Source organism: Sceloporus occidentalis, unplaced genomic scaffold (genome assembly GCF_023333645.1).
Source record: "Sceloporus occidentalis isolate IW3139 unplaced genomic scaffold, rSceOcc1.0.p SCAF_21, whole genome shotgun sequence".
In the NCBI taxonomy this organism is placed as follows: Eukaryota; Metazoa; Chordata; class Lepidosauria; order Squamata; family Phrynosomatidae; genus Sceloporus; species Sceloporus occidentalis.
The window spans coordinates 11182442-11254530 of record NW_028317001.1 but is presented as its reverse complement, the minus strand read 5'-3'; the positions used below and the strand labels follow the sequence as shown (position 1 = coordinate 11254530).

The window sequence follows — 72089 nt, the reverse complement described above, 5'->3', positions numbered from 1 at the left end:
CCCCAGCTTTGTTTGGGGGGAGGATGGGGCTGCTTTCCTTCTTATAGCCCCCCGAAGACTCTCTAGCCATTCGTCCGAATGAAAGAGGCTCTCCCCCACTTTCCTCCCTCAGAGTGTGAGGGCAGCAATGGCTTCAGATGCGGAGACTGCGCATGCGCACATGCCCCCAAAGGCCCCCCTGAGCATCCACAGGAATCTGTAGGGCCTTGCTGCTGATTATTCTGCTGGCCGCCTTTGCAGGAAGGGAAGGAGTGTGAGCGGATTCAGTGACCTCCCCTTCCTTCCTTCCTTCCTTCCTTCCTTTGATGAGAATTGGATGAGGCTGGAATGGAGCCCAAGGTAAGGAGCTGGACTCAGGAGGGAAAGGCAGGGAAGGAGGCTCTGCATTGTGAATATAGCTCTGTCTGTCTGTGTGGATATATATAAGAGTGTGTGTGCGTGTTGTGTGTTTGCTTCTTACAGCTGCAAATGGAGCTGAGGACTGAGGAAAGAAGAAAGTGTCCGTTTTGTGCAAATTCAGAACTTCTATGCATCGAAGAGTCCAGTGTGTTGAAACAACAAAGAACTTTACTGAAAACACATAGTCATAAATTCAGTATTTAAGCCAGAACTGCCCACTCCAAAGCAAACAATACATTAAAACACCAAAACCAAAACTCCACCCTTTACTATACTTACCCCACCTCCAGTTCCCACAGTCTATGCTCCACAGTTAACCAGCCCCCCCCTTTAAAATTCCCAGAAACTAGCCCTCTTTCTAGCACTACCAGACCCCAACTTTTGACAGCCAATATCCCACACATTCCAAAAGCTATCCTTCCCATAACTATTCTAGCCAGCTGTAATAAATCCCAGCCCCCCATCTACCTAACCTATACCACGACCCCCTATCCCCAGCCAAATTTATAACCCAAAGGAATTATCTATACTAATAGCAATTAAAACCTAAACTTAATAAAATATAACTTTAAAACAGACATATGGACAGACAAACACAAAAAATCACAAGGGTCATTTCTTATCATCACTGAACTGAAAATATATATTTTTGTATTCCTTCTTGACTTCTTGTTATATCATTGTTGGGATTTGTGTGACTTCTCTCCTGTGTGGCTTCTTTGATGTTTCACTTGGGCTGACTTGTCAGAAAAACATTTCCCACAATGCTGGCAATTGCATGGCTTCTCTCCTATGTGGTCTCTCCAATGTGTCACTAGGTTTGACCTCCGAGAATAACATTTCCCACAATGCTGGCATTTGTATGGCTTCTCTCCCGTGTGGATTCTCTGATGTCTCACTAGGTCTGACTTCTGAGGGAAACGTTTCCCACAATGCTGGCATTTGTATGGCTTCTCTCCTGTGTGGACTCTCTGATGTGTCACTAGGTCTGACTTCCGAGAAAAACATTTCCCACAATGCTTGCACTTGTATGGCTTCTCTCCTGTGTGGACTCTCTGATGTTTCACTAGGTCTGACTTCTGAGAGAAACGTTTCCCACAATGCTTGCACTTGTATGGCTTCTCTCCTGTGTGGACTCTCTGATGCCTCACTTGGACTGACTTCCGAGAAAAACATTTCCCACAATGCTGGCATTTGTATGGCTTCTCTCCCGTGTGGATTCTCTGATGTGTCACTAGGTCTGACTTTCGAGAAAAACATTTCCCACAATGCTGGCATTTGTATGGCTTCTCTCCTGTGTGGACTCTCTGATGTTTCACTAGGTTTGACTTCGAAGAAAAACATTTCCCACAACGCTGGCATTTGTATGGCTTCTCTCCTGTGTGGACTCTCTGATGTTTCACTAGGTTTGACTTCGAAGAAAAACATTTCCCACAATGCTGGCATTTGTATGGCTTCTCTCCTGTGTGGACTCTCTGATGTTTCACTAGGTGTGACTTCAAAGAAAAACATTTCCCACAATGCTGGCATTTGTATGGCTTCTCTCCTGTGTGGACTCTCTGATGTTTCACTAGGTCTGACTTTGAAGAAAAACATTTTCCACAATGCTGGCATTTGTATGGCTTTGCTCCTGTGTGGACTCTCTGATGTGTCACTAGGTCTGACTTCCGAGAAAAACATTTCCCACAATGCTTGCACTTGTATGGCTTCTCTCCTGTGTGGACTCTCTGATGTCTCACTAGGTGTGACCTCCGAGGAAAACATTTCCCACAACGCTGGCATTTGTATGGCTTCTCTCCGGTGTGGAATCTTTGATGCTTTACAAGGACTGACTTGTAAGCAAAATATTTCCCACAATGCTGGCATTTATGTGACTTCTTTCTTGTGTGGATTCTCTGATGTCTCACTAGGTCTGACTTCTGAGAGAAACGTTTCCCACAATGCTGGCATTTGTATGGCTTCTCTCCTGTGTGGACTCTCTGATGTGTCACTAGGTCTGACTTCCGAGAAAAACATTTCCCACAATGCTGGCATTTGTATGGCTTCTCTCCTGTGTGGACTCTCTGATGTGTCACTAGGTCTGACTTCTGAGAGAAACGTTTCCCACAATGCTTGCACTTGTATGGCTTCTCTCCTGTGTGGACTCTCTGATGCCTCACTTGGACTGACTTCCGAGAAAAACATTTCCCACAATGCTGGCATTTGTATGGCTTCTCTCCTGTGTGGACTCTCTGATGTGTCACTAGGTCTGACTTCCGAGAAAAACATTTCCCACAATGCTGGCATTTGTATGGCTTCTCTCCTGTGTGGACTCTTTGATGCATGACAAGGACTGACTTGTAGGCAAAACATTTCCCACAATGCTGGCATTTATATGACTTTTTTCCTGTGTGGGCTCTCTCATGACTCAAATGTTCTTCTGTAAAGAAGGACAATGACACATAAGACTGAAAATCCGACTTAAGAGAGGAGTGTGTTACCCCAAGATTTAGCCCCTTTTGAACCCTCCCTATTTGAGATTAAATTAATAAAGTTGCTGTGAGTAACCCAAGCATGAACTTGTTGCTTATGCCCCTAAATCCATGGAATGATTATATCCTTACTCATAGCAGCTAGCAAAGAAGAGACTGGATGGGGACTGCCTTGAGGGAATCAGTGGAAGCAGATAGTCAAAGGACTGTTGAAAAAATATTCCATGAAACATGTGCAAATATACTTTGATTGACAGGCGGCATCATATCCTGTGAGACTGCCAGACAGTGCCGAGTCAGAGCCCAAGGTATGATGCAAGCTAACTGCAGAGGTCACTTCGTGATGTTTGACTCCAGGAGATGACTCACAACCAAGACAGTATACAGCTCACATGCGGACTGGTGTGGATTGGATTGGAGGTGTGTGTACAAGAGATGGTGAATTTGATGGAAGTTGGAGAGGAGAGCTTGCAAATATTTGTATTAATTTGCAATTCAAAATAGAGAACCTCCAAGGATTTAGATGAAATCAACTGTGTTTGTGACTTATTTTTAAGTGTGAAACGTGGTCGGTGCATTGCCAATATCTATATTTGGGTATTTGCTTCCATACTCTGCTATGTTATTGTTGAGCGGCATCTGGGAGCATCACTTGCAGATTGTGCGGAATTCAGAGCCAAGAAGGATCCAAGAGCTATGTGCTAATCCTTTTTCTCTGAGATATTTGCACCAAGCACCCATTGCATTCAATTTGGTTTCTGACCATTCTTCCCCCCAGGAAACATTCTAAAGTGAGTAAAACCTTTTTGAACACTCAGTTTCTGCCCCCAAGCAACAATTCCAGTATAAATATCTGCCCCGACTGGCTGTTCTTTGATGTCAGTCCAATTGCAGACAGTCTGTCAGTTTACATGGCTAAGCACCTCAATGCACTCGCCAACCCCACTTGTCACAGGATGTCCTGACTTCTCTTCCCATTTCGAACCCTCAGCAATTGGAATCAAGATCCGCCTAGGTAAGGCATTACCATTATGAAAGTCTTGCATCTCTTTACCATTCCAACCTGTTCTTGTTCTTGTGCATGTGTGTGAATACTTACGTGTGTGTCTGTATTTTGATTTCCCCTAAATAAAACACAAAAACCTATTTGAAATGCTTTTGGAGTTCTGTGTGCTTCTCAGCATGTGTCCCCCTTTCCTCCCTTCATAGATATTACACATAATTGCTAAATGGAACCCCTAAATATGTCTGAAAACAAAGATTTCAGCTGGTTCTCAGAAATTCACTCTGTCAGATTCGTAGCTGCCTCCCAATCCTCAAGGCCCCTCTCCTGGCCCTTCCCAGGGGTCCCTTCTGTCCGCACAGAGCTAGGGGATCCTGGCTTTGCTCCTGCCTTCCCCTCATGGCTCCCAGATGCCTGATCCCCTTCCCTTGCTTCCTCCGCACTCCAACCTTCCCTCTTGCCCATCTGCACTGTTTCAGCATTTCACCTACAACATCTCTTCCCTGCCTTTCTGTTTTTCACATTCTCTCCATCTCTCTATCACAGAGACATACCCAAAGTGCCTGATGCATAAAAGGGACACTTTCAGGCCCATTTGTTGAGAAAGTGAGGATAATAACTATACAAATAATTCATTAGGAAAGGCAAAGCACCGGGGGGGGGGGGGGGTTGGGGATCTGGACTCCAATTTGGTGAGGGTCAGCAGCTAAAAAGGCCAATGTGATCCTAGGCTACATCAGTACGAGTATAGTGTTATGGCAGGGCGTTGGACTGGATGGCCCTTCTACTTCTGTTCAACTCTTTGATTCTATGTTATAGATTCAGGGAAGTAATAGTGCAACTCTATTCTGCTTTGGTCAGGCCCTCACTTGGAATACTGTGTCCACTTCTGGTCACCATAATTCAAAAAGGATGTTGAGAAGCTGGAGTGTATCCAAAAGGAGAGCAATGAAAATGGTGAAGGATCTGGAAAGCATCAAGCCCCATGAGGAGTGGTTTAGGGAGCTGGGAATGTTTAGCCTGGAGAAGAGAAGGTTCAGGGGTAGGTATGATAGCCCTGTTCAAATATTTGAAGAGATACTGAAGATGGAGCAAGCTTGTATTCTGCTGCTCTAGAGCAAAGGACACGCAACAATGGACGCAAGCCACAGGAAAAGAGGTTCTACCTAAACATTAGGAGGAACATCTTGCCAGTAAGAGCTATTCAACATTGGAATATACTCCCTCTGAGCATGGTGGCATCTTATTATTACAGTGGTACCCCGGGTTACGAAATTAATCCGTTCCGCGGAGCCCTTCGTAACCCGAAAGATTTCGCAACCCAAAAAAGCCATAGGCGCTAGCGCTAAAAGCCGCGATTTCGTGCGAAATAGCGCCGAAAAGCACCAAAAAATTTTTCCGTAAGCCGAAAAAAAAAACGTAACCCGGAACAGTTTTTTCCTATGGGATTTTTTCGTATCCCGGGAATTTCGTAAGGCGGTGCTTTCGTATCCCGGGGTACCACTGTATTATTATTATTAATCTCTAAAATACTCCTTCTTGAAATTCTTTAAAGGTCTTTGAAGGCCTTTAAACAGTGTGTATTCCTGCATGGCAAGGGGCTAAACCAGATGGTCCTTGTGATTCCAATTCTATGATTCTATGGCCTGTTACAGACAGCCAAAATAAAGCTGCTTCGAGTCACAGTGGAGGTATGGTGTTTCAATGATGCATGCGTCCTAAGAGTCCAGAAGTCACACCAAAGCCACGCTGCAGCCCTAAGGACTGGAGTGTGGCTTTGGTGCGGCTTCTGGACTCTTAGGACGCATGCATCATTGAAACACCATACCTCCACTGTGACTCGAAGCAGCTTTATTTTGGCTGTCTGTAACAGGCCTATATTTCTAAAGTGGAATCATAGTGTCATGATCATGTAGAATAAAAGGGCCCTCAGTCTTCATATGAATTCAGCTTCCTTACCCACAGAGGCCACATTCTCATAAGTCTCCATCATCACATCACTGTACATAAGTCTCTGCTTCTTCGTCAATAGTTTCCATTCATCCTCAGTGAAATATACTGCCACATCCGCAAAGGTCACCTGCAATATAAAATAGCCCTCATCAAGGTAATGATTAATACAAGGGCGGGGGGGGGGGGACATGATGCATCTCAAAAATTATTTGATCACCTCAGAATTTAGTCCAGCAAATAAACTTTAAATTCTGTTAGCAAGAAAAAAGCTACTGCCTTTGAGGTCCAGTTTGTCTCAAATTCTTTTAATGTAATATACAATATAATTTAGGCCATGGCTGGGATATTAATGATAGATTAGAATACTGACTATCCCGACACGTATAGTATATTTAGCCTCCAAAGATTATAGTGCATTTAGCCATTTGTTGCCAAATTTCAGAGGCAAATGCCATTTCTAAAAAGCAGTTTTGGGGAGCACTGTGGGCTTGAGGGCCATGAGGCCACCCCCAGTTTATATCCAGAGACATTCTCCCATATCCCCCAACATTTCACAGATGGGAATAACAAGACACATGTGGACAAGCAACGCCAGAAAGTGGTGAAGATGGTCAAAGTTGTTTATGAGGAAGATCACACAAGCTAGGAAGGGCACAGCAGTTTGCCTTTGCCTCAGACTCCTATCAAGGACAAGACCCTGTCTCCTTCTCTCTTCTCCTCTCCCCACTTTTGACTTGATGGGGTGCAAACTCCTTGGCCCTCATTATGGTGAAATGGAAATGAGCTGAAGAAGGGGGAAAGTGGGAGGAGGAGAGAGAAACCAGGACATTTGAAAAGCTCCCGAAATAATGGGGTGACAGAATATTTACCAGGACTGTCTCTGCCAAACTCGTACAGTATTTTATTTGCTTCCTTTCATAAATTGGCCCAGTAGTGACACAGATGAACCTAATAAAATAATGACTCACCCAAGAGATCTTGCACCTAGGCAGCCTCTTTCTCTCCCTCCGCCTGGACTCTGTGTTGGCCATCAGGTGGGCAGGGGTCCTGGTGGTCCTGCACTTGGGTCACTTCCAGAAAGACAGGCCCCAAAGCCTTGTACAAGGAGGCCAAGATGTAGGTCCTGTGAAAAGGGAACAGGGTTAGGATTGGCTTGGCAAGAAGCCCTGCAGCACTCCAAGACACAGAGAACAGCATCCTGCTGGTGACATACACAGGTGACATATGCCTCCTTTGGGCTGATGTAGAGATGGGTATCCCCTCCCTCCCTCTGCACCAAACAAAGCCCCCTGGACCTAGGATAGATTCACTGCAGCTCCCCTACACAACAGATATACCATGCCTTATTAGAGTCGTGGGGGATTAGGGCATGGGAAATTGGAGAGGACCCTGGCTATGTCCCAGTAGCTATAAGTGAAATGATTGCATCATTTGCTGAAACCTCCTGACTTCCCCAGTGGCCCACAGAGGAAGATGTTTTCATTTTGCTTCTGGCTACAAAAACACAGCTGGATTCCTCTCCAATACATCGCACCCAACACTCTCAGCAGGCATTGAATGGCCACGCGAGATGGTTTCCATAACTCTATGGTAGTACCTGGTTCAGTGAATGGGCAGTTGTAACCTAATTCCACATGGAGCAACACTGGAGGATAGAGGATTCTGCTGGATCAGGCTTTCTGGCCTGATGGCCTCTTATTCTCCCATTGGCCAAACCAATTGCTGTCCATTCCCCAGGGAGTTCCCCGGTCAAGCAGAGCAGGAAACGAGCTCTCTCTTCTTTGGTTGCCCCCCATGGGATCCAGCCCTCCTTCCAGGATCGGGGGGCACCAGGGGATTGAGCTGATGGGAAAACCCAATTCCCATGGCAGCCTTCTGCATGAAGAAGTCACAATTCTGAGAGTGTCTCTGCCCACACTGTTGCCTAGCCATCTGGGCTTGGGAATGTCCTTTTCTAGCCACATGCAGGACTAAATCTTAGCCTGTATCCTATCCTATACTTAGTCCTGATCAGAGTAGAATCACTCAGTCTCTTGGATTTACCTAGAGATTGACTCACCAGACAATTATCGGTTCAGTAGGTCTATTCTAGGGTTAACCAACAGGATTCAGGCCTCCTCAGAATTTATATTCAGATAAGTTGCAATAGAATGTAGAAAATATATATACATAATTATGCATTGTATAAAATTCATTGTATGTACTTTAGTTTCAATAAAAAATATTTTTTAAAAAGACTTTAAAGGCAGGAATGTTAATTTTTCCATTCTGCGTCATCATCACTGATGAGAATTTGATTTCTCTTTAATGCAGAGGAGGAGAAGAAGGAGGACCTTCTTTATGGAAAGCTTCTATAGCAGATCATTAAAAAGAGAGTTTGTGAACATCTAGAAAACATGCCATCGTCACAAAAAGTCAACATGGGTTTCAGAGAAACAAGTCATGCCAAACAAATTTAATCTCCATAGATGATCTTGGTAGATCAAAGGAATGCTGTGGATACAGTATAACTTGATTTCACTAAGGCCTTTGACAAGTTTCCCCTTGTCATTCTGGCAAACAAGTGATTTTGGGCTGCATCAATAGAAGTATAATGTCTAGATCAAGGGAAGTAATAGTGCCACTCTATTCTGCTCTGGTCATGGAACACTTGGAACATTTTCTCCAGTTCTGGGCACCACAATTCAAAAAGGATGTTGAGAAACTGGAGTGTGTCCAAAGGAGGGAAACTAAAGTGGTGCAGGATTTGGAAACCATGCCCTATGAGGAATGACTTAGGGAGCTGGGGATGTTTAGCCTGGAGAAGAGAAAGTTAACAGGTGATATGATAGCTCTGTTTAAATATTTGAAGGGATGTCATATTGAGGAGGGAGCAAGGTTGTTTTCTGCTGCTCCAGAGAACAAGGCACAGAACAGTGGATGCAATCTACAGGAAAAGAGATTCCAGCTCAACATTAGGAGGAACTTCCTGACAGTAAGGGCTGTTCAACAGTGGAACAAACTCCCTCCTTGGAGTGCAGTGGAGTCTCCTTCCTTTGAGGTCTTTAAGCAGAGGCTGGATGGAACCATGTGTCAGGGATGCTTTGATTGAGAGTTCCTGCATGGCAAAATGGGGTTGGACTCGATGGCCCTTGATGTCTCTTCCAACTCTATGATTCTTTGATTCTATGATTTATATTTCAGGTGGAGAAACTCTGGCCCCTGGGCTGGATAAGACCTGTATTTCTTCAATGATCTGATCAATGGCCTCCCCTTATCATACCCCCTTCCCCATTTAGACACTGGTGAAAATAATCATTTCATTTTTGCAAATGAGAAAAATCTCTGAGTTTAACTGCTGTGTTAATAATAATAATAATAATAATAATAATAATAAATTATGTGTATACCACCTTTCCAAAAAGATCAAAGCAGTTTACAAATGTGCAATTACAAGATTTGTGTATTTGTGTGTGTCACTCATAGTAGGAGCATGAAGTATCTACCTCCTCCCTCTGTTTGCTAAAGCCACACAGAAACTGAGGCATGTACATTTGTGTGCATTGTTTCTGAACGGATCTATTGTCAAAATCACAATTTCTTCACTTTTCCTTGTATATTTTTTAAAAAGATGCACACTGCTGAATATGTTGCACTTATACAACAAAAATCTATAAATGTATAGGTTTATGAGTGAAGATTGCATCCTGGATTATGCTCATTTTGGGGAAGTGAAGACCTATGTAAATTCATTATATAAAAGCTTCACAAAGCTGTAGTAAACAACATGTACACACATAGTCCCCACACAAAGGACTCACTGGCACACTGTGTGTCTGGGGTCTGGAAATCTCACTTCCACCTTCTGGGAAGACAATGCTGCCAGAGACTGAATTTGGGGCTTTATGCCTGCAAAGCAAGGGCTCACTCTCTCAGCTGCAACCTTTCCATACAATCCTGGACTGAAACATTTAAACAAAGGTCCTCTTCCAGCTCCAGGAATAAAGGCCTACCTTCAGTACAAAGACCCTGATTCCTGCAGCCCCAGAAAAGGCTCTCCTTCTGTCCTTTATGGCCGGAGCTTCCCAGGGTCAGAGGCCGTCTCCTCAGCCGTAGAGAAGGGTTGCTCTGAGTGCGAAGGAGGAGGAGGTCCACAGGGCTGAGGGAGGGAAGGCAATGGGGAAAAGGTCAGTGCCAATGGCCATGGAGGGCAGAAGGTGACAATGCCTAGGAAACTAGTCCTCTGAGTCCCAGCCATAGCAACTCCTGGTAGTAAATAGTCCAGGGGCTGAGGGGGTCTCCTTTCCCAAAGTGGGGGGTAAGGATTGGTTCCCATGGGACTGTGGGCCCCATGACCTCTGAGCAAATGTATGGGGTCCGCTGCCTCCAAGAGCACTGGAGGAGTCTCTGGCTGGATGGCCATCTCTTCGGAGGACTTTGAGGGCAGAATGGGGCTGACTGTTTGGCCCTTGGGGCTCCCTTCCAGCCCTAGGAGCCTATGAAGCCTACCTTACAAGGCTGTTGTGGGAGTTAATCACAAGACAATTACTACACAAGAATGACCACCTTTTAGCAGCTTACAATAAAAAATACCCATACAATACAATAAAAACATGTTTCATGATCTCCCAAAGCCTTCCTAACACTCGCATCCAAAATAAAATGCCATTAAATTACTGGACAGTTATTGAAACAGGGATAGTAGTCAAAGCCCAATGTTTGTGAATAATAATAATAATGCATGTATTAAAACTATCCTCCCCATTTCTGATCCCTTTTAAAACCCATTTTCCCCAGAAGGAGCAGAGCTGTGTAATAAGAAAACCCTCTCAGAAAAGAGACACACTTCCTCCCTTTTGGCCCAAGGAGCCTGGCCTCCTTCTGACTCTGGAGCCTCAGGAGAGAAAGAGAAGCCTCTGTTCAACTGAGGAATCAGAGAAGGTTATGGAACATTATTCCCCACAGTCACAAGCAGCACAAAATGGCCTCCAGAACAGGAGGCAGGGACTGGGATTCCTGCCAATCAGGGCCAGGGATGGTGGGAAGGACTGGGATTCCAGCCAATCAGAGCCAGGGATAGTGGGAGGGACTGGGATTCCAGCCAATCAGGGCCAGGGATGGTGGGAGGGACTGGGATTCCAGCCAATCAGGGCCAGGGATAGTGGGATGGGCTGGGATTCCAGCCAATCAGGGCCAGGGATGGAGGCAGGGACTGGGATTCCAGCCAATCAGGGCCAGGGATAGTGGGATGGACTGGGATTCCAGCCAATCAGGGCCAGGGATGGTGAGAGGGACTGGGATTCCAGCCAATCAGAGCCAGGGATGGTGGGAGGGACTAGGATTCCAGCCAATCAGGGCCAGGGATGGTGGGGGGGACTGGGATTCCAGCCAATCAGGGCCAGGGATGGTGAGAGGGACTGGGATTCCAGCCAATCAGGGCCAAGGATGGTGGGAGGGACTGGGATTCCAGCCAATCAGGGCCAGGGATGGTGGGGGGGACTGGGATTCCAGCCAATCAGGGCCAGGGATGGTGGGGGGGACTGGGATTCCAGCCAATCAGGGCCAGGGATGGTGGGAGGGACTGGGATTCCAGCCAATCAGGGCCAGGGATGGTGGGAGGGACTGGGATTCCAGCCAATCAGGGCTAGGGATGGTGGGAGGGACTGGGATTCCAGCCAATGGCAGCCCTCAGAGTGTCCTCAGGAGGCGATCAAGTGTAAAATACATATCATAAAAACTTCACAGAGTATAAACATTCCAATTCCAGTAATCTCAGGGCAGTTATGCTCTTATGACTGGAAGTAAACATATACACAATTGTAATTACATATACATGCGGATGTTGACCAGAACGTGGGAGGTGTATACATCCAGACTATTATGGCTATGTCTTTGAATTAGATTTATAGGAGCTTTTATTTGGTCCTGTCCTCCATACTGAGGTGCCCTGTCCTCCTTTTATGACATCTGGTCACCCTGCCCTTCATGTGCTCATTCACCACTTACTTTCAGCAGTTGAGATAAAGTGCATGTTATCACTTCCAAGGACCTGGTATTTCCCCCTTGTTCCGGACTGACCCTCCCTGGTTTCATTTATGGCTATGCAGATTCACTTTTGTCTTCTTGTTGTTTGTCTTCAAGATACTGCTACTTATGGCAACCCAAAGGCAGGGTGACCAGATGTCCTCACAGGACAAGATGCTGCAAAATGCAAGACATTCAAGAAAAAATGTAAGGGCATTACCAAATAGAAGCTCAAAACGTTCATATATGTGTCAATTCGTGCTTCTTAGTCATGCTATAAATGGAGGATGTTTTGAAATTCCTCCTGGACAGAAGAAGGTTGGAATGTAGGACCTGTCCTGTGAAAGGAGGAGGCCTGGTCACCCTGGCCTTCAAGTTGTTTTAACTTTGGGCTACCCTAAGGTGAACCTTGGCAAGTTTCTGCCATTGCCATCCTCTGAGGCAGAGAGAGCCACTTGCCCAAGGTCGCCCAGAGGATTTGAACTCTCAAACCACTACACCACACTGTCCCAGTGTGTAATACAACTCTTTAGAGCATGGAAGAGGGTGGGTTGTGCATGAAAGTGCTATCCTGTTTAAGAATTCACTTGAAGTAATATATATATATATATATATATATATATACACACACACACACACACACACAGGTGCATCCATGTGCATTCATATGTACCCCCGTATTTCTTCATCTGTTGTTGTCCATTGTTCCGGTTCTGTGTTCCAGGTGATGCCGGAGAAGAGGCCCTGCCTCCAGGGGAACCAGAGGCTGCAGGCGATGAGGAGAGGGACTCCTTGCCCAATGCATGGCTCACCTGGAGGGCCAGCACCAGGAAGGCCAGTCCCCCCACCTTCACAAAGGCCCCATTCCCACTCCCTCATTTGCCCTGGATAGAACTGGGCAGATCCGGTTGCCCCCATATGGAATCTCCCCGGAAACAAGTTCCTACTACCCTTGACCTCAATCGGGGGAATCTACCCCCTGAACTTCACCCAATCATGACCGGGGCTGAGTTCATATTTGCCGGCAGCAGGGAAGAGCCGGTTGTTTCCAAAAAGAAAGGGTCAATAGTCCGCTTTCAGAAAAACCGCGCTAAGGGGGATTTGCCCTAGATCTCTTGCGCAAGCCCCTGATCGAGTTGTGTTAAAATCAGCGTGAGTATGAACTTCTGACTTTTAAACCGGTTTGGGAACCGGGGTAAAACGTAGTCTGAATGGCCCCTACATTTAAGGGTGAAGGGAGCAAGAAACAACAAGCAAAGTCTAAACACTTCCTTTGACCATTGCGGCGTTGGAGCGTGTTGCCACCCTCAAACTGTCAATCGCTCACCTGCAGCAAGGCCAGGAGCAGCACAGAATGTGGCTATACAACTCGGTGTGTGGCGCTCCCCACAACAATGATGTGGGTCTTCCTTTTCTTATTTTCAAAATGTTTTATTACACTGAGATATTCCCATGATAGCATTTAAATTACCAAATATCGACCAAATATTAACTATTAATTTAACGGAATGTTATCGCCCTTTTCTTCAAATGTTTTAAGACAACTCCATTCCATTTCTAAATATCCTTTTGATTTCCCTCTTAGTAAGGCAGATACTATGTCCATATTTCTAGCGTCATGTATCTTAATCAACCAATCTTCGATAGAAGGATTAATTGCAGATTTCCAAACTTGAGCAAATAAGATCCTTGCACATGAGACCATACATAAAACAATTATATTGTATTTTACTGACTTTATGTTGTGTGTCATGTTTAGTAAAGATCACTTTGGTTCAAAGGGAATATTTATATCAAAAATGTTTTGGATGCTTCCATGAATCCTTTGCCAGAATCCTTTAGCTTTAATGCATGTCCACCAATATGAAAGGAGCTTCCCTCAGGTTCTCCGCATTTCCAGCACTTAGCATTTCCAGTTTTGTATATCTGGTGGATTTTGGGGGGTTAGATACCACCTGTATAACATTTTGATGTAATTTTCTTTATAGTTTTGGCACAGAGTGAATTTATTTGTTCCTTTCCATGATTTTTCCCGTTCCTCTATAGTTATAGTTCTATTTATATCACGTGCCCATCTTACCATGCTGTGTTTAATAATTTCATCTTCTAGATCGCTTTATTTTAATAGTTTATAATATTTGGATATGTGTTTACCTTTTTTGTCATCATAATTTTATCTATTTCATTGTTATCCATCGTTAACCCAGGAGCTTTATTGTCTGCCTTAAAACGATTGTTTAATTTGTTGTATAAAAACCAATCCTTCATGTTTCCTCTTTCATTAAGTTCTTCCATAGATTTCATATTGTATTTTCCTTCTGGTGTTTGGTTTATTAAATCTCCGTATCTTAGCCATGGAGTATCTTTGTCCTTTGTTCTATTGTAATAGGCTTCTTGCAATGACACCCAAAATTGATGACTCATTTTATACCATACTTTAAGCAATGATCTTCTTATAACATGATGGTTAAAAGCATTATTATCTTATGGTTTTGTATACCACATATATGCATGTATACCAAGATTCAGGTTAGCTTTTTCTATATTCAATAAATTCTTGTTTTCTAATTTGAACCATTCTTCTAACCATTTGAGACAAGCTGCATAATACAGCTTAAAGTTTGGTAAGTTACATCCCCCCTTGAAGCAAAGATCATTTACTAAGGGAACCATAACAGTTTTGACTCCGTATCCCATCCTGAAGCCAGTTTGAAATGGGTCTAGACAATCTGTTTCATCCAAGACCGCTTGGAGATGAAGAGCAACTGCCCTCAAAATTATGTTGGTTAGAAATGGAAGACGGGAGACCGGTCTGTAATTGTTCATCTCCAAGGGATCTAGGGAGCGTTTTCCCATAAATGGCCGTAACACCGCTTCCTTTAAGCATGATGGAAAATAGACCTTCCTAAGAGATGCATCTATGATATATCTCAGGCGATATATGAAGGGCAAGGGTCGAGACGGCAAGTTCTCCTCTTCACACTTCCAAGGAGCTTGTCCACGTCCTCAGTACTCAGATTCAATTTGATCCACTATGATCTTACTCACAGTCACTGGATGCCTCACTTACAGCCTATGCAATAATGCTGACGTCCAATTTGGCTCTTATCTGAGAGATATTATCTGTGATATAGTCATTTAAACCATCATAGTGAGCTGTGGATTCTGAGGGGAAGGTGCCTGGGTCAGATCCCAGAAAGCTTCAGCAGTCCCTTTATGCTTCTCTTCCCTTGACACGTTCACTCCTTTATTCCTTCCTTCTTCTCTTTTAACGTAGATCCCTTCAAGGGGGCCCAAGGCCCTTTCAGCATGGTCCCCGAACTGGGAGGTTCCTCCAAATGACCAAGGGCTCTCCCCACTTCCCTCCCTCACAGCAGGCTGCGAGGGCAGCAGCTTAAGGGGCTGAGAGTGTGTATGCACAGATGCCCCAAAGGCCGCTCCTGAGTATGTGCAGGGATTGTAAGGCCCTTGCTGCTGCTGCTGTTTATTCCACTGTAGGCCTTTGGAAGAAGGGAACGACTATTACATTTTTTTCCTCCTTCCGGAATGGAGCCCAAGCTGCGGAGCTGGACTCAGGAGGGAAAGCCTGGGAAGGCTCTGCTTTGTACATATAGCTCTGTCTTTTTGAGAGTGTGTGTGTGTGTGTGTGTGTGTTTGCCTCTGTTTTATGGCTGGGAATGGAGCTGAGGACTGAGGAGAGAAGAAAGGGTCAGTTTTGGGCAAATTCAGAACTTCTGTGCATCAAAGAGTCCAATGTGTTGAAACAGCAAAGAACTTTATTCAGAACACATAATCAGAAATTCAGCATTTAAATCAGAACTGCCCTCCCAAAGCTAAACAATACATTAAAACCCCAAAACCTAAAACATCACCCTCTTCCAAACCTAGCCCCCACCTCCAATTCCCACAGTCTATGCCCCACAGATAAAAAGGCCCCTTTGCCATTCGCAAAAACTAGCCCTTTCTGTTAATACCTGCCCCCAACTTTCTTCAGCCAACATCCCACAAATTACAAATGCTATCATTCCAAAACTATTCTAATCAGCTGCAACAAATCCCACCCCTCTGTCTAGCTAACCTATTCCACCACCCATAATCCCCAGTCAAGTTTATGAACTAAAGCAATAATCTATACTAATAGAATAAAAACCTCAACTTAACAAAATATAACTGAAAAACATAAACAGACATATGGACACACAAACCTAACACACAAAATCACAAGGGCCTTTCCTTATCACCACAGGATTAAAAATATATTCTTTGTAATGCTTCTTTACAAATATAATGTTCGTTCAATTCTGGGATTTGTATGGCTTCTCTCCTGTGTGGACTCTCTGATGTTTCACTAGGTTTGACGTTGAAGAAAAACATTTCCCACAACGCTGGCATTTGTATGGCTTCTCTCCTGTGTGGACTCTCTGATGTATCATTAGGATTGACTTCTGAGAAAAACATTTCCCACAACGCTGGCATTTGTATGGCTTTTCTCCTGTGTGGACTCTCTGATGTTTCACTAGGTTTGACTTCGAAGAAAAACATTTCACACAACGCTGGCATTTGTATGGCTTCTCTCCTGTGTGGACTCTCTGATGTTTCACTAGGTTTGACTTCGAAGAAAAACATTTCCCACAACGCTGGCATTTGTATGGCTTCTCTCCTGTGTGGACTCTCTGATGTTTCACTAGGTGTGACTTCAAAGAAAAACATTTCCCACAACGCTGGCATTTGTATGGCTTCTCTCCTGTGTGGACTCTCTGATGTATCACTAGGTCTGACTTTGAAGAAAAACATTTCCCACAACGTTGGCATTTGTATGGCTTCTCTCCTGTGTGGACTCTCTGATGTCTCACTAGGTGTGACCTCCGAGGAAAACATTTCCCACAACGCTGGCATTTGTATGGCTTCTCTCCTGTGTGGACTCTCTGATGTCTCACTAGGTGTGACCTCCGAGGAAAACATTTCCCACAACGCTGGCATTTGTATGGCTTCTCTCCGGTGTGGAATCTTTGATGCTTTACAAGGACTGACTTGTAAGCAAAATATTTCCCACAATGCTGGCATTTATGTGACTTCTTTCTTGTGTGGATTCTCTCGTGACTGACAAATTCTTCTGTAAAGGAGGACAATGACAGACAAGACTGAATCTCAGTGTTAAGAGAGGAAAGTCTTGTCCCAAGATTTAGCCCCACGTTCACCCCTCCCTATTTGAGATTAACTTAATAAAGTTGGTGAGAGTGACCTGAGCATGACGCTGTTCTGGATGCTCCAAATCCATATAATGATTGTATCCTTACACATAGGAACTACCAAAGAAGAGATTGAAGGGGAACTGCCATGAGGAAATCAGTAGAAGCAGATAGTCAGGCAGTTGAAATATATACCATTAAATATATGTAAAACTATTTAATTGAAAAGTGGCATCATTTCCTGTGAGACTGCCATAGAGTGTTGAGTCAGAGCACATGGCATGATGCAAGCTAACTGCAGAAGATGCTTCATGCTGTGTGGCACCAGGAGATGACTCACAACCAATACAGTATACAGCTCACATGCGGATTGATGTGGGTTGGAGTTGTGTGCACAAGAGATTGTGAAGTTGATGGAAGTCAGAGAGGAAAACTGGTAAATATTTGTTTTCTATTGCAACTCAAGATAAAGAACCTCCAAGGACTTGGAGGAAATCAACTGTGTCTCTGAGTTATTTTTAAGTGTGGAAAGTGGTTAGTGCATTGCCAATACCTATATCTGGAGATTTGCTTCTGTACTCTGTTACTGTTGAGCTCTGGGAATGTTGCCTTCAGACTGTGCTATACATTGGCTTGTGAATGGGACCAGAATTCAGAGCCATGAAGGACCTAAGAGCGGGTGTGACAATCTTTTTTGGTTGAAGTATTTCTACCAAGCACCCATTACATTCATTTCAGTTTCAGACAGTACTTTCCCCACCCAGGAATCATTCTAAAACATTTTAAACCTCTTCGAATGCTCTGTTTCTGCCCCCAAGCAACAATTTCAGTATAAATATCAGCCCTAACTGGCTGTTCTTCAGCGTAAGTCCAGTTGCAGACAGACAGTCCATTGGTGTACATTGCTAAACACCTCACTACACTCGCCAGCCCCAGTTGCCATTGGAGTTACTGACTTCTCTCCCCTTCCTGGACCCTCAGCAATTGGGATCAAGATCCATCTAGGTAATGTATTACCATTAGCAAAGCTTTACACTATTTACCACTCCCACCTTTGTTACCCAGTTCTTATGTGTGTGCGTGAACACTTATATGTGTATATGTGTGTGTGTGCATATATTTTGCTTTTCCCCTAAATAAAACACAAAAACCTATTTGAAATGCCTCTGGACTTCTGTGTTCTTTCAGGCCTGGTATAGTTGGGATGAATCCTGAGGTCACTGTTGCCTCAATCTCTCCTTTGAGCTAAGTATGAAATTCCCCTAAAAGCATAACATTTGGGTTTGTCCTCCCCAGACTCCAGCAATTCGAGTGACAAAGGGCCTCTGGAATCAACCATGGAGCTAAGCAAATTCAGGTTGGAAAAGAGACATTAGAGAAAAAGGAACTTTTGTGTCACCCTTTCCTCTCTTCATAGACATTGCTCATAATTGCTAAATGGAACCCTTAATATGTATGAAAACAAGGGCCTGATTTCGAGTTCAGTTCTTAGGTTCAGTGCTCTACATGGGGCTACCTTTGTTCCAAGTTCGGAAGCTTCAGTTAGTTCAAAACGCGGCAGCCAGATTGGTCACCAGAACATCTAGGTCAGACCATATAACACCAGTATCCCTACATTGGCTGCCAATTAGCTTCCGGGCACAATACTAAGTTTTGGTTATTACCTTTAACAACTTCTCACAGAGCGTACACAGCCATGGCCCCCAAGTTATGGAACAACTTGCTGAACGAGATCTGTCTTATCACCACCTTGGATGCTTTCAAGAAAGCACTTAAGACGGATCTCTTCTGGCAGGCTTACCCACTTGTAAAGAACTTAAGGAAAACCAGTCAGTTAAGAGCCTCCACAACTGCTTCCTTTCCCCAAGCCGTTCTAGGCCCCATTATACTTACCAACTACTTAAAACTACTAGCATTTAAACTACTAACAATCCCCCCTAAACACCAATACCATTCTGGATGAACCACAGAAGTTGGTTCTGACAATTGGCAGTTTACAATGCGGTATTAAGAATCCTTATAAAGTGGAGAGCAATAGTGCCTCACTGACCTACAACTTCAAATATTCTACAGGATGTTTCTATCACAATTAAACTACGCTTGAAAGGGATCTAGGACTCCTAGTAGACCACAAGTTCAACATAGGCCAACAATGTGATGTGGCAGCTAAAAAGGCTACATCAATATGAGTATAGTTTCTAGATCAAGGGAAATAATAGTGCCACTCTATTCAGCTTTGGTCAGGCCTCACTTGGAATAATCCTGTGTCCAGTTCTGGCCTCCACAATTCAAAAAGGATGTTGACAAGTTGGAACATGCCCAGAGGAAGGCAACCAAAATGGTGAAGGATCTGGAAACCATCAAGCCTTATGAGGAGCAGCTTAGAGAGCTGGGTATGTTTACCATGGAGAAAAGAAAGTTAAGAGTGGATATGATATCCATGTTTAAATATTGGAAAGGGTCGTATTGAGGATGGATCAAGCTTGCTTTCTGCTGCTACAGAGAAAAAGAGACACCACAATGGATGCAAGTCACAGAAAAAGAGATTTCACCTAAACATTAGGGGGAACTTTGGGACAGTAAGAGCTCTTTGACAGTGGAATATACTCCCTTAGAGTTTGGTGGAGTCCTCTTCTTTGGAGGTCTTTAAACAGAGGCTGGATGGTGTTTGGAATTTGTATTCCTGCATGGCAGAAGGGGGTTGAACAGGATGGCCCTTGTGGTCTATTCCAACTCTATGATTCTATAATGCTAGTGGATTCCGGTTCCTTACCCACAGAGGCCACGTTCTCATAATTCTCCATCATTATATGATTGTACATAAGTCTCTGTTTCTTCGACAACAGTTTCCATTCGTCCTCAGTGAAATATACTGCCACATCCGCAAAGGTCACCTGCAACAGAAAATAGCCCTCATCCACAGAGTGACTAAGCAAAAGGGGAGGAAAGCACATGGTGCATCCAAATATTATTTGATCACTTTAGAATTCAGTCCAGGAAATAAACTTTAAATTCTGTTAGCCAGAAAAAAGTTACTGCCTTTGAAATCCAGTTTGTCTCGAAGCTTTTCAATATAATATATAATATACACTATAATACACAATATAATTGAGAACATGTTTGGGATATTGATGATGGATTAGGATACTGACTATCCCAACACATACAGTATATTTAGCTACCAAAGAATTGTGGTGCATTTAGATATTTTTTGCCACATTTGAGAGGCAAACATCATTTTTAATAACTGTTCTGGGGAGCACTGTGGGCTTGAGGGCCACTGGGCCCACCCCATATTTATATCCACAGATGTTCTCCCATAGCCCCCAACATTTCACAGATTGGAAAAGCAAGACACATGTGGACAAGCAACACCAAAAGGTGGTCAAGATGGCCAAAGTTGTTTATGAGGAAGATCACACATGCTAGGAAGTGCACAGCAGTTTGCTTTTGCTTCAGCCTCCTGGGAAGGGCCATACCCTCCTTCTTTCCTCTTCTCTCCCCACTTTTGAGTTGATGTGGTGCAAACCCCTTTGCACTCCTTATGCAGAAATTGAAGTGAGCTGAAGAAGAAGGAAAGTGGGAGGAGGAAAAAGAACCCAGGACATTTTAAAAGCCCCCAAAATAATGGGGTGACAGAGGATTAACCAGGACTGTCTCTGCCAAACTGGGCAGTATTTTATTTGCTTCCTTTCATAAACTGGGACAGCAGAGACACAGATGAAGCTAATAGGATAGTGACTCACCAAAGAGTTGTTGTACCTCGGCAGCCTCCTTCTCTTGGAGCCCAACTCCCTCTGGTTGGCCTCTGTGTTGGCCATCAGGTGGGCAGAGGTCCTGGTGGTCCTGCACTTGGGTCACTTCCAGAAAGACAGGCCCCAAAGACGTGTACAAGGAGTCTGAGATGATGCTCCTGAGAAAAGGGACCAGGGTTAGGATTGGCTTGGCAAGAAACCCTGCAGCACTCAAAGACACAGAGAACAGCATCCTCCTGGTGACATACGCAGATGACATATGCCTCCTTTGGGCAAATGCAGAGGTGGGCATCCCTTTCCTCCCTCTGCACCAAACAAAGCCCCCTGGACCTAGCATAGATTCACTGCAGCTCCCCTTCACAACAGATATTCCATGCCTTCTTAGAGTGGTGGGGAATTGGAGAGGGCCCTGGTTATGTCCCTTTAGCTAGATGTGAAATGAGTGCATCATAAATAAATAAATCATCTGCTGAAACCTCCAGAGTTCCTTAGTGCTTTTCTCCATCATCAGCCCCTTTTCCAAGAAGGCTACATCCACACTATAAAAATATGACACTTTGACACCGCTTTAACCACTCAGTGCTATGGAATCCTGGGATTTTACCTTTGGACACTTAGCTTTCTCTGCCAGAGAGCTGTCATTCCACAACAAACTTCAAATCCCAGGATTCCATAGGATGGAACGAGAAGAGTTAACTCACTTCAGAACTGGATTATTTCTGCAGTGCAGATAAAGCCTGAGTTGGTTGTAAAAGGGTAGAAGCACCCAATTCTTGCTTTTACCCTCCTAATAATGGTTTTCCTTTAAAAAAAAATAAGTAATTTCTTTTAGTCTCCAAACCTTATTTTTGTTGTTCTTGTTTGTTTGTATGATTGTATACATCATTCTTGGTAATATGAGTTATTCTGGTATGTCAGCTTCCTTCTTCCCTGAAAATCTATTATTAAGGAAACTGGGGAGACTTTTAAAACCTCCCAAAGGAGCCACTTTTGGCCTTTTTTGGGGACAAGCCTCCTCTTAGAAGCCAAAGCCCAATGTTTGTGAATAATAATAATAATAATAATAAGGCTTGTATTAAAACTATCCTCCCCATTTCTTATCCCTTTTAAAACCCATGTTCCCCAGAAGGAGCAGAGCTTTGTAATAAGAAAACCCTCTCAGAAAAGACACACAAAGAGACACACTTCCTTCCTTTTGGCCCAAGGAGCCTGGCCTCCTTCTCTCTCTGGAGCCTCAGGAGAGAAAGAGATTCCTCTGTTCAACTGAAGCCTCAAGAGAAGGTTCCGGAAGATTATTCCCCACTATCACAAATAGCACAGAAAATGGCCCCCAGGACACAAAATGGCCCCCAGGACACAAAATGGCCCCCAGGACACAAAATGGCCCCCAGGACACAAAATGGCCCCCAGGACACAAAATGGCCAACTCTGCCTGATCACTTGGCAGTTTGAGGGCTTCAGGGAACCGAAAATGGAGGCTGAAAGGGCTGGAAAGTTGGAAGGGACCCCAAACAGCATTTCCAGGCCTTAACAACATCTAAATGTTTTCCTAATGTGATGCTATAGAAACTCCCTGATTATCCTTATAAATAAGTCTTTATAAACAAATAAATTAAATTTAATAATAATAATAAGCAACAACCAAAAAGTACTCTGCCCAGGAGTTGTTTCTTCTTCTCCTTATTCCTTTCAACCTTCCTCCTCCTCCTTCTCTTCCTGAGGCCCTTCCTCTAAGACTTCTTCCTCCTCCTCCTCCTCTTCCTCAGGCCCTTCCTCTAAGACTTCCTCCTCCTCTTCCTCCTCAGGCCCTTCCTCTAAGACTTCTTCCTCCTCCTCCTCCTCCTCCTCTTCCTCAGGCCCTTCCTCTAAGACTTCCTCCTCCTCCTCCTCCTCAGGCCCTTCCTCTAAGACTTCTTCCTCTTCCTCCTCCTCCTCAGGCCCTTCCTCTAAGCCTTCTTCTCCTCCTCCTCCTCCTCAGGCCCTTCCTCTAAGACTTCTTCCTCTTCCTCCTCCTCCTCAGGCCCTTCCTCTAAGCCTTCTTCTCCTCCTCCTCCTCCTCAGGCCCTTCCTCTAAGACTTCCTCCTCCTCCTCCTCCTCAGGCCCTTCCTCTAAGCCTTCTTCTCCTCCCTCCTCTTCCTCAGGCCCTACCTTGCCCTCTTTCTTGTCGGATTTTCTTGGCTATTCTTCAGACTTCAAGGTATATCTATATCTATATCTATATATCTATATCTATATATATATCTATATCTATATATATGCGTGCACACATATACACACACATAATATATACATATATTACATATACACACACACACACACACATATATATATACAGTCAAACACACACACACACACATATATATACATACATGTCACAACAAACTACAATTCCCAGGATTCCCTGGTTTGACAAGGGAATTGCCTCCACGCTTCCAGATCACAGCCCCAGAGAAAGAGTCTACAGTATATCAGTGTTGCCAATTTAAATCCATTTCTTCAGCTGCATTTGGATTTAATAATGATAATAATAATAATTGTGATGATAATAGAGAGATAGATCTTGTAGCACCTTTGAGACTCACTGAAAGAAAAGTTGGCAGTGTGAGCTTTCCTAGACTTAAGCATACTTCCTCAGATGCATGGGAATTGTAGTTTATTGTGGCACCAGAGCTCTTTCTCACAAAACAACATTTCCCAGAATGCCCTAGAACTGAGCCAGGGCAGCTAAAGTGGTCTCAAAGCCTTGTGGAAGCTCAAAGACTAACAGAGGTCCCAGTCACATGGCGGAAATAACCCACTTTGAGATTGCTTTAACTGCCTTTGTTCAATACTAGAGAATACTAGGAATTGTTGTTTATTGTGGCCCCAGAGCTCTTTGACAGAGAAGGCTAAATGTCTCACAAAACTACAGATCCCAGAACTCCCTAGCATTGAGCCAGAGGAGTTAAACAGTCCCAAACTGGATAGTGTGTTTTGGATCTCTGTTAGTCTTTCAGTTTTCACAAGGCTCTGTGGTTTTGTGGACAAGAGACATGATTATTATTGTCATGCCTCCAGAGCATCTTTGATGCTCTTGAGACATATATTTAGTTGAGATTATATTAGGCTTTCTATGTATCAGTTTAGGAGGGGAAATAGAAATCTACAGCTTTAAGAAAGACAAGGATTTTGGGAAATCCCAGGGTCTTATGCTGTCTAGTTAGTTTCAGTGTGTAGTAAGATTTCAGCCAAGTCAGACCTGGAGAGAGTATTTTCCTTTGACAGAAAGATAAGTCCACAAAAGAAGAAAGATAGTCCTCAGAAGAAGAAAGATAAGAGTCCACCAAGAAGAGAGAGCAAGGTATTAAGGAAGGACTACTGAGAAAAAAGAGATCACTTTCATGTTTTTGTGTTTATAACCAGTAAAGCCTTTGAAAACTTAAGAAATTTGTGGACAAGCCTTTTGTTCTGGCTGTGTTCCCAAGAGCCAGAGGCCTTAGTACACCCAAAGTACATAGCATGCTCTTGGGACAAAACACTGCCCCCTCCTTATGGGATTCCTTGGGGCCCAGGTACTTGGGGGGGTTATTATGAGAAAAGAGGGCAGGGGGATCTTTGGAGAAAGGCATGGCCTTGGGGCCCAGGTACTTCAATAGCATTGGAAACAACATTATTCGGGAGGGGTGGAGTTGTCTCTGGGGGGATGGGGCTCTGTCTGGGGGGAGAGAAGACCCAAATAAAGGCCAAAGCCAAGAGGAGGGAGATGGAGGGATCCCAAAGCCCCTTCTGGGGTGACTGACACCCCCCAGCAACCTGGGAACTAGGCTTAAAGGCCCACAGGTTCCAGATTAGGCACTCCCCAACATACATACCTTTCCCTTCAAAACAAGCCTGTGGAGGAGGACCAGCGGAGAGACCCTCAGCCCCAGAACGTATCCCCCCCCCCCCGTTTCTGGGAACATGCTGAAAGGGCCTTGGACTCCCTTGAAGGGATGTATATTAAGGGAGAAGAAGGAAGGAATGGAGTGAAAGTGCCAAGGAAAGAAAAGCATAAAGGGAGTGCTGAAGTCGGGGGGGGGGGGACATCTGGGACCTGACTCAGGCACCTTCCCCCCAGAACTCACTATTAGAGCCTTCCACAGCTCACTGTGACAATTTAAATTACTATTTCACAGAGAACATCTCTCAGATAAGAGCCAAATTGGACACTGGCATTATTGCAGAGGCTATAGGTGAGGTGTCCATGCTGGGTGAATTTGAACCTGTGAATATCGAGGACACGAACAAGCTCCTTGGAAGTGTGAAGAAGAGAACTTGCCCTCTGGACGCTTGCCCTTCATGGCTGGTCATCCAAGGAGGAGATGCACTTAGGACTCACCTGAGATATGCTTCTCTTAAGGAGGGCTATTGTCCATCTTGCTTAAAAGAAGCAGTGGTACAGCCGTTTATGGAAAAGCCCTGCCTAGATCCCTTGGACATGAACAATTACAGATCGGTCTCCCATCTTCCATTTCTAAACAAGGTGCTTAAGAGGGCAGTTGCTCTTCAACTCCAAGTTGTCTTGGATGAAGCAGAGTATCTAGACCATTTCAAATTGGCTTCAGGATGGGATACAGAGTCGAAACTGTTATGGTCGCCTTAGTAGATGATCTCCACTTGAATATCAACAGGGAAAGTGTGACCCTGCTGGTGCTTTTAGATCTCTCAGCGACTTTTGATACCATCGACCATGGCATCCAGAAGGGTCTGAGGAAACTGAGGATAGGGGGCAATGCATTGTGGTGGTTCTAGTCCTATCTCTCAAGCAGATTCCAGATAGAGATGCTTGGGGACAGTTGTTCCCAGGGCCGGCTCTAGGTATTTTGCGGCGCTAGGCGAGAAATATTTTGGCACCCCTGTCGCTCCTCATAATTATTTTCACTCCTTGATTTCCTCTGTTTCATTTGTTAAAGCTAAACATGACATAAAACGTAGGTTCCAATCTCTCATCACAGTACTGAGAATTAGTCAAAAAGCCAATTAGGTTTTTACAAGTTAATTGACTGCTGTGATATTTGGAATGGCGACTAATGCACACATATTCCTTTTGCAATCTGGAAGCATTATTCATTCTAATGATGTGGGAAAATCTGGGTCCCATCCCATGAATTTATGGGGTAGTAGTGGTCCATGTATGACCCCTGAAAACTAAACATCTTCACCCAAGGGGCAGAAAAGAGTGTCACAAGAAAGAAAACCAGTAGGGTCATCAGGTGAGAGGACCAGGGCTGCAGTTTGACACCACTTTAGCTTCCTTTGGCTCCCATGGTGACCAGTTGTACTAACCGCAAAGGAGGACAAGGCACTGCAAAATGTAGGGCTTTCAAGTAAAATGGAGGACATGACCAGTAAAAGCTGAAACCCTTCATATAAATATAAATTCATGCTTCTTAGTGATGCTCGAAAGGGAGGACATTTTTGGAATTCCTCCTGGACAGAAGACTGAAATGTAAGGTATACCCCAGAAAAAGAGGACATCTGGTCATCCTGCGGGTTCCATGCTATGGAGCCCTGGGATTTGTAGTTTGTTGTGGCTCCACTGCTCTCTGACTGAGAAGGCGAATTCTCCTCCAAAAATTTAAATCCCAGGATTCCATAGCATGGTGTCAGAGCAGTTAAAGCGGTGTCAAATGGCATTACTTCTGCAGTGTAGATGCAGCCTATGAAAAAAGGATGGGAATGGCTCCAGGTTGAGAAAGAAAAGACACATAGTAGGCACAGCCACCAAGACTGGCAAGCCACACTCTCTCAGCCTCAAAGGAAGGCCCTGGCAAAGCTTCTCTGAACTCATATTGCCAAGAAAACCCCATGGTAGGTTGACCTCAGGGCAGGACAGACCTCCTCCTCTTCCAGGACATGTCCTCCATTCCAACCTTCTGTCCTCCATTCTGAGCATGACTAAGAAGCATGCATTAACATTGTTTGGAGCTTTTCTTGAGTCCTGTCATCTCCTTTATTTGAATGTCTTCCATTTTGTGGTGCCTTATTTTGCAGTGAAGACATCTGGACACCCTGGGAAGGAGACCAAGCTTTTAAAGTGTATTGTTGGAGCCAGTGTGGACTATTTGTTTGAGCACTGGACTATGACTCTGGGTTCAAATCCCAGCTCGGTCATGGAAACCCACTGGGTGACTTTGGGGGAGTCACACTCTCTCAGCCTCAGAGGAAGGCCATAGCAAGCTTCCTCTGAACAAACCTTGCCAAGGAAACGCCATGAGAGGGTGGCCTTAGGCAGAAAGGACTTGAGGACACACAGCAACAAACAACAACAATAACAAGGGGGTCTATGAATCAGAGAAAAGGGTGGGTGAGTGGGAAGGGAGGCAAAAGTGGGTGGATAGAGAAGGAATAGGGCCAAAGTCTGGGAAGGAGAAGGAGTTAATGGGGGGGGGGGGGGAGGATGGGGCCATGGAAACCCACTGGGTGGCTTTGGGGGAGTCACACTCTCTCAGCCTCAGAGGAAGGCCATGGCAAGCCTTTCCTGAACAAGTCTCTCTCTTGGCAAGAGAGAGAGGGAGAGAGGAAGGAAGGAAGGAAGGAAGGAAGGAAGGAAGGGAGGGAGAGAGGGAGGGAGGGAGGGAGGGAGGGAAGGAGTTAGTGAAGGAAGGAAGGAATGAAGGAATGAAGGAAAAGGGAAGAAAGGGGAAAGGTAGGAAAGAAGGAAGGAAGGGGAGGGAGAGAGGTAGGGAGGGGCAGGAGGAAAGAAAGAGGGAGGGAGGGAGGGAGGGAGGGAGGGAGGGAGGGAGGGAGGGAGGGAAGGGAAAAGAAAGGGGGAAGGTAGGAAAGAAGGAAGGAAGGCAAGAAGGAAGGGGGAGAGATTGACAGGAGGAAAGAAAGAGTGAGGGAAGGAAAAGGAGAGAAGGAAGGAAGGAAGGAAGGAAGGAAGGAAGGAAGGAGAAAGGAGGTGCTCGGCACTCCACAACAAACTCCAACTCTCAGAATTCCATAGCCTTGAGCCAGAAAGAGTTAAAGCAGTGCCAAACCAGGTTAATTCTCCAGTGTGGATGCAGCCCAGGAGTTGCAGAGTGCAGCAAACTTCTTCCTCCTTCCAGCCTCAGCAAGCAGGTCTCTCTTCCTGCTACTTGGAGGCTGGCGGGCATAATAGTACGGACTGGGTCCATACTAGGGTTAGAAAGAGGCATCACTTCTTGACGCCCCTAACCCTAGTACGGACCCAATCCGTACAAAATGGCGGCACCCGTTCCACAAGGGGCCCACCATTATGACGTCACCACCGTGCTGCCTCCAAATGATGTGGTGCGGTGGTGACATCGTTGTGTGACGCGAGGGCACCTAAAGCGCCATTTCCGCGGCGCAAGAAGGAGCTCCGAAACAGAGCTCCTTCTGCGGTTTGCGTTGCTGGCATAGCTTTTAGATGGCTGCACCAGCAAGGTAAGGGAGAAAGGGGCTAAGTCCTCCTCCCCGCTGCCGTTGGGTGTCCTTGGGGCATGAAGCCCCAAGGACACCCCTTTCCAGGCCGCAGGGAAGCGGCCTTTTGCCGCTTCCCCACTGCCTGAAAAGCGGCGGATCGGGGCCTCAGAGGCTGCCGTTGTGGCAGCTGAGGCCCCGATACAGCGGGGAAAGGGGCGGGTGCAGGCTGCCCCAAACGGGCAGTCTGTAATGCGCCTATGATCCTCAGGTTAAAGCCACTATCTCTCTTTCTCTCTCTCTGGTGCCCCCTGCAGTTTGGCGCCCTAGGCAGCTGCCTAGTTCGCCTATATGGATGAGCCGGCCCTGCATCCCTTATTCTGTTGGCAGTCCCTCCCTCCCAACACTTTCTCATTTCCCCCCAAAACCAGCGCAAAGCTGGCAGATGGAAAGAGGTTTTAAAGCAGCATTTAAATCTGCCATATTTGTTTTTAAAAGACTAAATGTCCCAAATGCTATTATCAGTTTTGTAGCTATTATTACAGAAAGACGTAGAGTGCAAACTCCTCAAGTACCTTTATTTTCTGGAGTGAGATGGGCTTTTCCAACTGACTCACTGTGATGATCTCCGGTGGTCCAAGCAGCCAAACTGCGGCCCTGTAATAATAATAATAATAATAATAATAATAATAATAATAATAATAATAGTTTTATACCCCTCTTTTCAGCCAAAAGGCTATCAGAGTGGATTACAAACTGTTAATTAGACATTTAGACATTATGGCTTTTGGCCCAGCAGACCCTTAAATTCCTTAAATCTCTCTGCCATCATCCAGTGAATTATAAAAGGACTTCCCTTAACCTACACTGGGACCAGTTAAGGAACCTTATTTCTACTTCTTTACTGATCTTCCCAAGCATCAACCGATCCAAAACACGTGTAAAAGGAGCATCGAGTAGTAGATACTCCAAGGAGATATTTATTATAGATAACAAAATATAACTAAAACATAAGTCATACAAGATATTAAGAATCTTGCAGGTATAATATTTGTAAGTATATAATGTTCAATTCATATAAGCTATTAAATAAACCTAAGCGTCCAATTCTGAGACTAACTTCCAAGATCCGCTCTTTAACTCTCTCTCTATCTCCAACTGACACAATTCCCCCAACTGTCTCTTGGTCTCTCAGGCCTTATATCTCCTTCTCACGGAAGCTTCCAGAAGGACCTTTATCTTGCTCTCTGATTGGTCAAGAGAGCCTTCCGTAGCAGTGATGTCATTCTGCATTTGCATAAACCTCCCTTTTCTGCCTGAAGAAGACCTCCATTGACTGGAGCCCAGTCATTACACAAATACTTCAAGGGTTTCTGCCTAACGACGACTAAACCGCTTCTAAACTGCGTCCAAACCGCTCCTAGTCTCCTGGACGTTCAGAAATGCCTCACAAACGAAGCCAGAAGCGGTGTACCGTAAGTGGAGAGACAAGACGCGCGGCTTAAGGAAAGCTAAGCAACAGCGCCATAATGGAGTCCATTAACGCTAGCTGTGAAGACAAAGAAAGAGAAGGAATTTTGGGGCGATCTATTCTGCCTCCTTTGGATTCTACTCTTCTTTCAGAAAGGGCTTTCCCTTTTTAATTTCCTGTCTGATTTTAACTCTTAAGGTTCCTCCTTTTTCCCTGGCAGCAATGAAGATTGGGGCTAGATATATTGCCAATATTGCTGTTGATTGCTTTGAGGACGCCCTCATTTAGTTATAGTTTTGTTGTCTATATTTTAACCGAATTGTATTTTAAACCTTTTACATGCAAGATTATTATGTAATTTACTTGTCTTGTACTTTTATTATACTGTTCCTACAGCTGTATTGTATTTTAACATTTTGTATGCAAATGGCCTTGGGTCTAAGTATTAATAACTGATTGATTGCTAATGTTATAATTGCAGGGCTTAATTGATTTGTTGCTTCGACTGGCAAAGATTGCAGGGGAATCACTCTCTACTCTGCATCCTCCATCTGGCTAGAAACAAGGAGACTAAATTACATCTTCTTCATCCTGTCTCTCCAAGGAAGTGGAAAAGAATATTTTTCTCAGTTCCCAATGATCTGGGAATAGCCTCTTAATAATGTCAATCTTCATTTCCACACAGGAAAATATACTGTGAATATCTGAATGACAAGCTGAAGGCAACTGTGGCTGGTACTTTATGCATTAGGCTGAATGGCGTTGCTAGAGGCCCTGCCCCAGGAGCTAGGATTTAGCTCCCAAACCTCAGGTCCTGGGAGGATTCAGGGAGAGCTTATGGGAGCCAATGGGGAACGTTGCCTTCTCCTTCTGGTTGCTTTCCTGCACTCTTTTGTCAGGCTTGAAGACAACACAAGGTCAGTTCATGTAGTAATTCTGGAGGAAGAAGAGAGTTCAACTGAAAACCAACCCTAGGATGGGATGGGTTGGGAAAGAAGGACTCAGGCTCTTAGACGTTTCCTGACCGCTTTTAATTTCCCAGTGAGAGTGGGTTTGTTCTTCATTGGAATCCTATTCTTGGGGGTTTACAGATAAGAAAGTCTTCTTAAAGACTAAGGGTTTTTCCCCCCCAAATCCCTCTGCTTCTTCCTCCCAGAGAACATGGCTTCCCTTTGACATCTAACTATGATGCTGAGTAGTACTACACAAAGATCTCCCCATCTCCCTTCTTGAAATGGTTCTGTTTCTGGAGGGAGAAAACCAACCCTTCTTTCCGCAAAGTTGTGGCCAGCCTTGCTCCAAGATGCCATGAGAGTCCCTGGTGTAGAGAGGCCTGTGGGGAGGATGGCATGGACCCACGGAGGGTGGGTTCCCCACTGTCTCTTGGCTAAAGAGAGCCTCTGTGTCGAGAGGCAGGCGGCCCTTTCCCTCTGAATCCCAGCTGCCCAGGAGGAGAGCAACCTCAGCAGAGGAAGGCTCTCCCTTTGGAGCAATGGAAAGGCATTTCTTGGCCTGCCTCTTCCTGGGAAAAGGAGACGGGGCTCGCTGGGCTTTTTCTGGACCCTTGGCTTATTTGGCTGCTTAGTAGGGCTAGAGCAAGGTGAGCTTACGGCAGAAGGAGGAGAACCGGCTTATGATGTTCTTTAGAGCCAAAAAGGAAAGACTGGTTTGTCCTCAGAAACCCACCTTAGGATGGGAAAGGAGACAGAGCAAAGAGGCCGTTCTGTACTTTCCAGTCCCCAAAGGCTGGCTCTTGCATGTGAGGATGAGCTAACCCCAATCCATGCGGGATTTGCAGCATAGAGAGAGGCATTTAGAAATCCAAGCCAGAGAGACCAAGTGCTTCCCAAACTACATATCCGACCATTTCATAGCATGTAAGCATTAAAATCCAAAAAAGAAATAGTGCTGTAACAGTGTAGTGTGAAAGAACCCTTTGATTCCACTTTATCTGTTTAGACTACATCTTACGGGATCCTGGGATTTGTAGTGTAGTTGGCACTAGAACCTTCTTGCAGAAAACTCCAAGTATCCCTTCCAAATGTGCAAAGCCTGAGGGATTCTCTACAGTGTTGTCATATCAGTTAAAGTAGAATCCTTGTGGTGTAATTCTCTGGGCATCAGACCAAAGGAACCATTTAATAGGACCTGTTGAAATCCACATTCCTGTTGGAGTACTCTGCAAACACAGCCAATAACCTCAAGCGGCTGAGAGGTCTGTCCCTTTCTCTTCCTGCCAGACCCTGAAACCAATCCTGGCCAGCTCCATCAGGGCTAGCCTGGAAGAAGAGACTCCTCCCTCCATAACTGTCATCTTCCGGCCTGCAAGGGAGTTGACCAGGCAGGCCCAGCTCCATCAGGGCTAGCCTGGAAGAAGAGAGTCATCCCTCCATAGCTGCCATCCTCCAGCCTGCGAGGGAGTTGACCTGGCAGGCCCAGCTCCATCACGGCTAACCTGAAGGAAGAGAATCCTCCATCCATAACTGCCATCTTCCGGTGTGAGAGGGAGTTGACCAGGCAGGCCCAGCTCCATCAGGGCTAGCCTGAAGAAGAAGAGTCCTCCCTCCAGTCCATCTGCCTTGGTCCAGGCCTCAGAGGGAGAGAAGAACTACTGGACCTCATCCCCTTTCCCTCCACCATTCCCTTCTCCTTTTGTGTTGTGTCTTTTAGATTGTAAGCCTGAAGGCAGGGAAGAGTCTAATTAAAAATAATAATTGTAAGCTTCTCTGATAGCTTTTAGGGCTGAAGGACGGGGTATAAATACCATAAATAAATAAATAAGGTGCCCTCAAGGTTTTGTCCAAGCGGCTCTCAGCCCCTCGCAGACTGGCCCTTCCCTGAGTCTTGCTCTTCTGGAGGCTCAGAGGGGATTCTGGGGGGCCTGGGCACCTCCTCTTCTTAGGGACCCTGAGCCCCAAGTTCAGCTGACAAACGGTAATTTGCCCACGATGAACCCACCTCCCCCCCCCTCTGTCCTGGCACATGCCTTAGGAAACCTCTTCCATGGAAATTAGGGAGCTCCTAATCTTAGTGGAAATGGGAACCTCTGGAATTTTTCTCTTTTTCCCAGCTGGAAAGCAAGGCATCGTTGGAAATCTCTTCCAAGGACAAGAGGTATTTGTTTGTCGTTTTGTTGTTGTTGTTGTGTGCCTTCTCGGTGTTGCCAATGTATGGCAACCCTAAGGTGAACCTATCACAGGGTTTTCTTGACAAGATTTGTTCAGAGCGGGTTTGCTCTTGTCTTCCTCTGAGGCTGAGAGAGTGTGACTTGCCCAAGGCTAGCCAATGAGTTTCTATGGCAAAGTGAGGACTTGAACCCAGGTCTCCCAGAGTCCATTCCACCATACTGGCACATTGCTCCTTACTATTAAATACTAAGGCATTCTACATCTATGGGCTGTTCTGTGCCACAGAGGTGACACCGGTTTCTGTCCTGGGCCCAGAGCTTTTCAACATCTTTATCAAGGACTTGGATGAAGGAACAGAGAGCCTGCTTCTCAAATTGACAGATGAGGCCAAATTAGGAGGAGTAGCTAATACCCCAGAGGAGAGGATCAATATCCATAGTAACCTGAATAGATTAGAAAGCTGGGCCAAAATGAACAAAATCAATTTCAGAGTGAGAAATGTAAGGCACTGCAGTTAGGGAGAAAAAATGCCATGCACAGATATAGGACACAGGTTTGGTCAGACCTCACCTGGCATAATCCTGGGTCCAGTTCTGGGCACTACAATTCGGAAAGGATGTTGAGAAGCTGGAGTGTGTTCAGATGAGGGCAACCAAAATGGTGAAGGGTCTTGAAACCATAAAGCCCTATGAGAAGAGACTTAGGGAGCTGGGTATGTTTAGCCTGGAGAAGAGAGACAGTTAAGAGGGGATATGAAAGCCCTGTTGAACATCTTTGAAGGGATGTCATATTGAGGAGGGAGCAAGCTTGTTTTCTGTTCCTCCAGAGAACAGCAAAATGGAGCAATGGATGCAAACTCCAGGAAAAAAGCTTCCAGCTCAAAATTAGAAAGAACTTCCTGACAGTAAATTCCCTGAAGTCACCATGTTGGGGGCAGCGAAAGTGTGGGTTGAAGGCTGCAGAAAGTGGTGGCATGTGGGGGGCTTGGAGGGGGGGGGGTTTGAGGAGGAGGAGGATTTGGGTGAATAAAACAAAGGGTCTCCTATTCCCACCCTGATTTGCTGAGGGAGGGGGGTGTCCTGATGCACAAACATATTCCCCCACATTTGACTGCAAAGCTCCCCCATCTCTGCCTCCCTCCCAGCCCAATGCTATTCCAACACAAGAAGAGAGATGACAGGGGTTTAATGCCTTTGAAAATGTTCAAGGATTTGTCCATGGAGAAGAACATTCAGTACTGGAAACCAGTGGAAACCAGAGACGCCTTTACAATGGGGCAAAAAGGAAAAACATACTAGTGCTCCAACAGAAAAAGAGGAGGTTGCTTGTATTGATTTTATGGGAACTTGTCTTCCTTCCTTCCTTCCTTCCTTCCTTCCTGCCCCATCTTTACCTGGGATCTTCTTTCAGGGCCAAAGGAGAGCTTTTCAGAAAGAAAGAAAGAATTATTATTGTTATTATTATTATTATTATTATTATTATTATTTCTTATCTGCATCTCTCCATGGATGGAGGCAGGGAACAATGACAGACCAAACAATACACAATATCAGTTAAGAAGACAACTTCAGTTCAAACATCCATCCATTGAAAAGAAAAAGGAGACACAGATGTATTAAACCATCCACCTTTTAAACTGATCAAAGTTTACAGTTTTAGAAAACTGCCAGGACAGGCCTGCTGCTGAAAGAGACCAGTTTTCAATGACATTTTAAGAATTAATTATAAATTAATGAAGAACGAAGGAAGGAAAGAGAGATCAGAAACACACACCTCCCTTTTAGGGTCTCCTTTCCTTTTTGGGGGGAGGGTGTTATTGGGGGGAAACCAAACCAAGTTGGGGAGGACTAGGTCCAAATAGGTTTATTGGTCCCCAAGTGAAGATGAAACAAGTAATGACAAGGTAATGCTATGTAATGAGAAGAAAAGGTCTATGTACAAAGAGCAATTATAATACACAAATCAGCTTCAATTTACCTAGTCTGAATAACATACTGATATCATGCAGAATAACATCTAAAAAATGATAATGTAGGAGCTAACTTCAGTTTATTACTATGAATAACCTACTAATCTAGGTAATACAGAATAATATCTACAAAAAATAATATACACAAGGGCAATTGTGAGTACAGGTACACAAAGGCTTCAGTACAATGACAATACACATCGATAAGAATGGACTACAACAAAACAACAAAAGGAACAATTACAAGACACAAACTACCTCCAATATCTCTGCTCCAGGTGACCTGCTAAAATAGATGAACTGAAACTAAATAAGTGGCATTATCCCTGTCTTTGGGAATTGATGGAGGACCTTTCAAGACAAAAGGTCTTCCTCAGCCACAATGGAGCAGGCTGTCATCTGAGATACTCTAGTTCTTCCTCCTTCAAAAAATGTGCCAGGTACGTATTTTGCAGCCAGTCTTCCTGTTTTCTCCTGCAGGAAACCTGTCCTGGTTTTGGGATCTTCTGGGGAGGCCCTGGTTGCTGTCCCACGGACCTCTCAGGTGCATTTGGGGGGAAGGCTGGAGAGGGCTGCTTGGGGGCTGCTCTCAGGATTTGGGATCCCTTCTTATTCTTGCCATTTTTATTAATCCCTCCCCTTTTCAATGTAAATCCTTTGTATATATTTCCCCAGATATTGCCATTTCTTTCCTACAATACATAGTAATCTTCATTATAATATTGGCGCTTATAATATCATCTCCCCTCCGTCTATGGGGCTGCGAAGGGTGGGGGCTTCCTTTCCTGGGGAGGGCATGATCTAGATCTTCCCTGTCTATGGGGCTTGCAGAAGAAGGCTCCAGGGCAGAGGGGATGGTGGCCCAATATAGGCACCCTAACGTTTTCCCAAATGAGCACATTCTCCGTCTCTCTGTCCAGAGGCAGAGCCCCTTTCCCCCAAATGGCTACCGAGGGATTCCTATCTAGATGCCCCCTTTATGCCTTCTCTTTCCTTGGCACTTTCCTTCCTTTAACCTCCATCCCTTCAAGGAAGGGATCTTTCAGGCAAAGAACTAACAATGGCTTTCATGCCCTTTCTGTATGTTCCCAGGAGGAGGACCATTGATCTCTCTGCTGGCCCTCCTCTGCAGGGTTGTTGTGAAGGGTAAGTAAAGGATGTGTGTGTGTGTGTGGGGGGGGCTAATCCAGATCCTGTAGGCCTCTAAGCCTAGTTGCCAGGGGGGTGTCCCTCTCCCCAGAAGGGGATTTGAGCTCCCTCCGTCTGCCAGCTCTTGGCTTTGGCCTAAATCTGGGCTCTTCTCTCCCCCACAGACAGTGTCCCCTTCCCCCAGAGAAAACCCCTTTCCCCCCAAAAAACTGTTGTTTCCAATGCTATTGAAGCCTATGCTGTCTGATGCTTTTTGTTTGTCACAAAAGTCTTTTGACTGGGAGCCTCCCCTCTTCTGAACCCCATCCCAGCCCCCCAGAGATGAAGAGGGTGCCCCATTGGAAGACCAAAGAAAGGGGCTTGCCAGCCCTCATCTCCCCCCAAATGAAGAGGAAGGGAGGAGGGCCTCTCCTCTGCCCTACCTTCCAGGAGGGAGGGGCCCCTCAAAGCCCCCTTTTCATCTGAATGACCCTGCCCCCTCCCCCCATGGCCATGCCTCTCCTCAAGGGCCCCCTGCCCCCTTTTCTCATACATTTCCATACACTTTCTTCCTTTGAGGAGACTTGGAGGATGTGTTTGCCTCTGTTCTTCTTATGGCTGGGAACTGAGTTGAGGACTGAGAAGAGAAGGAAGTGTGTTTTGTCCAAATTCAGAACTTCTGTGCATCAAAGAGTCCAATGTGTTGAAACAACAAATAATTTTATTGAGAACACATAATCAGAAATCCAGCATTTAAGCCAGAATCGCCCTCCCCAAGCCAAAGAAAACATTGAAACCCCAAAACCTAAAATCCCACCCTCTTCCAAACCTAGCCCCCACCTCCCATTCCCAGAGACTATGCCCCACAGTTAACCAGGCCCCCTTTGCCATTCTCAGAAACTAACTCCTTTCTCTTAATCATTCCCATAACTATTCTAGCCAGCTGTAAAACATCCCAGCCCCCCCCCCCCCCCATCTAGGTAAGCTATACCACAAATCATAATCCCCAGCCAAGTTTATAATCCAAAACAGTTATCTATATTACACTGCACCTGCGTCATATGCGGCATTCAGTATATGGTGAAAGCCACACGCGGGCACAAGTGGCGGGGCGTCTCATTCGGATGATGGAGGTGCGGGCCCATGGCGCATGGGCGCCATGGCACCACCACATGCACAAGCCCCATTCACTTGAATAGGGCTGCATGTGCGGTATTTGGCTTATCTGGGGGAGGGGGTCCGGAACGGATCTCCCACCTAAGCCAAGGGCAGAATGTAAAGACAATTAAAACCTAAACTTAACAAAATGTAACTTTAAAAGATAAACAGACATATGCACAGATAAACCACAGACATACGGACAGACAAACATTACAATCCAAATCGTAACGGCCTTTTCACCACTGGATTGAAAATAAATTTTCTGCAATCCTTCTTGAAAAAAATATTAGTTCAACGCTGGCATTTGTTTGGCTTCTCTCCTGTGTGGATGCTCTGATGTCTCTCTAGGTGTGACTTCAGTGAAAAACCTTTCCCACAATGCTGGCATTTGTATGGCTTCTCTCCTGTGTGGACTCTCTGATGTGTCACTAGGTTTGACTTCAAAGAAAAACACTTCCCACAATGCTGGCATTTGTATGGCTTCTCTCCTGTGTGGACTCTTTGATGTGTCACTAGGTGTGACTTCCGAGAAAAACATTTCCCACAATGCTGGCATTTGTATGGCTTCTCTCCTGTGTGGACTCTCTGATGTGTCACTAGGTCTGACTTCTGAGAAAAACATTTCCCACAATGCTGGCATTTGTATGGCTTCTCTCCTGTGTGGACTCTTTGATGTGTCGCTAGGTGTGACTTCCGAGAAAAACATTTCCCACAATGCTGGCATTTGTATGGCTTCTCTCCTGTGTGGACTCTCTGATGTGTCACTAGGTCTGACTTCTGAGAAAAACATTTCCCACAATGCTGGCATTTGTATGGCTTCTCTCCTGTGTGGACTCTTTGATGTATCACTAGGTTTGACTTCAAAGAAAAACACTTCCCACAATGCTGGCATTTGTATGGCTTCTCTCCTGTGTGGACTATCTGATGTCTCACTAGGACTGACTTCAAAGAAAAACCTTTCCCACAATGCTGGCATTTGTATGGCTTCTCTCCTGTGTGGACTCTCTGATGTTTTACTAGGTCTGACTTTGAAGAAAAACCTTTCCCACAATGCTGGCATTTGTATGGCTTCTCTCCTGTGTGGACTCTCCGATGCATGACTAGGACTGACTTGTAAGCAAAATGTTTCCCACAATGCTGGCATTTATGTGACTTCTTTCTTGTGTGGACTCTCTTGTGACTAACAAATTCTTCTGTAAAAGAAGACAATGACAGACAAGACTGAATCTCAGTGTTAAGAGAGGAAAGTGTTACCCCAAGGTTTAGCCCCACGTTCACCGCTTCCTATTTGATATTAAATTAAAAAAATTGGTGTGAGTGACCTGAGCATGATTCTGTGCTGGATGCCCCCAAATCCATATAATGACTGTATTGTTATAGGAGATACTAAAGGAGAGATTGAAGGGGAACTGCCATGAGGAAATCAGTAGAAGCAGATAGTCAGGCATTTGAAAAATATTCCAATATATATATGTAAAAATACTTTGATTGAAAAGTGGCATCATTTCCTGTGAGACTGCCATAGAGTCTTGAGTCAGAGCACATGGTATGATGCAAGCTAACTGCAGAGGATGCTTCATGCTGTGTGGCACCAGGAGATGACTCACAACCAGTACAGTATAAAGCTTGCATGCGGATTGATGTGGGTTGGAGTTGGGTGTACAGTGGAATATATTCCCTTAGAGTTTGGTGGAGTCCTCTTCTTTGGAGGTCTTTAAACAGAGGCTGGATGGTGCTTGGAATGTGTATTCCTGCATGGCAGAAATGGGTTGAACTGGATGGCCCTTGTGATCTATTCCAACTCTATGATTCTATAGTGCTAGTGAATTCCGGTTCCTTACCCACAGAGGCCACGTTCTCATAATTCTCCATCATTATATGATTATACATAATTTTCTGCTTCTTTGTCAACAGTTTCCATTCGTCCTCAGTGAAATATACAGCCACATCCGCAAAGGTCACCTGCAATAGAAAATAGCCCTCATCCAGAGAGTGACTAAGCAAAAGGGGAGGAAAGCACATGGTGCATCAGAAATACTATTTGATCACTTTAGAATTCAGTCCAGGAAATAAACTTTAAATTCTGTCAGCAAGAAAAAAGCTACTGCCTTTGAGATCCAGTTTGTCTCAAATATTTTCAATATAATATGCAATATTATAAACAATATAATTTAGGCTGCTTTATTATTTGTCGACGCGGAAAAGCTTTTGACAGCATTAGCTGGAATTTTATGTTTGAATTATTAAAACAAATGAATATGGGAGAAGCTTTTGTTAATAATGGGAAAGAAATCTATAAAAATCAGACAGCCTGTTTAAAAATTAACGGAGAATTAACGAAAGAATTTGGTATACAAAGGGGGACAAGGCAAGGATGCCCGCTGTCGCCGTTATTATTTATAACTGTATTAGAATTCTTAATGAACAAAATTAGAAATAATCCAAGGATTGAGGGAATAAAAATAAAGAAAGAGGAAGTGAAAGTTAGAGCCTACGCAGACGATTTAGTTGTAATATTGGAGGATCCGCTAAATAATATAGAAGATGTTATGGGTGATTTAAAATGGTTTGGTAAACTTACAAGATTTAAGATTAATAAAGGAAAATCAGTGATAAAATCAAAAAATATGAGCAAACAGGAAGAAGGGGTACTGAAACAAAAAACAGGATGTGATGTGGCCTATAAAGTTAAATATCTAGGAATCTGGCTGTCCAATAATAACATGAACTTATCTGACAACAACTAAAAGACAAGGTGGGAAAAGGTTAGTGAAGAAATGTGCAGATGGTCAAAGTTAAACTTACCGATCCTCGGCAGAATAGCTGTCATAAAAATGGTAATTTTACCCAAGATTTTATTTCTTTTTATTAATTTACCAATTAGCATATCAGCAAAGATTATGGAGCAATGGAACAAGGAATTTTAAAAAAATTATTTAGAACGGGGGGAAAGCCAGAATTAGATGGACACTTTAAAAGAAACAAAAGAGAGAGGAGGATGTGCCATGCCAGATATAAAGCTATATAGATGGGCATGTAATATGTTCTGGTTAGAGGATTGGATTAGGCTAAATAATACACAAACATTAAATTTGGAAGGTCCAGATCTGAGATTCGGGTGGCATGCATACCTATGGTATAACAAAATTACTGTTAACAGAGACTTTAATAATAACCCGATTCGCAGAGCCTTGTTGGAGACTTGGAGGAAAATAAAAGCAATTTTCTATTTCAAAATACCTGTTTGGGTGTCAACGCAAGAGGCGTTTGCTAATAGATGGGACTCTGGGAAATATTGGCGCAGATATATAGATTTAATAAAAGGAAAAGGAAAAGGAAAACAAGAAATGACTATGAAATCCAGAGAAGAATTGACCGGTGAAAAAAATGAAATAAATTGGTATAGTTATTACCAAATAAAAAGGATGTTCAATTAGGATATTAGGACAGTGGGAACTGAGATAAAATTAATGGAATTAGATGAACTGACAATGAAAACGGAAGAAAAGAAAATAGGTAAATATTATAAACTATTTAGAGAGAGCGAATTGGAAAACGAACCAATAAAACAATATATGCTCGATTGGGCAAGGGACGTGGGACATGAAATTCCATTGGAGGCATGGGAAAAAGCCTGGAAAAGGACAAATGATTTTACCAGATCCCAAGACTTAAAAGAAAATTTCCCAAAAAGTAGTAATAGGTGGTATTATACTCTGGTTAGAATAAAAAAGGGGAAACGGATAAATGTTGGAATTGCCATAAAGAAAAGGTTACGATGATCCACATGTGGTGGAAGTGTGAAAAAGTGAGAAAGTTTTGGGACGAAATACACAAAATAATTCAACAAATATATGGTATCAAATTTAAGAAAAAAACAGAATTGAACCTGTTAAATATGACACACTTTTTGAAAAGTGAGGATGAGAAAAAACTTTTGCGAATAATGTTATACTTGATTACATTGGCAAGGACGATGATAGCCCAAAAGTGGAAATCAGAAGAAGATTTATGGATAGATGACTGGTTATTAAAAATCAGTGAGATCAAAGAGACAGATAAACTCTCCTATCTGTTTGGGGATAAGAAAGGAGATAATATAGAAAAGGGTTGGAAGAAAATTATGAAATACAGTGGAACCTTGTTATACGCCGGGGTTTGGTTCCAAGATCCCCCGTGTATGAGAAAATCAGTGTATGCTCAAGTACCATTAAATATAATGACATAGCAAAATAGTGTCCCTTATAAAAAATGGAAAATCAAGGTTTGATATTTGAAATTTATACTTTTTTTGAACATTTTCAAACCGTGTATGCTTGAATCCATGTATAACAAATCAGTGTATAAGAAGGGCTGACTGTATTGGGAAAAGAGATGGGGTATCAATAAAGACCTGGTTTAACATTAATAAAGAATATAGTAGGAAAAGGAGGAGAGGGGCAATATAGATAGGAACCAGGGGAAAGAATATATTCAAGGAAATCAAAGTTAGAGAGGACTCTTTTTTGTTAAATATAATTTGGAGATATACATGTGGGCATACATTCCCTCATTTGTTCCCCTCTTCCTGAGAAAAAAACTGTTATAAGTTAATAAGGAGTAACATGAGAGAGGATATGGAAAATATTTGTTGATTAATAGACGGAATGTATGTAATATTAGCAAGAAGCAGAAAGACTACGGTAAATATCACACAAAAGACAGCAGATTGGGAAGTGAAGAAGAAAAAGAAGAAAAGAAGATAAGAGAGTATTGTATGTTGGAAATTGTGACTGTAATTGAACTTGTTTTTAGAACTGTTTGGGAAATACATGTTAGAAATGAAAATGAAATAATTAATAAACCTAAATTACAAAAAAATAAACAATATAATTTAGGCCATGGCTGGGATATTGATGATGGATTAGGATACTAACCCAACACATACAGTACATTTAGCCACAAAAGAATTATGGTGCATTTAGACATTTCTTGCTACATTTCAGAGGCTAACGTCATTTTTAATAACAGTTCTGGGGAGCACTGTGGGATTGAGGGCGACTGGGCCCACCCCATATTTAGATCCATAAATATTCTCCCATATCCCACAACATTTCGCAGATTGGAAAAGCAAGACACATGTGGACAAGCAACCCAGAAGGCACTGAATATGGTCAAAGTTGTTTAAGAGGAAGTTCTCACAAGCTAGGAAGGGCACAACAGTTTGTTTTTGCCTCAGCTTCCTGGGAAGGGCCATATCCTTTCTCCTTCTTTCCTCTCCTCTCCCCACTTTTGAGTTAATAGGCTGCAAACTCAATTGCACTCAGGAACTGAAGTGAGCAGAGAAGGGGGAAAGTGGGAGGAGGAGAGAGAAACAGGGATATTTTTAAAAGCCCCTGAAATAATGAGGTGACAGAGGATTAACCAGGACTGTCTCTGCCAAACTCAGACAGTATTTTATTTGTTTCCTTTCATAAATTGGCCCAGCAGTGGCACAGATGAAGCTAATAGGATAGTGACTCACCAAAGAGCTGTTGTACCTTGGCAACTTCTTTCTGTTGGAGCCCAACTCCCTCCGCTTGGCTTCTGTGTTGGCCATCAGGTGGGCAGGGGGTTCCTGGTGGCCCTGCACTTGGGTCACTTCCAGCAAGAGAGGCCCCAACGCCGTATCCAAGGAGGTCAAGATGACGTTCCTGAGAAAAGGGACCAGGGTTAGGATTGGCTTGGCAAGAAACCCTGCAGCAATAAATCAACTGCTGAAACCTCCAGAGGTCCCAAGTGCTTTTCCCTAGCATCAGCCCCTTTCCCAAGAAGGCTGCATCCGCACTATAGAAATAAGACACTTTGACACTGCTTTAACCACTCAGTGCTATGGAATCCTGGGATTTTACCTTTAGACACTTAGCCTTCTCTGCCAGAGAGCTCTCATGCCACAGCAAACTACAAATCCCGGGATTCCACAGGATGGAACTAGAAGAGTTAACACACTTTAGAACTGGATTATTTCTGCAGTGCAGATACAGCCTAAGTCTGTTGAAAAAGGGTAGAAGCACCCATGTCTTGTTTTTACCCTCCTAATAATGGTTTTACTTTTTAGAAAATGAGCAGTTTGCTTTAGTCTCTAATCCTTATTTTTGTTGTTCTTGTTTGTTTGTATGTTTGTTTGTTTCATTCTTGGTAATATGAGTTATTCTGGTCTGTCTCCTTCTTTCTTGCCTGAAAATCTATTAATAAGGAAACTGGGGAGACTTTTAAAACCTCCCAAAGGAGCCACTTTTGGCCTTCTTTGGGGGACAATCCTCCTCTTAGAAGCCAAAGCCCAATGTTTGTGAAGAAGAAGAATAAGGATTGTGTTAAAACTCTCCTCCCCATTTCTGATCCCTTTTAAAACCCATGTTCCCCAGAAACAGCAGAGTTGTGTAATAAGAAAACCCTCTCAGAAAAGAGACACAAAAGACATACAAAGAGACGCACTTCCTTCGTTTTGGCCCAAGGAGCCTGGCCTCCTTCTGACTCTGGAGCTTCAGGAGAGAGGCTGTTCAACTGAAGCCTCAGAGAAGGTTCCGGACCATTATTCCCCACAGGCACAAGCAGCACACAAAATGGCCGCCAGAACGCAAAATGGTCACTGGAACACAAAAGGCCACCAGAATACAAAGTGGCTGCTGGAACACAAAATGGTTGCCTCTTCCTGAGCATTTGGCAGTTGGCAGTTTGAGGCCTTCAGGGGAGAGAGAGAGACTGAGGGGAAGAGTGGAAGGAGGTCTTGGAGGGAGATATAGAGCCTTCCTGGGATATTCAGAACCTTATCGCACTGCGTTCCTTCCACGCGTTCTGAGAACGGAACGGAAGGAGTAGGGATGAGTGCAGAACGAGTGGGGGACGGATTTTACCGCACGCATCCGTCCCTCATTCGTTCCGTTCCCCCACTCTTCCGTTCTTAATCCGTTCCAGAGGGGGAAATTTTTGAGAACTGTTCTGAACAGTTCTCAAAAAGCGTCCCCTCTGGAACGGAAGGGGCAGGGAAGAGAGGGGGAACGGAACGAGTGAGGGATGGGTGTGTGCGGTAAAATCCGTCCCCCACTCATTTCCGTTTCCTGCCGGGCCGGGCCGAGAACCCGGTGCGATAAACTTCTCAGTGTTCGCTTCCTAACAAAGGGGTTTTTGGCCTCATAAAGGATTTGGGGCAAACTGCCAATGGGATTTACAGTGTATTTCCTGGGCTGGATCTCCCAGCATCCACATGGCCAGAAAGAGGAGGGAGCCCTGCCCTGCAGTAAGGCCCCTCCAATCCCTATGAACTGAGGTCTACAACTCCCACATATTCTTTCTTTCTTTCTTTCTTTCTTTCTTTCTTTCTTTCTTTCTTTCTTCCTAGCTGCCTTGTGTCAGTGATATTACTGCTCTTTTTGTCATTCTGTGCCTCCTCCAAGTTGTTTCTGACTTATGGTGACCATAAGGGAAGCCCTTCGCAGGCTTTTCTTGGCAAGATTTGTCCAGACGTGGTTTTGCAAGTGCCTCCCTCTGAGGCTGAGAGAGTGTGAATTGCCTAAGGTCACTCAGTGGGTTTCTGTGGCTAAGAATACATTTGAACCGTGATCTCCAGGGTCATAGTCCAATGCTCCAGCCACTAAGCCACACTGTCTCTTTCTTGAGGCTTTGTAGTTTTTTGTGGTGTGGCTCCAAGTCATTGCCGACTTCTGGCGAACCTCTCCTGGGGTTTTCCTGGCAAGAGTTGTTCAGAGGAGGTTTGCCATTGCCTTCCCTGAGGCTGAGAGAGTGTGACTTCTTGCCCAAGTGACCCAGCTGGTTTCATGGTGGACGGGGGCAATGGACCCTGGTCTCCAGAGTTGTAACTCAACACTCAAACCACTGCACCACACTGCCTCCCATTCCCATGTACAACCTGAGAAATAAGTGCAGACTTTTTCCTGTTCTTCATGTGTGTCTTCAAGTCATTTCTAATTTATGGCAACCCTAAGTCAACCTTATCATGGGGTTTCCTTGGCAGGTTTCTTCAGAGAGCGTTTGCCATTGCCATCTTCTGAGGCTGAGAGAGTGTGACTTGCCAAGGGTCACCTAAGTCCAAAACACAGTGCAGCAATAATCCAATCTGAGACCGCTTTAACTGCCCTGGCTCAGTGCTAGAGAATTCTGGGAAATGTAGTTTTGTGAGACATTGAGCCTTCTCTGTCAGAGAGTTGTGGGGCCACAATAAACTCCAGTTCCCAGGATTCCCTAGCACTGAGCCAGGGCAGTTAAAGTGCTCTCAGACTGGACTATTGCTGCCGTGTCTTTTGGACCTTTCTTGGCCACAAATTGTCCATAGCCTGCAATGCATCTCCTAATTCTGTTGGCAGTCCCTCCCTCCCAACACTTTCTCATTTCCCCCCAAAACCAGCACAAAGCTGGCAGATGGAAAGAGGTTTTAAAGCAGCATTTAAATTGCCATATTTGCTTTTAAAAGACTAAATGTCCCAAATGCTATTATCAGTTTTGTAGCTATTATTACAGAAAGACGTAGAGTGCAAACTCCTGAAATACCTTTATTTGCTGGAGTGAGATTTGCTTTTCCAACTGACTCACTGTGATGATCTCCAGTGGTCCAAGCAGCCAAACCGCAGCCCTGTAATAATAATAATAATAATAATAATAATAATAATAATAATAATTTTATACCCCTCTCTTCAGCCAAACTGCTATCAAAGTGTCTTACAAATTGTTAATTAGACATTTAGACATTATGGCTCTTAGCCCAGCAAACCCTTAAATTCCTGAAAACACGCTGCCATCATCCAGTGAATTATAAAAGGGTTTCCCTTAATCTACACTGGGACCAGTTGAGGAACCTTATTTCTCCTTCTTTACTGATCTTCCCAAGCATCAACCGATCCAAGACACGTGTAAAAGGAGTGTTCAGTAGTAGATATTTACTATAAATAACAAAATATAACTAAAATATAAGTCATGCAAGATATTAAGAATCTTGCAGTTACAATATTTGTAAGTATATAATATTCAATTCATACAAGCTATTAAAGAAATAAATAAACCTAAGCATCCAATTCTGAGACTAACTTCCAAGATCCGCTCTTTAACTCTCTCTCTCTCGATCTCCAACCGACACAATTCCCCCAACTGTCTCTTGGTCTCTCAGGCCTTATATCTCCTTCTCACGGAAGCTTCCAGAAGAACCTTCATCTTGCTTTCTGATTGGTCAAGAGAGCCTTCCGTAGCAGTGATGTCACTCTGCATTTGCATAAACCTCCCTTTTCTGCCTGAAGAAGACCTCCATTGACTGGAGCCCAGTCATTACACTTTCCCAAGGCAAGGCTTGCCCCTATTTCCCAATGTTATTCTTGGGGTCTGCCTTCCAGTTTTTTCCAGGTCTTATGGTGACCTTATGGGAGTCTCTGAAAGGGTTTTCTAGGCAGGTTTCTTCAGAGTGGGTTTCCATGGCCATCCTCTGAGGCTGAGAGAGTGTGACTTGCCCAAGGCTTCAGTTCTTTTGGAAGACTCTTTGCTTTATTTTCTAGAAGGCAGCTGAGGTGTTGCTTCTTGCTCTGAAGAATGAGAGGAACCTTCTGGCATCCAAAAGTCTAACATTCTCGGGAGTTATGTCTGATAATATGTATATATAGGATTGCAATACCTGTTCGTTTATCAAAAGGTTTCATATCATAGAATCTCATAGCTATGTTCCTTAATAGCAGTTAACCAAATTAAACAGTATATAAAACAAAAACATGAAACAAGCTAGATAAGGTAACTGTTACATGGATTTGTCATTGGTTGACTGGCCGAACCCAAAGGATGCTCAGCAATGGCTCCTTTTCATCCTGGAGAGAAGTGACCAGTGGGGTGTCCAACTCTGTCCTGGGCCCAGTTCTATTCAACATCTTTATCAATGACTTGGACGACACAAATGGGGGCATACTTCTCAAATTTGCAGATGACACCAAATTAAGAGGAGTAGCTAATACCCCAGAGGACAGGATCAAAATTGAAAATGACCTGAACAGACAAGAAAGCTGGGCCCAAGCTAACAAAATCAAATTCGACACCAAGAAATGTAAGGTACTGCATTTAGGGCAGAAAAATGAAATGCACAGATATAGGATGGGGACACCTGGATGAATGAAAATACGTGTGAAAGGGATCTAAGAATCAAGTAGACACAAGTTCATCATGAGTCAACAGTGCAATGTGGTAGCTAAAAAGGCCAATGCAATTTTAGGCTGCATCAATAGAAGTATAGTGTCTAGATCAAGGGAAGTAATAGTGCTACAGTATTCTGCTTTGATCAGGCCCCACCTGGAATATTGTGTCCCGTTCTCGGCCCCACAATTTAAAAAGGGTGTTGAGAAACTGGAGCATGTCCAAAGAAGGACGACTTAAATAGTGAAGGGTCTGGAAACCATGTCCCATAAGGAATGCCTTAGGGAACTGGGGATGTTTATCCTGGAGAAGAGAAGGTTAAGAGGTGATATGAAAGCCCTGTTTAAATATTTGAAAGGATGTCACATTGAGGAGGGAGCAAGCTTGTTTTCTGCTGCTCCTGAGAACAGGACCCTGAACAATGGATCTAAGCTCCAGGAAAAGAGATTCTGCCTCAACATTAGGAGGATCTAACTGACAGTTTGTTGTTCGACAGTGGAACAGACTCCTTCCTCAGAGTGCAATGGAGTCTCTTTCCTTAGAGGTCTTTAAACAGACACTGGATGGTCATCTGTCGAGGATGCTTTGATTGAGAGTTCCTGCATGGCAGGGTTGGACTGGATGGCCCCAGTGGTCTCTTCCAACTTATGATTCTATGATTTTGAGATCACAATGGGGCAGTCTCAATGCTTCAGGTAAGGAGCACCAGCCTGAAATCAAAATGGACAGACTCAATGCAAGAGGAAGGAGCATCAGCCTTAGGTCACAATGGGCCATTCTCAATCCTTCAGGGAAGGTGCTTCAGGCTGAAGTCAGAATGGGCCAGTCTCATTCCTTCAGGCAAGGACCATCAACTTGATGTTGCAATGGGCCAGTCTTAATCCTTCAGGTAAGTAGCACAAGCCTTAAATCACAATAGTCCTGTCTATTAGCCAGTCTCAGTCCATAAAACATCAGCCTGAAGTCACAATGGGCCATAGTCAATCCTTCAGGCAAGAAACATCAGCCTGAGATCACAATGGGACAGTATACATGCTTCAAGTAAGGAGCATCAGAATGAAGTCACAATGGGCCAGTCTCAAAATGGCTGCTGGAACACAAAATGTCTGCCAGAACACAAAATGGCTTCCTCTGCTCAGCACTTGGCAGTTGGCAGTTTGAGGCCTTCAGGAAACCCATAATGAAGATTGTAAGGTCCCTAAAGTCGGAAGCGACCCCAAACAGGAATTCCCAACCTTAACAATACCTAAAGGTTTTCCTGATGCTCTAATATAGAGACTCCCTGAGATAGTATTCTCAAGCAAAGGAGGGCCAGGAGAGCCCTGGAGAGGCTTATCTTGGGGTGGCTCTGGATCTCTGGTGCTGCAACAAACTACAAATCCCAGGATTCCACAGGATGGAGCCAGGAAAGTTAACGCAGTTTCGAACTGGAATATTTCTGCAGTGCAGATACAGCCTGAGTTGGTTGTAAAAGGGTTGAAGCACCCAAGTCTGGTTTTTCCTTTTTAATAATGGTTTTACTTTTCAAAAAATAAGCACTTTGTTTTTCTGTCTAATCCTTATTTTTGTTGTTGTTTGATTCATTCTTGGTAATATGAGATGGTCTGGTTTGTCAACTTCCTTCATGCATAAAAATGTCTTAATAAGAAAACTGAGGAGACTTTTAAAACCTCCCAAAGGAACCACTTTTGGCCTTGTTTGGGGGGCAATCGTCCTCTTAGAAGCCAAAGACCAATTTTTATGAAATATAATAATAAGGCTTGTATTAAAACTATATTCCCCATTTCTGATCCCTTTTAAAACCCATGTTCCCCAGAGAGAGCAGAGCTTTGTAATAAGAAAACCCTCTCTGAAAAGATACACAAAACCCTGCATAGTGTTGCCATCTCATGGGTCTTAGGCTTTGGGAATGTGTGCCTTTGGCCAGTGTCCGTGTGGCTGGGGCTCCAGGGTCCCTCAGTGTTGCCAATCTGGTGACTTTCACACCAAAATGGGTACTTTTCAGAGCCTTTGGTGTGATTTTGGTGGTTGGTTTTAATGGTACTTTTGAGAGTTGAAATAAGTATTTGGTGAGATATTGGGGGGATTTGGTGAGTTTTGGCCAAACGTTTGGGGAATTATCTTCAAGGCTTGTTGGCGACACTGCCTGCCTTCCATATTAACCGCAGGAGGAGCCTGTGAGGGTGGGGCAGGGGGCGGGGTCTTCCAGCTCCTCTTCCCCCATTGGCCAGAATGAAGAAGGGGAGGAGCTTCTGCCTCTCTATTTAGCTCTGCGTGCGGAAGAATGAATGAGGAGCAGAGAAGGGGACAGAGAGAGGGAAGGAAGGGAGAGAGTAGAGTAGAGTAGAGTAGAGTAGAGTAGAGTGGCAGCAGAGGGACAAGGCCTGGAAGCGGTAGGATTCACTGCTGTGCTGAGGGCTGGCTGGGCCTGGCTTGGGTCTACTTTGCTTTGGCCACTGCCCCCATGGAGGGGAGGAAGGAGGCCCAGCAGGCCTTCCAGGCATGGGCCACTCTCTCTGAAGGAGGGAGAGTGTGAATCGGATCCCCAAGTGGGTTTTTAATGCTTTTAATGGTGGCTCTCACACTGGAGCAATGGAAGTGGTGATAGTGATGGTGATGATGATATTATCAGGCTGCCACCACCCCTTAATCATCATCAATGCCACCTCCCTGGGCATTCCTGTTTTGCACCACTGCAATTGCCATGGCTCAGTGTTCTGGAACTCTGGGAATGTACTTTTAGTTTGGCATTTCAGGTGTTGCCAAGGTTTGGAAATCCTGTTTGGGGTCCATTCTGACTTTGGGGCCCTTTCATGCTCCATTTTGGGTTCCCTGAAGGCCTCCAACTGCCAAGCGCTGAGACAGAGGTGGCCATTTTGTGTTCCAGAGGCCATTTTGTGTGCTGCTTGTGACTGTGGGGAATAATGTTCCGGAACCTTCTCTGAGGCCTCAGTTGAACAGAGATACCTCTTTCTCTCCTGAGGCTCCAGAGAGAGAAGGAGGCCAGGCTCCTTGGGCCAAAAGGAAGGAAGTGTGTCTCTTTTCTGAGAGAGTTTTCTTATTACACAGCTCTGATCCTTCTGGGGAACATGGGTTTTAAAAGGGATCAGAAATGGGGAGGAGAGTTTTAATACAAGCCTTATTATTATTATTCTTTAAAACTTTGGGCTTTGGCTTCTAAGAGGAGGCTAGTCCCCCCAAAAAGGCCAAAAGTGGCTCCTTTGGGAGGTTTTAAAAGCCTCCCCAGTTTCCTTATTAATAGATTTTCAGGCAAGAAGGAAGGAGACAGACCAGAATAACTCAAATTACCAAGAATGAAAGAAACAAACATAGAAACAAACAAGAACAACAAAAATAAGGATTAGAGACTAAAACAAACTACTTATTTTTTTTAAAGGAAAACCATTATTAGGAGGGTAAAAACAAGACATAGGTGCTTCTACCCATTTGAAACTGACTCAGGCTGTATCTGCACTGCAGAAATAATCCAGTTCTAAAGTGTGTTAACTCTCCTGGTTCCATCCTATGGAATCCTGGGATTTGTAGTTTGTTGTGGCACAAGAGCTCTCTGGCAGAGAAGACTAAGTGTCCCAAAGGTAAAATCCCAGGATTCCCTAGCACTGAGAGCGTTGTCAAAGTGCCTTATTTCTATAGTGCGGATGCAGCCTTCTTGGGAAAGGGGCTGATGCTGGGGAAAAGAGGAGGAATACAGAAGGAAAGGAGGACGGACGGAGGCCACCTGCAGCTGGACTGGCCTCCCTGAGCGGTCAAGACCTCAGCTGAGTTGTGGACAATGGGCATTCTTAATATTAATATTAATATCTTTCACTGTTGATTGTAATGAGGGAGAGGGATCAGGTTTCTACTTCAATGGAAGCATCAGGTTAATTTTTAGGTGTTGTTAAGTTTGGAAATCCTGTTTGGGGTCCCTTCCGACTTTGGGGCCCTTTCATCCTGCATTTTGAGTTCTCTGAAGGCCTCAAACTGCCAACTGCCAAGCAGTGAGGCAGAGGGAGCCATTTTGTGTCCTGGCAGCCATTTTGTGTCCCAGTGGACTTTTTTTGCTTCTGTCAGCCTTTTTGTGTTCTGGTGGACATTTTGTGCTGCTTGTGAATGTGGGGAATAATGCTATGATTGAGATTTCCTGCATGGCAGGGGTTGGACTGGATGGCCCTTGTGGTCTCTTCCAACTCTATGAATCTATGTTCCGGAACATTCTCTGAAGCCTCAGTTGAACATGTCAGGAAATGACATGGATGTGGCCACTAGGTGGAGCTGTTGTGCAAGTTATATACAGCTCTAGTGGCAGTTATATGTGTCACCATTCGAACAGTGCATCATCACAATGTTGATGCAACTGTCAACTGTCCTTCCTAACTGTCACTGAGAGACAGAGTGAGACAGTTGGTGTGTGAGAGCAACTGCCTCTCTGTGGATGGTGTTACTGTGGCTGCATCACAGGTTGTGTTATTATTGTTGGTTGGTGTAAATAGTGTGTATTAGAGACGGTTGTCCAATACACTGTGTGTGTGTGTATATATACATATATATATATATTGTAAATATTGCAAACGAAGATTAAAGTCCTCATGAAGAGTGAAGGCTTGTTCTGTAGTTATTTCTCAAGCCTGGAGCTGAAGGCCGTTTGCAGTGGTGAAGGAATATTTCCTTCTTGACCAGAATACCTTTGCAGACATCTCCACAGATTCCTTCTCCCTGGCATCCTGTCGATGTGGTTCAACTCTGCAGGTGGTTGTGGTGGACACAGTGCGTCTTTCCACACACCCCAACAGAACAGAGGTTCCTCTTTCTCTCTCTGAGGCTCCAGAGCGAGAAGGAGGCCAGGCTCCTTGGGCCAAAAAGAGGACTGTGTGTCCCTTTGTGCCTCTGACCCTCCATTTTGGGGGGAAGGAAGGGAGGGAGGGAGGGAGGGGCCTGTGAGGCTCTAATGAAGGGGAGGCAGGGGACTCAGGGCCAGTGGGGAGGCTGGGCTTTGGGGGCTGGGAGAGAGAGGTGGGGAAAGAGACCCTCCCTTTGGGCCCTAGCTGGGGAGGGTCCCACCGGTCCTTGCCTCCCCCTTTGCGAAAGGAGGCCCCCTCAATCCCCTGGACTAACTCCTGCCACTCATTCCTAGGGCTGGGACTCAGAGGAGCTTCCTAGGCATTGTCACCTTCTGCCCTCCATGGCCACTCATTTCACATCTAGCTATGGGACATTAACAGGGCCCTCTTCAATTCCTCATCCCTTAATCCCCCATCACTCTAAGAAGGCATGGAGTATCTGTTGTGTATGAGAGCTGCAGTGAATCTGTGCTAGGTCCAGATGGTGTTATTTGGTACAAAGGGAGGAACGGGATGCCCACCTCTGCATTGACCCAAAGGAGGCATATGTCACCTGCGTATGTCACCAGCAGGATGCTGTTCTCTGTGTCTTTGAGTGCTGCAGTGTTTCTTGCCAAGCCAATCCTAACCCTGGTCCCTTTTCTCAGGAACTTCATCTTGGACCCCTTGGACCCGGCTTTGGGGCCTCTCTTGCTGTAAGTGACCAAGTGCAGGGCCACCAGGACCCCCTGCCCACCTGATGGCTGACACAGAGGCCAAGTGGAGGGAGTTGGGCTCCAACAGAAAGAGGATGCCGAGGTACAACAGCTCTTTGGTGAGTCACTATCCTATTAGCTTCATCTGTGTCATTGCTGGGCCAGTTTATGAAAGGAAGCAGATACGATACTGTCCCAGTTTGGCAGAGAAAGTCCTGCTTAATCCTGTGTCACCCCACTACTTCAGGGGCTTTTAAAAATTTCCCGGTTGCCCTCTCCTCCTACCAATTTTCCCGTTCTCAGCTCTCTTCAGTTCCTGAGTGCAATTGAGTTTGCACCTCACCAACTCAAAAGTGGGGAGAGGAGAGGAAAGAAGGAGGCAGGATATGGCCCTTCCCAGGAGGCTGATGCAAAGGCAAACTGCTGTGCCCTTCCTAGCTTGTGTGATCTTCCTCATAAACAACTTTGGCCATCTTTACTGCCTTCTGGGTTGCTTGTCCACATGTGTCTTGCTTTTACAATCTGTGAAATATTGGGGGCTATGGGAGAACATCTCTGGATCTTAATATGGGGTGGGCCCAATGGCCCTCAAGCCCAGAGTGCTCCCCAGAACTGTTATTAAAAATGATGTTTGCTTCTGAAATGTGTCAAGAAATGTCTAAATGCACCATAATTCATTGTCGGGTAAATGTACTGTATGTGTTGGGATAGTCAGTATCCTAATCTATCATCAATATCCCAGCCATGGTCTAAATTATATTGTGTATTAATATTAAAAAGATTCGAGACAAACTGGATCTCAAAGGCAGTAGCTTTTATTTTGCTGACAGAATTTAAAGTTTATTTCCTGGACTGAATTCTAAAGTGATCAAATACTATTTGGATGCACCGTGTGCTTTCCTCCCCTTTAGCTTAGTCACTCTCTGGATGAGGGCTATTTTCTGTTGCAGGTGACCTTTGCGGATGTGGCAGTATATTTTACTGAGGATGAATGGAAACTGTTGACGAAGAAGCAGAGACTTATGTACAATTATATAATGATGGAGAATTATCAGAATGTGGCCTCTGTGGGTAAGGAACCGGAATCCATTAGCATTATAGAATCACAGAGTTCGAATAGACAACAAGGGCCATCCAGTTCAACCCTCTCCTGTCATGCAGGAATACACATTCCAAGCACCATCCAGCCTTGGTTTAAAGACCTCCAAAGAAGAGAACTCCACCAAACTCTAAGGGAGTATATTCCACTGTCGAAGAGCTCTTACTGTCCCAAAGTTCCTCCTAATGTTTAGGTGGAACCTCTTTCTCTGTCGTTTGCATCCACTGTGGTGTCTCTTTTTCTCTGTAGCAGCAAAAAGCAAGCTTGCTCCATCCTCAAAACAACCCTTTCCAACATTTAAACATGGATATCATATCCGCTGCTAATTTTCTTTTCTCCAGGGTAAACATACCCAGCTCTCTAAGCCGCTCCTCATAGGGCTTGATGGTTTCCAGATCCTTCACCATTTTGGTTGCCCTCCTCTGGGCATGTTCCAACCTGTCAACATCCTTTTTGAATTTCGGAGGCCAGAACTGGACACAGGATTATTCCAAGTAAACCCTGACCAAAGCTGAATAGAGCTTCACTATTACTTACCTTGATCTAGAAACTATACTCGTATTGATGCAACCTAGAATCACATTGGCCTTTTTAGCTGCCGCATCACACTGTTGGTCCAAGTTCAACTTGTGGTCTACTAGGAGTCCTAGATCCCTTTGAAGCGTAGTTTAATTGTGATAGCAACATCCTGTAGAATATTTGAATTAGTAGTTTAGTGAGGCACTATTGCTCTCCACTTTATAAGGATTCTAAATACTGTATTGTAAACTGCCAATTCTCAGAAGCAGGTTCTGTGGTTCATCCAGAATGGTATTGGGGTTTAGGGGGGATTGTTAGTAGTTTAAATGCTAGTAGTTTTAAGTAGTTGGTAAGGATATTGGGGCCTAGAATGGCTTTGGGGAAGGGAAGCAGTTGTGGAGGCTATTAACTGCCTGGTCTGTGAACTCTGGGTGGCAGACATGCCCCCGGGGGGAGAGGCGCCTGTGAACGGTGGAAGAAGAAGGCCATAGGTACCTTGGCAGCCGGGCTGGTTAGGGGCTGAAAGGGAGGAAAAGGGAGGAGTGTGAAGATAGTTAATGACGGAGGGAAAAGGTTTAGACACTTCAGAGACAGCTTAGACTTATTAATGGATCCTTCTGCCTGAGTTTCTCAATAAACCTTTTGGTGGAAGCAAAGGACTTTTAAATTCTGAAACTAAGTTCCGCCCCCAGATATCTCACCAATGCTAGGATTTTGTAGGAAGACAGCATGGAGATTACCAGTAATGCATTTCTCATTGAAATGGTAGCACATCTCTGAGTATGTTTCCTTTTTTGGCCCTCTTCCAGCCTTTTGAGGTTCTGCTTCACTTCCCCAAAGGGATGCAATGGGATACTGAGGCACAAAACTTTATTCCTATTTTAAGGCAATACAATGTGTGGTTGACACTGAGATCCCCAGGGGGCCAATGTGATGCCCCCAATCCCCAACAGTAGCCCATCCCTGTCTTAGAGATGTCTTAATACTGCTCCCTGGTGCTTGATCCTCACCAAAACAGAACTCCAGGTCCCAGCCCCCTTGCTTTGCCTTTCCCAATGAGTAATTTGTATATGGATTATCCTGCCTTTCTCAACAAATGAACCTTTAAGTGTCCCTTTTATGCATCACATAAATGGGTGTGTGTCTGTGATAGAGAGAAGGAGCGAATATGAAAAACAGAAAGGCAGGAAAGAGATGGTGAAGGTGAAATACTGAAGCAGCGCAGATGGGCAAGAAGGAAGGTTGGAGAGTGGAGGGAGAAAGGGAAGGAGATCAGGCTTAAGAGGGAGATGAAATAACAGATAGAGGATGGGGGACACCTGGCTGAATGAAACTACGTGTGAAAGGGATCTAGGAGTCCAAGTAAACCACAAGTTGAACATGAGTCAACAGTGTGATGCGGCAGCTAACAAGGGCAATGCGATTTTAGGTTGCATCAATAGAAGTATAGTGTCAGGATCAAGGGAAGTAATAGTGCCACTGTATTCTGCTTTGGTCAGGCCTCACCTGGAATATTGTGTCCAGTTCTGGGCACCACAATTCAAAAAGGATGTGGAGAAACTGGAGCATGTCCAAAGGAGGGCGACTAAAATGGTGCAGGATTTGGAAACTATGAGGAACGACTTGGGTAACTAGGGATGTTTAGCCTGGAGAAGAGAAGGTTAAGGGGTGATATGATAGCCCTGTTTAAATATTTGAAGGAATGTCAAGCTTGTTTTCTGCTGCTCCAGAGACTAGAACACGGAACAATGGATGCAAACTGCAATAAAAGAGATTCCACTTCAACATTAGAAGGAACTTCCTGACAGTAAGGTCTGTTTGACAATGGAACAAACTCCCTCTGAGATTTTGGTGGAGTCTCCTTTCTTAGAGATCTTCAAACAGAGGCTGGATGGCCATCTGTCAGGGATGCTTTGATTCCTACATGGCAGAATGTGGTTGGACTGGATGGCCCTTGTAGTCTCTTCCATCTCTATGATTCTAGGCCAATGGGAGCCAGGGGGGGGAGGCAGGAGCAAAGCCAGGATTTCCTAGCTCTGTGCGGAGAGAAAGGGACCTCTGGGAAGGGCCAGGAGAGGGGCCTTGGGGATTGGGAGGCAGCCACCAACCTCACAGATTATATTGATAATAATAATAATAATAATAATAAGTTTTATTTGTATTTACCTGCCTCTCTCAATGGAGCGAGGCGGTATTACAACCGTAAAATAGCCACAAAACAACAATAGCATCCAATTTACACACAGTAAAACAACAAAACGCTTAAAACTCAATTTGGGACAAATAAAAACATCATTTAAAATGCACAGTTGTGATCAGAAGTGGAATTTTTCCTTAAGTTCTTTACAAGAGGTCAGCTGGGTAAGCCTGCCGGAAGGGATCCGTCTTAAGTCCTTTCTTGAAAGCATCCAAGGTGGTGTTAAGACGGATCTCCTCCGGCAAGTTGTTCCATAACTTGGAATTGCTTTAGCATGTTTCTTGGGTGGGGAAAGAATTGTCTGAAACTGAATTAAATGAAATGGGTGCTTGGTGGAAATACTTCAGCCAAAAAGGATTATCACACCGGCTCTCAGGTCCTTCTTGGCTCTGAATTCTGGTCTGAATTCTGGTCCCATTCAAAGCCAATGTATAGCACAGTCTGAAGGCGACACTCCCAGAGTTCAATAATAACACAACCAGAACAGAAGCAAATCTCCAGATATAGGCATTGGCAATGCATTAACCACTTTCCACACTTAAAAATAACTCACAGACACAGCTGATTTCCTCCAAGTCCTTGGAAGTTCTTTAGCTTGAGTTGCAATAGAAAACAAATATGTACCAGCTCTCCTCTCCAACTTCCATCAACTTCACAATCTCTTGTACACACAACTCCAACCCACATCAATCCACATGTGAGCTGTATACTGTATTGGTTGTGAGTCATCTCCTGGTGCCACACAGCATGAAGCTTCCTCTGCAGTTAGCTTGCATCATGCCATGTGCTCTGACTCAAGACTCTATGGCAGTCTCACAGGAAATGATGCCACTTTTCAATCAAAGTATTTTTACATATATATATTGGAATATTTTTCAACTGTCTGACTATCTGCTTCTACTGATTTCCTCATGACAGTTCCCCTTCAATTTCTTCTTTGGTAGCTCTGAGTAAGGATACAGTCATTATATGGATTTGGGGCATCCAGAACAGTGTCATGCTCAGGTCACTCACACCAACATTATTAATTTAACCTCAAATAGGGAGGGATGAACGTGGGGCTAAATCTTGGCGTAACCCTTTCCTCTCTTAACACTGAGATTCAGTCTTGTCTGTCATTGTCCTCCTTTACAGAAGAATTTGTCAGGCATCAGAGAGTCCACACAAGAGAGAATCCATACAAATGCCAGCATTGTGGAAAATGTTTTTCTACGAAGTCACTCTTAGTGAGACATCAGAGAGTCCACACAGGAGAGAAGCGATACAAATGCCAGCATTGTGGGAAAGGTTTTTCTCAGAAGTCACACCTATTGGCACATCAGAGAGTCCACACAGGAGAGAAGCCATACAAATGCCAGCATTGTGGGAAATATTTTTCTTCAAAGGCACACCTAGTGAGACATCAGAGAGTCCACACAGGAGAGAAGCCATACAAATGCCAACATTGTGGGAAGTGTTTTGCCTACAAGTCAGTCCTTGTCATGCATCGAAGAGTCCACACAGGAGAGAAGCCATACAAATGCCAGCATTGTGGGAAATATTTTTCTTCAAAGGCACACCTAGTGAGACATCAGAGAGTCCACACAGGAGAGAAGCCATACAAATGCCAACATTGTGGGAAGCGTTTTGCCTACAAGTCAGTCCTTGTCATGCATCGAAGAGTCCACACAGGAGAGAAGCCATACAAATGCCAGCATTGTGGGAAATGTTTTTCTCAGAAGTCAGACCTATTGGCACATCAGAGAGTCCACACAGGAGAGAAGCCACACAAATGCCAGCATTGTGGGAAATGTTTTTTTTCAAAGTCAAACCTAGTGACACATCAGAGAGTCCACACAGGAGAGAAGCCATACAAATGCCAGCATTGTGGGAAATGTTGTTCTCAGAAGCCAGACCTAGTGAAGCATCAGAGAGTCCACACAGGAGAGAAGCCATACAAATGCCAGCATTGTGGGAAATGTTTTTCTCAGAAGTCAGACCTATTGGTACATCAGAGAGTCCACACAGGAGAGAAGCCATACAAATGCCAGGATTGTGGGAAGTGTTTTTCTTCCAAGTCATACCTATTCGCACATCACAGAGTCCACACAGGAGAGAAGCCATACAAATGCCAGCATTGTGGGAAATGTTTTTCTTCAAAGTCATACCTATTGGCACATCAGAGAGTCCACACAGGAGAGAACCCAAACAAATGCCAGGATTGTGGGAAATGTTTTTCTTCCAAGTCATATGTATTGGCACATCAGAGAGTCCACACAGGAGAGAACCCAAACAAATGCCAGCATTGTGGGAAATGTTTTTCTTCCAAGTCATACCTATTGGCACATCAGAGAGTCCACACAGGAGAGAACCCAAACAAATGCCAGGATTGTGGGAAATGTTTTTCTTCCAAGTCATACCTATTGGCACATCAGAGAGTCCACACAGGAGAGAAGCCATACAAATGCCAGCATTGTGGGAGATGTTTTTCTAATAAGTCAAACCTAGTGACACATCTGAGAATCCACACAGGAGAGAAGCCACACAAATTCCAGAAATGAACTAACATTATATTTATCAAGAAGCAAAACAAAGAATATATTTTAAATCTTGTGGTGATAAGAAAAAGCCCTTGTGATTTCCTGTGTTAGGTTTGTGTGTCCATATGCCTGTTTATGTTTTTCAATTATATTTTGTTATTTTGAGGTTTTAATTGCCTTTATTATAGATTATTGCTTTCGTTTATAAATTTGAGTGGGGATCATGGTGGTGGAATAGGTTAGTTAAACAGAGGGGTGGGATTGGCTGCAGCTCGTTGGAATAGTTATGGGAATGATAGCATTTGGAATTTGTTCGATGTTGGCTGAAGAAAGTTGGGGACAGGTATTAACAGAAAGGGCTAGTTTGTGGGAATGGCAAAGGGGGCCTTGTTATCTGTGGGACATAGACTGTGGGAATTGGAGGTGGGGGCCAGGTTTGGACGAGTGTGATGTTTTAGGGTTTGGGGTTTTATGTTTGCTTTGGGGAGGGCAGCTCTGACTTAAACACTGAATTTCTGATTATGTGTTTGAAATAAAGTTTTTGTTGTTTCAACACACTGGACTCATTGGTGTACAGAAATTCTGCATTTGCACAAAATGTACCCTTTCTTCTCTCCTCAGCCCTCAGCTCCTTTCCCAGTCATAAAAACAGAGGCAAACACACATATATACTCAGAGAGACAGAGCTATATGTACAAAGCAGAGCCTTCCCAGCCTTTCCCTCCTGAGTCGAGCTCCACAGCTTGGGCTCCATTCCGGAAGGAAGGAAAAAAGGCCGTAGTCCTTCCCTTCTTCCAAAGGCCGCCAGCGGAATAAGCAGCGGCAGCAGCAAAGGCCTTACGATCCCTGCGCATGCTGAGAAGGGGTCTTTGGGGCATCTGCGCATGCAGACTCTCAGCCCCTGAATCTGCTCTGAGGGCGGGAAGTGGGGAGAGCCCTCATTCATTTGGGGGAATCTCATGGTTCGGGGATCACGCTGAAAGGGCCTTGGACCCCCTTGAAGCAGTGTATGTTAAAAGAGGAGAAGGAAGGAATAAAGGAATGAAAGTGCCAAGGGAAGAGAAGCATAAAGGGACTGCTGAAGTCGGGGGGGGGGGGGGGGGGGGTTGGATCTGGGACCTGTTTCAGGCACTTTCCTCCCGGAACCCATTATTAGAGCCTTCCACAGCTCACTATGATACTTTAAATGGCTATTTCACAGATAATATCTCTCAGATAAGAGCCAGATTGGACATCAGCATTATTGCAGAGGCTGTAAGTGAGGTGTCCATGAGTAAGATCATACTGGATCAATTTGAATCTGAGTACTGAGGATGTGGACAAGCTCCTTCGAAGTGTGAAGAGGAGAACTTGTCCTCCCGACCCTTGCCCTTTTTAAATCACCTGAGATATATCATAGATGCATCTCTTAGTTAGGGCTATTTTCCATCATGCTTAAAAGAAGCGGTGCTACGGCCCTTTCTGGAAAAGCCCTCCCTAGATCCCTTGGACATGAACAATTACAGACCGGTCTCCCATCTTCCATTTCTAACCAACATAATTTTGAGGGCAGTTGCTCTTCATCTCCAAGCGGTCTTGGATGAAACAGATTATCTGGACCCATTTCAAACTGGCCTCAGGATGGGATACGGAGTCGAAACTGTTATGGTTGCCTTAGTAAATGATCTTTGCTTCAAGGTGGGATGTAACTTACCAAACTTTAAGCTGTATTATTATGCATCTTGTTTCAAATGGTTAGAAAAATGGTTCAAATTAGAAAACAAGAATTTACTGAATATAGAAAAAGCTAACCTGAATCTTGGTATACATGCATATATGTGGTATACAAAACCAAAATATAATAATGCTTTTAACCATCATGTTATAAGAAGATCATTGCTTAAAGTATGGTATAAAATGAGACATCAGTTTTGGGTGTAATTGCAAGAAGCCTATTACAATAGAACAAAGGACAAAGATACTCCATGGCTAAGATATGGAGATTTAATAAACCAAACACTAGAAGGAAAATACAATACGAAATCTATGGAAGAAGTTAACGAAAGAGGAAACACGAAGGATTGGTTTTTATACAACTAATTAAACAATCGTTTTAAGGCAGATAATAAAGCTCCTGAGTTAACGATGGATAACAATGAAATAGATAAAATTATGATGGACAAAAAAGGTAAACACATATCCAAATATTATAAACTATTCAAAGAAAGAGATCTAGAAGATGAAATTATTAAACACAGCATGGTAAGATGGGGATGTGATATACATAAAACTATAACTATAGAGGAATGGGGAAAATCTTGGAAAGGAACAAATAAACTCACTCTGTGCCAAAACTATAAAGAAAATGATATCAAAATGTTATAGAGGTGGTATCTAACCCCCCAAAAAATCCACCAGATATACAAAACTGGCAATACTAAGTGCTGGAAATGCGGGGAACCCGAGGGAAGCTTCTTTCATATTGGTGGACATGCATTAAAGCTAAAGGATTCTGGCAAAGGATTCATGGAACCATCCAAAACATTCTTGATATGAATATTCCCTTTGAACCAAAGTGATCTTTACTAAACATGACACACAACATAAAGTCAGTAAAATACAATAGAATTGTTTTATATATGGTCTCATGTGCAAGGATCTTATTTGCTCAAGTTTGGAAATCTACAATTACTCCTTCTATCGAAGATTGGTTGATTAAGATACATGAAGCTAGAAATATGGATATAGTTTCTGCCTTACTAAGAGGGAAACCAAAAGCATATTTAGAAATGGAATGGAGTTGTCTTAAAACATTTGAAGAAACGGATGATAACACTCCGTTAAATTAATAGTTAATGTTTGGTCGATATTTGGTAATTTAAATACTATCATGGGAATATCTCAGTGTAATAAACATTTTTGAAAGTCAAAAAAGGAAGACCTCATCATTGTTGTGGGGAGTGCCACACACCGAGTTATTATAGCCACATTCTGTGCTGCTCCTGGCCTTGCTGCAGGTGAGCCATTGACAGTTCGAGGGTGGAGACATGCTCCAACTCTGCACTGGTCAAAGGAAGTGTTTAGGCTTTGCTTGTTGTTTCTTGCTCCCTTCACCCTTAAATGAACACCAGCCAGCCTGCCTCCTGAGAGGAACCTCTGCTGAATGCTGACCTTCCCTCCATCTTCCCACTCTTCTGGGACTCCCTGGAAGTAGCAGCAACAGCTCCAGCTCAGCAGAGAGAGAGAGGTGGGGCCTGCCTTTCCCCTTAAAAGGGCACTGTCTCAGCCTCCTCCTCCCTTGTGAACACCAGCCAGCCTGCCTCCTGAGAGGAACCTCTGCTGAATGCTGACCTTCCCTCCATCTTCCCACTCTTCTGGGACTCCTTGGAAGTAGCAGCAACAGCTCCAGCTCAGCAGAGAGAGAGGCGGGGCAGTAACCCCTCAGACATCCGGAAGCTCCCATAGCTACCCTTCTCCTCCGTCAACTCCCTCATGCCTTGGGATCCTCACCCCATCCCTTCCAGCACTGTTGGACTCTATCTTTATTTTTCTGCTTTTCTCTTTTCTACATTTTCTCCTGCCATCTGTTTGTCACCCAAACCTCTCTTCTCCATGGCTCCTCGCACCTCTCCTTCTCCTTATCTCATCCCTATCCGCCCCCTCCCTATCTCCCAACTCCCATTCTCTTGCGCTCTCTGGAATTGCCGCTCCGCTGCCCCAAAAGCAGCGGCAATCCATGATCTTTTTCTATCTCAATCATTTAATCTTCTTGCCCTCACTGAAACCTGGCTTCCGGCCCACGATACTGCTACCTCTGCTGCCCTTTCTCTTGGCGGTCTCTCTTTTACCCACACTGGCCGCCCTGAGGGTCGCGGAGGAGGGGTCGGCATCTTATTATCAAAGTCCTGCCAGTTTCAGGTTCTCTCTTCTCCCCCCAGCTACTCCTTCTCCTCATTTGAATTACACTCTATTAGACTGTATTTTCCTCTGCAACTTCGGGTTGCCATCATCTATCGTCCTCCTGGCTCAGCGTCTCAGTTTTTCACAGATTTTGAATCTTGGTTGACATTTTTTCTTTCAGATACTGTCCCCTCCCTGATCTTAGGTGACTTTAACATCCACCTTGACGATCCCAAGAATTCCTCAACCTCTCGCTTCAGCTCTCTCTTAGCTTCCTTCGGTCTCCAACCCCATTCCAACTCTCCAACCCATTCCCTTGGTCACTGTCTCGACTTAGTTCTCCCCTCCAAGTGTGTTGTGTCTGACTACTTGGCTTCTGATTTCCCACTATCTGACCATCACCTACTTTCCTTTACTCTTACCTACATCCCACCTCCCCGTCATACCGTCCTCCGCCAGTTCCGTGATCTTCATTCTCTTAACCTTAACCATCTCACTCAGTCCTTGGATTCATCCCTCGCTTCTCTCAATCTTGGGGACTCTGCTGACTCAGCTATGTCTTTACTGAATTCTACTCTCTCTTCAACTCTTGACAGCTTTGCCCCAGTATCTATGCGCGTGTCCTCCTCTTCCTCTATGATTAGGCCTCAGCCCTGGATCACTCCCACTGTTAGATTTCTCCGGTCCTGCTCCCGAGCAGCCGAACGTCTCTGGAGAAAATCCAGGGAGTGGGCTGACTTTATCCATTTTAAGTTCGTTCTTTTATCCTTTTCACGCGCCCTGTCGATGGCAAAACAAGACTACTTCAAATCATTGATCTGCGCCAACGAGAGACGCCCGCAGCGCTTGTTCTCCTGTTTCAACACACTGTTAAAACCCTCTCCTCCCTCCGTCTCTCCACTATTTTCTCCCTCCGACTTCGCCAACTACTTCATTACAAAGATCACTACCATTCGTTCTGAGTTAACTCTTCTTGATCTGGCTCCCACCATTAATCTCCTCGCCCCTCCTACTAATAAACTCTCTGTGTTTCCTCCTGTTTCTTTGGAAGAACTCTCTTCGCTGCTGAACTCATCCAAACCTACCACCTGTTCTCTTGACCCACTTCCTTCTCATCTTCTAATCTCTATAGCCCCCTCTTTGTTACCCTCCCTCCTCTATATCTTTAACCTCTCTCTCTCTTCGGGTTCCTTCCCCTCAGTCTTCAAACATGCCTTAGTTTCCCCTATCCTGAAAAAACCCTCTCTCGACCCCTCTTCCTTGGCTAGCTATCGTCCAATCTCTCTTCTTCCTTTTCTCTCCAAGGTGTTGGAACGAGTCATCTATTCACGCTGTCTTGAGTTTCTTGAAACCAACTCCATTCTGGATCCCTTCCAGTCTGGTTTTTGCCCACGGCACTCTACAGAGACGGCCCTTACTAAGATCTCGAATGATCTTTTGCGGGCCAAGGCGAATGGCCTTTATTCTATCCTTGTCCTACTCGATCTGTCTGCGGCCTTCGACACCGTGGACCACTGTCTCCTAATAGATGTACTCTCTGACCTTGGTTTCTCGGGCCTTGTTCTCGATTGGTTCACATCTTACTTGTCAGATCGATCTTTTTCAGTGGTCTCGGGTGGTCAGAACTCGTCTTCTGTCCCCTTATCTGTTGGAGTTCCTCAGGGCTCTGTTTTGGGTCCCCTTCTGTTCTCTTTATACACACTCTCCCTTGGCAAACTTATCAGTTCTTTTGGTTTCTCCTACCATCTTTACGCCGATGATACCCAGCTGTACCTTTCCATCCCTAATCTTTCACCAGAGCTAGAGCAGCAAGTGTCATCCGGTTTAACAGCTGTCTCCCACTGGATGCACCATCGGCGTCTGAAGCTCAATATGTCCAAGACTGAGCTTCTTGTTTTCCCTCCTAAGCCCACCCTTCACTATTCCTTTTCTATTTCCGTCAATAACATCTCGATCCAGCCGGTCCAGGAAGCCCGCAGTCTCGGTTTCATCTTTGACTCCTCTTTGTCATTTATCCCACAGATCCAGACTACAGCCAAAGTCTGTAGATTTTTTCTCTATAATATCGCCAAAATCCGTCCATATCTCTCAGCTTCTACCGCAAAGACACTGGTCCATGCCCTAGTGGTCTCACGATTAGACTACTGTAACCTCCTCCTGGCAGGGCTTCCTCTCTCTCACCTCCACCCATTAATTTCTGTTCAGCATTATTTCACTCGCTCGCCGTTATGATCATGTCTCCCCTCTGTTGTCTTCCCTTCACTGGCTCCCTCTTCCTTTCCGCATCAGGTACAAACTTTTGCTACTCACCTTTAAAGCCCTGCATGGGCTGGCCCCTCTTTATTTAACCGATCTTCTCTCTCCCTACATCCCTACTCGCACTCTCCGCTCTGATGGCCAAAGTCTCCTCTCTCAACCCAGGATCTCCTCTGCCCCATCCCGGATCCGTCCCTTCTCTCTAGCTGCCCCTCATTCCTGGAACCTTCTTCCTCTGCATGCACGGCTCATCACTTCCCTAACCAGCTTTAAAGCTGAGCTGAAAACCATATTGTTTAGGGAAGCGTTCTCAGGGAATTTGTGATTGTTATCTGGCTGTCTGACAATATTTGATGTGATGTGATTTGTTTGATATTTGATGTTTTTACTCTGTCTTTTCCTTTCTATATGGTAATTTTATCTATTCCTCTTTTAATTGTTATTATCTTAGAATGTACGCCTTGGGCAGGCTTTTATTTACTTCTAATTTTACCGACTTTGTACAGCGCTGTGTATAATTACAGCGCTATAGAAATAAAGTTTAATAATAATAATAAATAATAATAAATGTAGGGGCCATTCAGACTACATTTTACCCTGGTTCCCAAACCAGTTTAAAAGTTGGAAGTACACACACGCGCTGATTATAACACAACTTGATCAGGGGCTTGCGCAAGAGATCCAGGGCAAATCCCCCCTAGCGTGGCTTTACTGAAAGTGGACTATTGACCCTTTCTTTTTGAAAACAACCGGCTCTTCCCTGCTGCCGGCAAATATGAACTCAGCCCCGGTCATGATCGGGTCAAGTTCAGGGGGTTGATTCCCCTGATTGAGGTCAAGGGTAGTAGGAACTTGTTTCCGGGGAGATTCAATATGGGGGAACCCGGATCTGCCCAGTTCTATCCAGGGCAAATGAGGGAGTGGGAATGGGGCCTTTGTGAAGGTGGGGAACTGACCTTCCTGGTGCTGGTCCTCCAGGTGAGCGATGCATTGGGCAAGGAGTCCCTCTCCTCATCGCCTGCAGCCTCTGGTTCCCCTGGAGGCAGGGACTCTTCTCCAGCATCACCTGGAACAAGGAACCAGAACAATGGACAACAACAGACAAATAAGAGAAAACACAAGATTAGTATTAAACATATTGGAATTCTATGAAAAACACAACGAAAGAGAATTAGGCTTATTATTAGTAGATCTAGAAAAAGCATTTGACACAGTTTGTTGGGAGACACTTTTTGAAATTTTAGGGAAATTGGAATTAGGCACCAAGTGTATAGGATGGATTAGAGAAATATATAAAGACCAAAAAGCAAGAATTATGGTGAACGGCGAAAAATCCAATTTTATCAAAATTAACAGGGGTACACGACCGGGCTGTCCCCTCTCCCCGTTATTATTTATACTTACAATTGAAAGACTGATTAAAATGATCAAGAATAATGACCATATCCAAGGTTTAAAAATAAAAAAAACACGAATACAAAGTGCGGGCTTTCGCCGTTGACCTTGTAATTTTTTTAAATGACCCGTGTAAAAGCGCAATAGAATTAGTAAAAAAAGTTGAAGAATTTGGAGAAATAACAGGTTGTAAGCTAAATAAAGATAAATCCACGATATTAACTAAAAACATGTCTCCAGACAAAGAAAGGAAATTATCAGAAATGTTAAAGATTAAAATAGAAAAAAACACAAAATATTTAGGAATAACAATATCTAGCAATCTGAATGAGCTATTCGACATTAACTATAAAAAAACATGGAAAGAAATTAAATTGAAATTGGAGAAATGGAGAAAATAAAATTTATCATTCATGGAGAAAATAGCAGCAATAAAAATGATGGTTCTTCTGAAAATTTTATATCTATTCCAAACACTCCCATTCGTAATCAAAGACAATTTTTTCAAAATCTGGCAAAGAGATTTAAGTAATTTTATTTGGCAAAAAAAGAGACCTAGAATTAGATTAAAAACAATGCAAGACTCAATAGAGAGAGGTGGATTAGGCCTACCAAATTTAAAATTATATTTTGAGGAATGCAGTTTAATGTGGATCAAAGAATGGATTTTGCTAAAAGATGAAGAACTATTAGAGATCGAGGGTGACAAAGTAATATTTGGATGGCATGCTTATTTGGGATACGATAAAATAAAAGCAAATAAAGATTTTAATTTACATTACATTAGAAGGTCACTACTCAAAACATGGAATAAATATAAATTTAGAATTATGGCAAAATGTCCTACTTGGCTTTCCCCCCAGGAAGCTATTCAAAAATCAGAAACGAGACAAAAAACAGAATGGCTAACATATTCAAAACTATTTAAAAAAGACAAAAAGGAAAGTGTAGAATTCAAAACACAAAAGGAACTCTTTGAGGAAGGGATAGAATTAGATTGGTTTAGATACTGGCAGATAAGAGAAAGATTCAAAGTGGATTCCAAAATAGCAAATTTTGAGGCCGAATCTAATGAATTTGGGAAAATAATAGAAAAAGAAAACCCAAAATGGATATCAGAATTTTACAAATTATTGCTTAGTTGGCAGCAAGAAGAAGAAGTAATAAAAGAAAATATGATACAATGGGCAAAAAATATTGGTTATCCTCTAAATTTAGATAGATGGGAAGCGGTGTGGAAAAAGAGATTAAAATATTCGGCCTCACATAATTTGAGAGAAAGCTATTATAAAACCTATTTCCGGTGGTACTTAACGCCAGAAAAGATATCCAAGATTTATAAATCAACAAACAATTTATGCTGGAAATGCCAAAAAGAACCTGGAACTTTATATCATTGCCTCTGGTCATGTAAATTAGTTAAGAATTTCTGGAAAAAGGTATACGAGACGATAAACCTGACTCTACTTTCCTATTAAATATGTGGGAAGAGGATGTAGACAGAAGACATGGGAAGGTTTTGTATTATCTAATACCAATGGCGAGATTGGCTCTAACGCAAAAATGGAAAGGGAAAAAGTTTCCAAGCAAAAAAGACTGGCTAATGAAAGTTTACGATGCAATAGAAATGGATAAAATGACACAATTGCTCAGAAATCAATCTCTAGAGGAAGTAAATGAAGAATGGGCGAAAGTTTTGGAAAGTTTGAACAAGGAATGGGGAAAGATAGCAACAATTAGCTTTTGTAAGTAATAGTAATAAATAAAATAGTAGAGTACACATATCATTTCTAGTAGATTATAAGAGTTGGAGAGTTAAGACGAAAGAAAAAATCTCGACGACCTAAAATAATAAAAGATATTAGATGGGTTTAAAATGAATTACGTATAGGATCAATAAATAGATAGCAGTAAGATCAAGAATAAGCGGAAAGGGAAGATTTAGAAATCATACTATCGCTGTGGATGGACCTTTGAAAGGAAAATAATAACGATATCATAAATCTGAAGTAAGTTCAAAAGGGTGGAAAACAAAAACAACTATACCCAATAGGATCAGAGAGAGAAGTCTGGTAAGAATGGGATGAGAGATGGTGGAAGAGTGGAAGAGGGAAGAGAATGAATGAATGAAGGTAAAGTAGGTGTTGGAAGGTGAGTGTATGTAGTAAAGATAGGAGAGAAGAGGAGTGGTGAAGGTAATTAGACGGGAGGAAGAGAAGAAGGGATCTAAGGAGAGGATGGAAGAAGTAGAAGGTAACAGTAGGAAGGAGTTCAACTAAAACAGAAGGAACAAGGAGGGATGTAACGGAAGACAAGAGGTAAAGGGGAAACAAAAACACTAAAGAAAGAAGATAAGATACAACATCTAAACTTTATGGGAATAGAGAAAGACTCACTTCTCCAACACGTAAATATATATATGTATATATATCTGTACATGTATATCTTCCCCCTTGGGTTACGTAATCCTTTCTAGATCTCTGCTCTGTCCAATTTCCTCTTGATGTACAACTCGATATAAGGACTAGTGAGTCTGTACCGAGATACATTTGTTATTGTTGTTGTGTGTTTTTAATTTTCAATAAAAAAATTAATAATAATAAAAAATAGAATCATATTGTACAGACAATCACAGAGGAATAAGCACAACATTAAATCCAATAACAATAGTAAATGCAACATTGAAATGCCTATAGATCTATATTCTTGCATTTCCTCATGGTTTGTTGTTAACTTTCTGAAAGCTTAATTTTTTAAAATTTCTTCAAATATCCTTTATTTATGAGAAATTACAATCATTGATATCTACAGATCCTTTTCAAAAACAGATAATAAAACATACCCATCCTAAATTACTTCTGATATATACATTATGTACATCTTTGAATACTACTATATTATCTAATTCTACCTATCTCTTCCTAAGGCTAATTACCATTATCCTCCATTACCTCCTAAACTACATCCACTAGCTCCTATCTTTTTTCTTTTATGACTTTCCATAGAATCCTTTTCCTATTAATATGGAACCCTAAACTTCCTTTAATTACCCCTTTAGAGTGTTACCCCCCGGAACTAATTTCTCCTTCATATACTGTTCGCTTATACTTCAAGCCCCGTCTGTATTGTAACCGCTTTTTCTCTCTGTAAGTATTCCTTCCAAGGTTTCCATACTTGGTAAAATTTATTCAAGGTGCCTTTCCTGAGTAGTGTAGTCAGTTTGTCCATCTCTAAATAATCCATGACTTTCAGTCTCCATTCATCTATCGTCGGACTTTCCTCCACTTTCCAATATTTGGCCAATGATACTCTTGCCGCCACGATCAGAAAGAAAAGCAATTTTTCATTTTCTTTATCCAAATCTAAAGTGTCTGTCAAGATTAAGAGATACAGCTTAGGTCCGGCTTTTTCTCTAATCTTAATTATTTTTCCAATCTCTTTATGTATCTTCCTCCAATATTTTTCTGAATTACTACAGCCCCACCAACAGTGTAAGTATGTTCCTACTTTTGTTTTGCATTTCCAACACTTATTTCTATTGTTTTTGAACATTTTGATATTTTATATGGTGTTAAATACCACCTATACATTGTTTTGTATACATTTTCTTTTAACATTACACTTTGTGTATATTTAATTTTTGTCTGCCACAAATTTTCCCAATGTTCCAATTGAATCTGTTCCTTCAAATCTTGTGCCCCCTTCATCATAAATTCCTTGATTGTTTCTTGTTCTAATTCATACTTTCTAATTAAATTGTATAATTTGGAAATTTGTTTTGTGTGGTCTTCTATTATTTTTTCTAATTCTCTCTCGACCGAACCAATTCCACCTTAATATCCGTTAGAAATCTCTCCCTCAACTGTCTGTAGGTGAACCAGTTGCATGAGAAGCCTTCTTCAATCAACTCTTCCTGAGTTTTCATAACTCTCTCCCATTCTTGGAGTTTAGAGATATCCTTATATGTCACCCAGGGATTTTTTTTCCAATTCCTCTCTCTTAAATAGTGCCTCATTAGACGAGGTCCAAAGTGGTAATTGGGGACACCATCTATTCCTGTATGTATTCCAAATTCTTAAAAGGATTCTCCTGATTATGTGATTATTAAAATTTGCGTCTATCTTAATTTTGTTGTAGAATAAGTATCCGTAAATCCCAAATTTTAAATCCATTTTTTCCAAATGTATTATTCTTTCATTTTGAAGTTTAACCCAGTCCAATACCCAATCCAACACACAGGCATGGTAATACCATTTTAAATTCGGGAGGGCAAGACCCCCTCTAACCACTGAGTCTTGTAGTACTTTTGTTTTTATTCTTGCTTTTTTCCTATCCCAAATAAATTTAGAAATTTCTTTTTCCCATTTCTTAAAAGTCAAGTCATTGCCAATTATTGGGAGAGTTTGAAATAAAAATAAAAATTTGGGAAGCACCGCCATCTTAATTATTGCTATCTTACCCATCCACGAAATATGTAATTTAGCCCATTTTTCCAAATCTAATTTGATACCTTTCCACATCGTTTCATAGTTGTTCTTAAATAATTCTATATTTTTGATATTAATATTACCCCTAAATATTTTACTGATTTAACTATATTGAAACTTGATTTTTCTTGTAGGGACTTCCTTTCTTCTTTATTCAGATTCATCGTCAAAATGCTTGTTTTTTCTATATTTACATGATAACCCGCTACTTTTCCAAATTTCTTTAATATTTTTAAAATATGTTCAATGCTCTCTTCTGAATTTGAAATAGTCAGGACCAAATCGTCTGCATACGCACCTAATTTATACTCTTCCCCCTTCAGTTTAAATCCTTCAATTGATTAATCTTCTCTTATTTTGTTTAACAGTACCTCCAGGAAAATTATAAATAGCAGTGGAAAGCTTAATAAATTGTTATTATTACATTTTTGAGACTCCATTATAAACATTTTCCCCGATTTGATTTCTTTCCAGTCAGTTCCACCTGTAATGGTTGAATCTCATTTCATCTAGAAATAGTATAATGTGTAATATCTTCCCTATACACAAGTTGAGAGGTTCAAGTATCGAAGAGAAGCTCTTCAACGGGTCTATTTTGAGTCTGGCTAAAAAAAAATCAAACCAGGAGTACTTTTTTGGGCTATGTGGCCATGTTCTAGAAGAGTTTATTCCTGACGTTTCGCTGATATCTGTGGCTGCCATCTTTAGAGAATGCTGACCTGGAAGAGAATGGGTATACACACACACACACACACACACACACACACACACACACTGTGTGATCCTGGGTAAGGAGAAGTGATTCCCATGTTAATCTGTGTATTGCTCTGTTATTGATGGCCTGGCTTCAGGGTTGGGGGATATCACCAGTGTGTGCATTACAGTTTTCAGTTCTTCAGGTTCCAGGAAGGGGTGCAGTTAGCGTATCAACTGAAGCTAATAACAGGCATTCATGGCCATCATATCTATCTGAGCCAACGTCTGGAGCGATGGATCCAGGAGCACCCCTAAACTGCAAACACAGTCCTTTAGGGGAAGTGTGACCCCA

General features: G+C 43.6%; 1 protein-coding gene and 1 long non-coding RNA gene across 2 annotated transcripts; one reads left to right on the top strand and one right to left on the bottom strand.

The window, feature by feature from the left end:
• Nucleotides 1–34041: 34041 nt before the first annotated feature.
• Nucleotides 34042–43568, bottom strand: LOC149301597 (uncharacterized). Its single transcript, XR_016272198.1, has 3 exons — nt 43471–43568; nt 42521–42689; nt 34042–34182 (listed from the first exon to the last, which is right to left on the bottom strand). It is a non-coding gene; the product is annotated as an uncharacterized LOC149301597 (long non-coding RNA).
• Nucleotides 43569–52425: 8857 nt separating this feature from the next.
• LOC149301596 (uncharacterized) lies at nt 52426–70443 on the top strand. Its single transcript, XM_089484251.1, has 4 exons — nt 52426–52430; nt 52748–52809; nt 57640–58875; nt 70427–70443. Exons 1-4 carry the CDS (start codon nt 52426–52428, stop codon nt 70441–70443), a joined length of 1320 nt encoding a protein of 439 aa, XP_089340377.1.
• Nucleotides 70444–72089: the final 1646 nt, after the last annotated feature.

What these genes read in the sequence shown, in the direction of transcription:
- LOC149301596 (XM_089484251.1), top strand. An exon ending in CGAGGTACAACAGCTCTTTG is followed by an intron (nt 52,810 to 57,639) that starts GTGAGTCACTAT and finishes CCTCCTTTACAG; the next exon opens with AAGAATTTGTCAGGCATCAG.